Source organism: Salvelinus alpinus, chromosome 22, assembly GCF_045679555.1.
Source record: "Salvelinus alpinus chromosome 22, SLU_Salpinus.1, whole genome shotgun sequence".
Taxonomy (NCBI): Eukaryota; Metazoa; Chordata; class Actinopteri; order Salmoniformes; family Salmonidae; genus Salvelinus; species Salvelinus alpinus.
In genome coordinates, this window is record NC_092107.1 from 19,666,737 (window position 1) to 19,726,288 (window position 59,552).

Genomic DNA, 59,552 nt, shown 5'->3' on the forward strand with positions numbered 1-59,552 from the left:
CTATATTGTGCCAAATTAGCGCATACATTGCATAACAATAATGTTGTTTCCAACTATCAGCGACTGTTCTGTAAATACAGCTGCATATTGAATGTTGAGATTGCCGAAAGGCCAGACTCTTTGGCAATGGCAAGGAGTGGAATGTTAGATAAAGAGACTGGTAAAGTTACTCAGTTTCTAGTACTCAGTTTAGTTTTGCCGGTGTTGTGCCGAAAATCTCCCCCCTGCCAGAATTATCCCCCCTTTGCTAGTGTAACGGTATAGCTTCCGTCCCTCTCATCTGGGACCCTCTGCACACATCGACAACAGCCACCCTTCGAAACATCATTACCCATCGCTCCTCAAAAGCCGCTGCCCTTGCAGAGCAAGGGGACCAACTACGTCAAGGTCTCAAAGCGAGTGACATCACCGACTGAAACGCTATTAGCTCGCACCCCGCTAACTAGCTAGCCAGTTCACATCGGTTACACTAGTTGAGATTTCTGCTTTTCGCTCCGTTGTCAGTTTAGCGTACATTTCACTGATTTTAGTAGCAGAAAGAATTTGTCTGAACGCTATGCGTTCTCTGGAAAATAATGAACGAGGTGGAAGGTGTGTTCCACGACGTGCTAGCCCCTAGTTCATTGTCCCTTTAATACCATGGCTATAATTTAACACATTTACTGCTAGAAATGTGTTCATTTGCAGGTAGAAATGTGTTCAACATCCACTGAAGTAGCTAGCAAGTTTAGTTGCCTTGGTAACAAAACAAACCGACTTGCTAGTTTGGCTAACCACACCATCAGTCATAGCTAGCTATTATGAAAATCGAATAAAAAAATTCCAATAATGTTTTCAATTCGGCTTTTGCTTTCAAAAGCAGCTCAAACATATAGCATTTACGTGATAATGCCCTCGAAGCCAGTGTTTGGAGGAAATATTTTCACGTGCTCAATGTAGAAGGTTTCGATAGTAACCAGGGGCTGTCACACACGGGTTCGTAGGAGCCCCTTCATAGCTCGAAACAGAAAATAGATATTTCATACTTCATTTTCCCGTTCCAACACCCGTGGAAATGTGGAACAGTCTTCTCAGGGAATTTGACGAGGACCCTTTCTTCTCGTAAATAGTATCAATATTGTATTCTGCCACTCATCAATCGACTGTCTGAAGATTTTTCTAGAAAAATTATATTTATTTTAAATATCAGTCAAAAGTCAACACCACTTTGAACATTACACATATAAAGGATAAAGATAAAGGACAATTACGACTGTACTCACCCCTTGTCTACAATGAGTCAGTAGTGTAGGCTATTATCAATAACGTTATAGTTTGCCAGTGATAAGATTGTGTAAAATAATGAATGTGGAGAATGTATCAGCACTGTATGTGTGTTAGCTTGCTAGACAATCTTAGAGAGGGATTATTCCATTATACAATTTTCAATAACTGCCAATATGCTAACATTCCATTCAAACAATGTAGTCAATCCCCAGCCGTACTCTGGCTAAAATCAGTTCATGATAGCATTTACACAAGTTGTAAATGCAACAAGTACTGATATTGTATCATATAATAGCACTGACAGCTTTTCAAGAACATTTAGAACGTTATGGTCTTGTGACACACGCTGGTAAAATAGTTAAGGCAAAACTTCGAATATTGTTTTTATAGAGCGAGCTCCGTTGTCACCACAGCTACCGACAACATGGCGTTGTTCTGATAGATCCTGCTCGAGCTTTGAATAGCCAGCCAATCGGAGGGTTCGTCAGAGGTCATGTGGCTGTTTGTTCATCAACTCAACGTTCTAAAATGTAGCAAGTTTCGATGGTAACTTCATTGACACCGAGCGCGGGGGGCTGTCACGTTCACACACCGGGTCGTAGGAGCCGCTTCATAGCAGGAGACAGAAAATAGATATTTCATACTTCACTTTCCCCGTCCAACACCCGTGGAAATGTTTAACAGTCTTCTCAGGGAATTTGACGAGGACCCTTTCTTGTCGTAAGTAGTATAATTATTCTATTCTGCCACTCATTCATTCGACTGTCTGAAGATTTTTCTCGAAAAATAATGTTTATTTTAAATACCAGTCAAAAGTCAACACCACTTTGAACATGACACATTGTCTCAGAAAATAGACAAGAGCGACTGTATGCTACCCACCCCGTGTCTACAATGACACTATGTAGGCTATTATCTATAATGTTATATTTTAAGAGCTGCATTCACAATCAATAGGTTGAAGATATTATTATGGGGAAATTGTGTGCCCAATTCCAATGCTTTGTTATCAGCATAGCCAAATTCCTTATATAAGCAGTTCCAGACTGAAAAACTGGTTATATCTCCAGGCCATCAGACTGCTGAACAGCTATCACTTGCTGCATGGCTACCTGCCTGTACTCTGCCCTGCACCTTGGAGACTTATGCCCCATGTGTATATATAGAGTCATATTCTAAATAATTTAAATGACAACTAAGGCACACCGAAGTCGATGTTTGATGTGTGTCAATAGCTACTGGTTAACATGTAGGCTACAGTAATAGCATGGTACTTACTACTCAAGGCATACCGGTGTCAGCAAAACATTGCTTCATGTTTTTCATTGGTGAATAGATGCTGTGACCCATTCCCCAGGATAAGTGAGAGAATGAAATATCTATTAAACACCTGGCCTAGATCCTTGTCATATCTTAGGCCTGCAATAAAATCTGATAAATGTCACCTTACAACCCCCATCTTCAGTCCACAAACCAGCCCTCCCCTTGCAATGCCCAGTTGCATGTTCTTGCTATTACTATTTTTATTATTAGAATTTTCTTTTTTAAAACATACATTCTACACAGAAGTGAAGCCGCTCCGAACACCCAAAACCTTCCGGTTGTCCCCGAACGCCCCCCATCCACCCCACATCTAGCTATGACTATTTGTACTATTTTCACACAGAAATAAAAATGCCGATCACTGATTTGACCTAAGAAATAAGGCGGAGCAACACTGCCTCCTTCATTGAAGTGTTTGTGGAGGTGTTCCACTAATTGATAACTAATATAACTACGCCTACTCATATTAATTGTGAATTTGGTTGTATGACAGACAGTAAATTATGAAATGGTGAATGCCTGGTGTTAAGAAGTTTCCTTCCCTCCTTTGTCTCCCTACCCTTTCCCTTATTCCAATATACAGCTCGTCAAGGTAGGACCATTTGTTTTTCACTCATCAGCGCAGTCATCAATTCTGCAAAGAATTACAGAACCGGCATCTCTGGGAACGTTGAGGCTAATTCCCTCTCTTTTCTTTGTCTTCTCCACAGGGATCCATTCCAAGCACACAATACCCGTGTACAACAGATGATGCGGAGTTTCTCAGAGCCCTTCGGTCGGGACTTCATGCCCAGTCTGACTGGCGGGCGGGACAGGGGCCACGTATCCGGGGGCCAACTCAACACTAGCATGGTGCCACGGGAGGACCACAGGGTGAGGACTGCTGCTTTGACTATGACACACTGACTGGGGTAGGGTAACTAGGGCCAATGTGTTGTTATGGTGAACCAGGTTAGGTCCCACACATAATAATAATAATAATAATACATTTGTAAAGTGCATTTCCTATGCTCAATGTGCATGACACAAGTAGCCTGGGAGTATCGATATTGGCTAAAGCACATACAGATCCTGACCAGGATATGTCAGGTCAGGAGAGGGTTGTTGGTTTGAATCTCAAACAGGTGACTGCTTCAGTGCCTCTAGTTCATACCCTATCATTAAGCTGGTCTTCTTACTTGGAGAGCATTTCCCTTTGGATTTGTTCTCCTTATCTGTTCTATCATGTCAACTCCTTATCATTCCAAACATTTGTCTGCACAAACAGATCTGGGACCAGGCTATGTTCTCTTGGCTTGAGAAACAGAAACTGGCGACCATACCTCCCAGTACATTGTAGATTCTCCCCATTCACTCGTACTCTCTTGGTGAAGGTGTGAAATCATATCCTTGGCCCAGGAGTTGGTCAGTTCCTGGTACTGGCGTACATACTGTCCTCTTAATCTATGTCAGTGAGTGAAGGAACCCAAACACCTGCACCACAACTCGCCCCCCTCCACCCACCCCCCTCATTTCAGCGTCCAGCATTCAAACAAACAAGAACGCTGACCAGCCGAAAGAGAGAAAAAAGAAAAGGGCTTAGGTTTACTGGGGTCGTGATGGAAAATGGCCATGGACGTGTAACCGGATCCCCCCTGCTGCCAGGTCAGGCCAGCGATGCTGAAGTGCATAATTATTGAACCTCTGCTGCTGCTTTGCTGGGGCTCTGGAGAGTGTGGTGGGTTGTAGAAGGGCAACCCCCTCGCCTCTCTGGCCTGCTATCTTTGGCCTGAGGAGGGTATATTTAGAGCATTGTTCCACTGACACTGCTTTCTCACTCAAACACACCAATGGCCCTCTTGAGGACCCTGCTGCCCAAGCTGTTGAAAAGACAAGTCAAAACAGACATGTTTGTTTTCATAGCTGTTTGGCCCATGGTTACATGCAGCAAATCAGGAAGGACACACTGTACACGTTTCTCACGACAGCATTGGTTATGAGTTTATCACAATCTAGTTCTGTTTTCTCATAGGCCTGAATCCTGACTTGAGATCCTTGAGCATAACGTTTTTGTGCAAATCATCCATTGACATTAATGCATGATTGCAAAGTTAAGCATGTGCAAAGTTAGGATTCAGTGTGTGGTTAATTTTCTCTGTAAATTTGAACAATACTGAATTATAGTTTCATTACATTTAAACACTAGCCTATTAGCTCAGCTTTGCAATGCAGTTAGATGCATTTTCTATCAGAAGGCAAATAGACCATGTAGGCTGGTGGGAAGGCCACCACATTTTTTTAGATACCCCTACCCGAGGTAGAACAAAGCACAACCATGTTTTTTCACATCCCTAATGTCTCCCATTTATGAAATGGATAGTTGTGTCCAAATATTTTTTGCAAAAGTGGTTAAATTTATAGATATTTTGACACACCCCCTAAATTCAAAAAGTACAGAATAATGCCTGGCTGTAGGGGGAATGGGCCGCATAAGCTCATGTAACCCAATATTGCAAGCTCTGATATCGCAACATTTTAAAATACAAGCAGTCAGTTGTCTGGTCTACATACATACACAAACAAACAGCATTAGGATATCGTAATGCATCTTGGTAATATAAACCCGTAAACACAGAGATACAATAGGCGGAAATGTCAGCTATAAATATTTATGATGAATGTAAGCTTTACTTTTTGCTACGTGCTTAAATTCTAACTTTCCATGTCAAATGTGCTCTCATTTAGTGATGTACAAAAGTACATACAGTTACACATGTTTTTTGATGTTGTGGCTAGTGTAATCTGCTCTAAGTAAAGCAAGTGGGCTCCGACATCGGAATTAGATTCGATTTTTTTCCATAATTGTATACAACACTCATGCCCATAAAGACTGATTTGGTGTAAATCCATTTTATTCGGAATCCAATATCCATGATTACATTCAAACACCTTCGCCTGCATATAATTTGCCCTTGTTAATTTTGGATTGAATGTGTTATTCTGTCTTTAAAAAGGTTTCATCTTGGCATATCTAGGACTATGGGTGGCACTGCCACTGCCTCTGTTGTTTGAATACCAGATCCAAATAGCTTTTCAATGTGTGTTCATGTTTCAATCTCATTCACACACTTACAATGAGCAATTCTGAAAAATATAATAACAAACCTTTGACGACACAAGCACATAGTAGCGTAACAGGAAAGCAACCTGTAATACAACATTCAGTCACTCTAGTAGCGTATATGTACAGCGCTAACCTTTTCCCTCTTTCCCCACTGAAACTAAGTGTGCATGGTTGATTCAAAGTCTTTGAGGTGACCAGGACATGAGTGTGTCCTAACAGGGTGAGGAGACAAAGTAGCCAATAGTGGTTGTAGTTCTGAGGCCTGACCAGCTTGCATAGGTAACTGGCCATTCTAGGCAAGCTATCCTTCCTGTATGACGGGCAGGATATTGGGGCTGTGTGGTGATCAGTTTCCAATTCTACAACAGTTGGGTGCAGACTCTCAGGAGGTGCAGCTTGCATGCCAACCAGGGTTGGGCTCAATTTGAATTGAAGGCGGTCAATTCAAGAAAGTAAACTGAAATTCCAATTCAATTATTGAAAAAAGGGCATCAATTTTCAATGACTTCTCAACAAACTGAAAAGGAAAAGCTATTCATGTAAAAAGTTTTAACATTTTACAGTTTAGAATTTTTAATTCAAATCACTTCCTGAATTGACTGACTTCAATTCTAATTGAGCCCAACCCTGAAGCCAATGAGACCCTTTGACTCATTGGAATGTTATCTCAGCCTGAATGATTCTGGGGATACTTCAGTAGTGAAATGGTTAGTTGTCGGGTTGTGAAGGAGAGTCTGTGAAAGGGCTGTCACATACAGACCTGCCCATAGACCTTTCCAATGCTTAATTTAGTTTTTAATTTGTCACAAATCCTGCAGTTCACGTCCTACAAATTCCGTAATATTCTTCTGGAAGTCGGGTAGGATGATAATTTGGACGATATTGACTGTGGGTAGTTGGCTGTGAATACAGTCTGGGGCAGGACCAGGGGGAGATGAGGGTGACAGAACCAGTGATGGCGACCTCAGGAAGAAGTGTTATGATGGACGTAGCACAGCTCCACACACACACTGTACATTTAAAGATGATCCCTGGGCTTTGATGGACTGTAAAGGGTTTGCAGAGGAGGTGGCGCTGGTCAAGCATGGTGCACAAAGACCACTATCTCACAGTCAATCCCCAGCCACCATACACAATCACATACAGCAGGGCTGCCCAACCCTCTTCCTGGAGATCTACTGTCCTGTAGGTTTTCAGTCCAACCCTAATTTAGCATATCTGATTCAGCTAGTTAAGGTCTTGTTGAGCAGCTAATTAGTAGAATCAGGTGTGTTAAATTAGGGTTAGACTGAACCCACAGGACAGTAGATCTGCAGGAAGAGGGTTGGGCAGCCCTGACATATAGCATAACCCACAGGACGGTAGATCTGCAGGAAGAGGGTTGGGCAGCCCTGACATATAGCATCTTTGTTTCAGTTTGACCATCCTAAGGGGCCTCTTGTTTGCCCTAGATGGCATATATCCTTAAAGGGATGTTGGGATTACTGCACAGTTTCCCAGACCAATGCATGAGTCACCCCAACATGAAAGCTTATTCTTTACATGCAAGTCCAGTTCCGGTATGACATGGGCTAGCCAGCCATCGCAAAATAGGTACATATGATGGCAATGCACGGCAGCACTTTCCAGGTGGCATTTTGGCTATTGAACGGCCTACTGACATGTGACAGTCCAATTCTATGGTGTCTCTGTCTGTAGTAACTGCCAGAGGGGAGGACTGTTTGTGGAGTGGACCTATCGAGGACTGGGAGATTCAGGATGGCATTGACATTGAAGAGGTGCAAATCCTATCATATGTGAAAGCCCAGTAAGTTGATGGCATTTCTCGTCAATGAGTGTCAGGTTGTGTTGGTTCAATGTGGGGAACACCTGCCTTATGAGCTTGTCATCATATGTGGTTACATCCTCCCCATACCTATAATGTCACCATGTCAACATGTATGGCGACTCCAGGGCAGACTGGGAGATTTGGGAAGGCCTTGACATTGGAGAGCTGCCATTCCTATGTCATGTGAAGGCCCACTAAGTTGATGGAATTTCTTGTCAATGAGTGTCAGGTTGTATTGCAAGAGTAGGGGCTGAACAAATAAAATCCACAATGAGAGTTTTCAGTGTCTGAGCCCAATTGTTTTTCTTAGAGCCGATGAGATTACAATAGCTATAACATAAACGTGTTAGTGTATGCATTTCTGTCAGGCAGGACTATGCAGCACTGAATGACAGCAAAGTTGTCTATTAATCAGCTAGCAAAAATCATAAATATTCATACTGTGCCTTCAGAAAGAATTCATACCCTTTTACTTATTCCATATTTTGTTGCGTTACAGACTGAATTCAAAATTGATTAGATATATTTGTTGTTTTCTCTCACAAATCTACACACTGCCCCATAATGACAAAGTGAAAACATGTTTTAGTAATATTTGCACATTTATTGAAAATGAAATACAGAAATATCTAATTTACATAAGTATTCACACCCTGAAGTCAATACATGTTAGAATCACCTTTGGCAGTGATTACTGCTGTGAGCATTTCTGTGTAAGTCTCTAAGAGCTTTGCACACATGGATTGTACAATATTTGACCATTATTCTTTTCAAAATTATTCAAGCTCTGTCAAATTGGTTGTTGCAAATTGTAGCAATGGCTAGATAACTATTTTCAAGTCTTGCCATAGATTTTCAAGCAGATTTAAGTCAGAACTGTAACTTGGCCACTCAGGAACATTCACTGTCTTCTTGGTAAGCAATCCAGTGTAGATTTGGCCTTGTGTTTTAGGTTATTGTCCTGCTGAAAGGTGAATTAATTTCCCAGTGTCTGGTGGAAAGCAGACTGAACCAGGTTTTCCTCTAGGATTTTGCCTGTGCATAGCTCCATTCTGTTTAGTTTTTATCCTGAAAAACTCCCCAGTCCTTAACGATTACAAGCATACTGATAACATGATGCAGCCACCACTATGCTTGAAAATATGGAGAGTGGTACTCCGTAATGTGTTTTATTGGATTTGCCCCTAACATGACACTTAATTTCTTTGCCACATGTTTTTGTAGTATTACTTTAGTGCCTTGTTGCAAACAGAATGCATGTTTTGGAATATTTTTTACTCTGTACAGGCTTCATTCTTTTCACTCTTTCAATTAGGTTAGTATTGTGGAGTAACTACAATGTTGTTGATCCATCCTCAGTTTTCTTCTATCACATCCATTAAACAGTTTTAAAGTCATTGGCCTCCTGGTGAAATCCCTGAGCAGTTTCCTTCCTCTCTGGAAACTGAGTTAGGAAGGATGCCTGTATCTTTGTAGTGACTGCGTGTCTTGATACACCATCCAAAGTGGAATTAATAATTTCGCCATTCTCAAAGGGATATTCAATGTCTGCTTTTTACATTTTTACCCATCTACCAATAGGTACCTTCTTTGCAAGGCATTGGAAAACCTCCCTGGTCTTTGAGGTAGTTCATGCAACTTATGTGACTGGTTAAGCAAATGTTTACTCCTGAACTTATTTTGAAAAACATTATTCCACTTTGACATTATGGGGTATTGTGTGTAGGGCAGTGACAAAAACATCTATATTTAATACGTTTTTAATTCAAGCTGTAACACAACAAAATGTGGAAAGAAGTGAAGGGGTGTGAATACATTCCTTCTATTGTATCTCTGTATTTACAGGTCTATATTTCCAAGATGTTAATTAGGATATACTAATGCTGTCTGTGTATGTAGTGCAGACAACTGACTACTTGTATTCAAAATCTTCTCAATATCAGAGCTTGCAATATTGGGTTACATAAGCTTATGTGGCCCTTCCCCCCTCCAGCCAGGCATATTCTATTTTTTTTTAGTTTAGGGGGTGTGTTAGAATATCTATCAATTTAACCACATTTGAAGTAAAATATTTTTACACATTTCAGACATGGGAGAGATAAGAGATGTGACAAAACATGGTTGTGTTGTTTTACATCGAGTAGGGGTACATTGGAGGCTCCTCAGAGCAGGACGGGGAGGACCATCCTACTCTGTGAATTTCAGGGGGAAAAAATAGTTACATTTAAGTTATCATTTTTAGATAAAACTATACTAAATATATTCACGTCACCAAATAACTGATTTAAAGCACACTGTTTTGTAATGAAGGTCTACATTGGCCTCAATGTAGACCTTCTAGAGGATAGCACGATGGTGTAGTCGGAGGACGGCTATTTTCCGTCCTCCTCTGGGTACATTGACTTCAATACAATACCTAGGAGGCTCATGGTTCTCACCCCCTTCTATAGACCTAATGATTATAATGACTTCCGGAGTACGTCCTCCAACCTATCAGAGCTCTTGAAGTATGAACTGACATGTTGTCCAGCCAATCAAAGGATCAGATTACAAATTTGGTAATGAAAGCATAAGCTACAGCTAGCTAGCAATGCAGTATATAGAGTGTGGTGAGTAGTTGACTCGGGGTGAGAAAGATAATAGTTGAACAGTTTTGAACAAATTAACTTCATCAAAAATGAAGGAGAAGCAGCAGAGTTATATTTCATTGTACTTTTTCTTATTCTTAGTTTACCTTTCACTTAGCTAATGCAGCTAATTTAGCCTACTCAACAACCTGACTCAAACGAACAGAGTGGAATGCTATTTATGTTAGCTAGCTGGCTAAGGCTATCCAACACTGCAACTCTTCCAAGTCAAGGTAAGCTTTCTGTTTTATTGATGTATTGTCAACAGGGCCCGCTGGTGTAACTGCTAATCTGCTTGCTGTACACTACTGCCTGATTGTACACATGGATTGGATAGTGGGTTTACTAACACATTATTTCTAGTTTGTTGACAATAGAATTAATAAAATAAAATGTATTTTTACGGAAGCGAAGGTCGAGAGCAACCCGACCGAAACGCAACCCAACCAAGCCACACTGCTTCTTGACACAATGCCCATCCAACCCGGAAGCCAGCCGCACCAATGTGTCGGAGGAAACACCGTACACCCGGCGACCGTGTCAGCGTGCACTGCGCCCGGCCCGCCACAGGAGTCGCTAGTGCATGATGAGACAAGGATATCCCTGCTGGCCAAACCCTCCCTAATGACGCTGGGCCAATTGTGCGCCGCCCCATGGGTCTCCCGGTCGCGGCCGGCTGCGACAGAGCCTGGGCTCGAACCCAGAATCTCTAGTGGCACAGCTAGCACTACGATGTAGTTCCTTAGACCACTGCGCCACTCGGGAGGCGACAATAGCATTAATATGGTGACAACAATGTAGGCTGTGTAGCGGTTATGGTATAAATGTTTGTCTTGGAGAGGTTTTTGCGCCTTGTCACAGACAGCTGTTTTGTTGTGCACTGGAGTTCACAAGTGAAGGAGAAATCGTGAGAGCAAGTGATGCTGTGTGTTGCTGCTATAAAAGTGAACTGTGTGTGCGGGTGATTAAAGGTGTATTCAATTCTGTTGCAAAACAATTCTTAAATGGAAGCAAACAGAACAAAACAGGGAGGGACCTACCTAAATTTCTCCAATAGAAACTCTTGTTTTATTTGCAAAACAGAATCAATCAATCAAATGTATTTATGAAGCCCTTTTTACATCAGCAGTTGTCACAAAGTGCTTATTCAAAAACCAAGCCTAAAACCCTAGAGAGCAAGCAATGCAGATGTAGAAGCACGTGGTGGATAGGAAAAACACCCTAGAAAGGTTGGAATCAAGGAAGAAACCTAGAGAGAAAGGCTCTGAGGGGTGGCCAGATTGTTCTTCAAGATGTTCAAACATTCATAGATGACCAGCCGGGTCAAATAATAATCACAGTGGTTATAGAGGGTGCAACCGGTCAGCACCTCAGGAGGTGCAACTGTTTGGACTAATGATTACACACCCCAGATCAGCTAGATGCAGGCAAGAGTGTGCAAGGCGGTATTGAATGCATCACTGTTTGTCACCTTGATTACTCAAATTTGTCTCTCAAACCTTTGCAACTACGTTATAAACTTACATTTTTAGGCTAGGTTGTAGCAACTTTGTGATGGGTATAGGGCAAATTTCAGTATCATGTAGTAGGCTATTCATATGAATGACTCGTATGAATATTATAGTAATTATTTATATTATAATATAAATAAGGCCATGCTCATTAAAAAAAAAATCTCCCTAATCTTAAACGGCACTAGGGTTGCAAAGCGAGCCGTAGTTTACCAAAGTTACCGTAATTTTCCGTAATTTTGGTCATTAACAGAAAATCTATGGCAATCTATTGTAACTTTAGTCAATTATACTTGAATAACTTGTTTAAAAATCATATAGTATTCATTTTTTTCTGTGTCCATATTGTCCATGAGTTTTTAGTAAATAGACCATATGGTTCAAGAGAAAATATCCTAATTAATGAAAAAACATCTAATCAACAATGGCATTATTTTCAAATATCTCTGCAACTCTTCCAATATTTACTTTTTTCACAACTGCTGCCACCAATTTGATAGAAAACATTGCCAACCAATGCATACTGATAAAATAAAAAATAAAAAAACAAATACAAGGGATATTTCAGGCTGAAACCCTCATTAACACCAATAATATTAACTCAGTTGATGGTTTATATTAATGTTTATATATATGTTTATATGTACATGTGATAAGACCAGAAAGAGAGCAAGAGATAATTAGACACCTGTAAAAATCGGGAGGGCCCAAAATGGCCACTAGATAACTTGTGATACATTAGATAAAATTCTTGAATGATACTAAAATTCTGGTAGTATACTGGTAAACTTAGAAAGTTTCCAGTAATATACCCTCCCTTTGCAACCTTAAACGGCACCGACCACCACTGCTCAAAAACTAAAGCCCTTTTTGAGGATTGGTCGATGGTCTAATGGTCATATTCATTAGGACATGAAAATGTTCTAAAACGTTTTGCAACAGATTCTGCAAATTTTCTTATTGGACAAGTTCAAGCTGTCTCTCCCTTTTTCAGTCCGTTTTCTTCCGTTTGGTGCCTAATGATCATGACCGAGATCTGTCTAATGGGCCTTTGCTCCCATTTCCCCTAAAGACACCTTCTCTCCCAGTATAAAGGTCTCATGATGACCAGGCAGCTGCCCTGCTTTAGAAGCCCTGAGGTGCTAAACTTAGTCCCTGTGTCCTTTCACTAATCCTGCACCCCTCCCCGTGTGCCCAGTATATTTATCCCTGGTAATTACTTTCAACGGACACCAGCCTCAGCTCTATCTTGCTGCTCGCGACCCTGTAACTTTTTATTAGTCCTCTCCTCTCTCCTCAGAGGCAAGCACGCCGAGTGGCCTCTTGTTGAGTACAGCACAGAGAGACTCTGTACTTTCCAAATGGCACCCTATTCCCTAAAGTAGTGCACTACACAGGTCATTAGTAGAGCACTACATTGGGAATAGGGTGCCATTTGGGAGGCAGACACTGTTTTAGAGCGCTTTAAAGAGCGCTACTGTAGCTAGCTAGCTCACAGTCGAAGGTGTTGTTGGTAAGAGCGTGTGGTGCACTGTGCACAGCGGTGGCTAGTTCTGTAGCAGTGCGCTGTTGTAGGGATCTTTCAAAAGCTACTGGTGGATGCAGGGCCAGATTAAGAAATCAATGGCCCCTGGGACTTTGCTTTTTTTAAATATAAAATAGTTTCTATTGGTTCTACAGACTGATTAGTTTTCTCTTTTCAGCAGTAGGAATTTCTTTCCAAACTGTACATTTTTCCTGCGATTGTATTTTAAAATCTGCGAAAGGCAAAGCAACAGCTGCAACCATCCATAGAAATATAATCCATAGATGGCAGTTCGCATTCAAGTCAGAACTGGCATCCATTGCTAGTGTACCCATGAGATTAACAGTCAAATTGCCAGGGTAAGAGGTTACAAAACCCTTCTACGGAGTATATGTCTATAGCCACAATGCAACAAGCTGTATATTTGGCGTGCATGCTGCCCAAACTGTGGTCTTCCCAACTGTAGGCATACCTGTAACTGCCAAAATAATGGAAACACTTGAGTAAATGAGGGATGCAAAGTATACAGTGCATTCGGAAAGTATTCAGACACCTTGACTTTTTCCACATTTTGTTACGTTACAGCCTTATTCTAAAATGAATCAAATAAATATTTTTCCTCATCAATCTACACACAATACCCCATAATGACAAAGCGAAAACAGGTTTTTAGAAATACCTTATTGACATAAGTATTCAGACCCTTTGCTATTAGACTCAAAATTGAGCTCCGGTGCATCCTGCTTCCGTTGATCATCCTTGAGATGTTTCTACAACTTGATTGGAGGCCATCTGTGGTAAATTAATTTGATTGGATATGATTTGGAAAGGCACACAACTGTCTATATAAGGTCCCGCAGTTGACAGTGCATGTCAGAGAAAAAACCAAGCCATGTGGTCGAAGGAATTGTCCGTAGGGCTCTGAGACAGGATTGTGTTGAGGCACAGATCTGGGGAAGGGTACCAAAAAATGTCTGTAGCATTGAAGGTCCCCAAGAACCCAGTGGCCTCCATCATTCTTAAATGGAAGAAGGAACCACCAAGAATTCCTAGAGCAGGCCGCCCAGCCAAACTAAGCAATCGGGGGAGACGGAAGCCAATCTTCAGTTAAAGACACATGACAGCCAGCTTGGAGTTTGCCAAAAGGCGCCTAAAGACTCTCAGACCATGAGAAACAAGATTCTCTGGTCTGGTGAAACCAAGATTGAACTCTCTGGCCTGAATGCCAAGCGTCACATCTGGAGGAAACCTGGCACTATCCCTACGTTGAAGCATGGTGGTGGCAGCATCATGCTGTGGGGATGTTTTTCAGCGACAGGGACTGGGAGACTAGTCAGGATCGTGGCAAAGATGAACGAAGTACAGAGAGATCCTTGATGAAAATCTGCTCCAGAGCGCTCAGGACCTCAGACTGGGGCGACGGTTCACCTTCCAACAAGACTACGCCCGAAGCACACAGCCAAGACAACACAGGAGTCTGAATGTCCTTGAGTGGCCCAGCCAGAGCCTGGACTTGAACCCGATCGAACATCTCGGGAGAGACCTGAAAATATCTGTGCAGCTACCCTCCCCATCCAACCTGACAGAGCTTGAGAGGATCTGCAGAGAAGAATGGGAGTGCCAAGCTCAAGACTCAATGCTGTAATCGCTGCCAAAGGTGCTGAGTAAAGGGTCTGAATACTTATGTAAATGTAATATTTAAAATTATTTTATTTTTAAAAATAAATTAGCAACAATTTCTTAAACATTTTTTTCTTTGCCATTATGGATTCTTTGCCATTGTGTGTAGATTGATGAGGGGGGAAATGGTTGAATCAATTTTAGAATAAGGCTGTAATGTAACTGTGGAAAAAGTCATGGGTTCCGAATATTTTCCGAAGGCACTGTATACAGTATATATAATATTTGTTTGTAATTTTTGTATTATATATATATATTTTTTTTTCCCGTCCACTGGCCTGGGCCCAGTGGTTTCAGCACCGGTAAGCCCCTGCATTAATCCGGCCCTGGGTGGATGTTGTTTTGAGTTGTTCCTTTTGCTCTTCCATCTGCTTGGCAAGCGTGCTCTGGCACCCACTGCAGAAGGGTTAGCAGCTATGAAAGATGTTATTGCTCCGCTACCGATCTCAAGTATCACACATGCTTTAGTGAATCCGCACCCTATATCAGATACGTGCACACAGGAGCACACACACATCAGCACACGCACGGACGCATTCACGCACGTACACACACACACACACATGACCACACATTCACAGCATCGTTGAAGTAAAGTTTCTTTTGCCGGTTTGCTGAGCATTCGATCCCCCCCAGCCTGTGAATATGTTCCGTCTTCTCTCTCAAAGGTTGTTTGGCTGTTTGGGAATATCACATTCCCTTCCATCACACTCAACTACTTGCTTAGTTAATATCATCTTTCATAAGATACCTTGGATTCAGAGGAGTTGGTTTTATTTCGCTTCACTTTATTTTATTGCTCATTAAAGAAAATATCAAATTGTTATATTTTGGTTAATTTAATTTCACTGCTTTAATTAAAGCCAAGAATAAATCTCAGCTTTTTATATATCTGTCATAATAAAAAAAACTTTATCATGTGTTTTGATTTATAAAAGGAAATGGGCACTTTGTCGCTAAAGTTACGCCTACTCTCTGTATCATCAATCTGCTGACCAGTTTTTTATTTTTTATTAGGATGGCATCTCTAGCCTCCCCAGTGGTTTATAACAGTTCCTCGAACCCATGCCTTCACAGCTCGCATATCCCTCCAATCCCTGAGAGCTGAAATAAAAGCCCAATGCCCTGGCCTCAGTCTGACTCATAGCTCCACTTTAACCAGCGAGAGGGGGGAATAGAGTAAGACGAGATGCCATGACAGGCTGGGAGGGGGGAAAGGGGACCATGAGTTTAAAAAAAACCGAGCAGTAGCACAGCCGCCCCCAAAATAATGTGTTAAAGCCCCTCCGAGTCAATGCTTAACATTTTGCACGATTAACCTCTGCGGCCATCAAAAATATGCCTGACGTGGGAGTGTAACGGGCATTTATTAGTTTATACATGCTAATCAGAGATATAATTGGCCCGCCGTGCTACGTACAGGCCTATCAGGGGCAGCGAGGAGCGTTTTACATCACCCTGACCTTTGGAAAAGAGCTGAGCGAGCAACCGAGATAGACCCAGACTCTCCGCCCCCCCCACCCATCTGCCCACCCGTTGGGTTTTTTCAGAACGAGGATATGTTTTCAGTGTTAAACCCCCTGTAATCCATGGCAACGGGTCCCAATTACATGGAGAGCATAGCTCTCTCAACACCCTCCAGGCTGAGCTCCAGCCACCAGCCCAACCTCTCTCCCTCTCTCTGGTGTCTGTGTCCACATACGGTGCCCCTGGCTTGGGTTGGGATGTTTGGGATGCCTGCCCAGGCCTCCAGGGGTTATAAACACCCTGGAGTAGAGAGTCAGGGGAGCAGCGGCTCGGACTGAAATAGTCTTTCTCCCAATTTGCACATTCAGCAGGTTCTAGGCCCCATGGAAATGTGGGAAGGGCTAAGGTTCAGATTAACAGTGTAATATAACAAGAAAACAAAGCTAAAGAGACTATAGACTACATTCTGAGAACAAACTGAATAGATGTGTAAAGACGGACACTATTTTGTATATGAGCCTGCCTGCCTCAGTGGTGCTTTGCTTTCTCAGGCTTCTTTGTGCGTGTGTGTGTATATGTGTGTGCTTATGTCTGTGTTGCTGCTGCTCTTCACTCTATGTTCATTCTGTATTGTACTGCTTTTCAGACGATAAGCCAGTCGCTTTTGCCTTTTGGCTGTGTTGATAGCACGGTTAGTACGGCAGACTACTCAAATGCTATAATGCAGCACCATTCCTTGTTTCAGCCTTAAACTGACCATTGGCAAGTACTAACCCTCCTCACCTACACTATATATTTATAGACACACACAGCAAGTTTGAATCTAGCTGAAGTTATCGTAATACCGTAATATTTGTTATATTATTATTATTTGACCCTGCTGGTCATCTACGAACATTTGAACATCTTGGCCATGTTCTGTTATAATCTCCACCCGGCACAGCCAGAAGAGGACTGGCCCCTCCTCATAGCCTTGTTCCTCTCTAGGTTTCTTCCTAGGTTCTGGCCTTTCTAGGGAGTTTTTCCTAGCCACCGTGCTTCTACACCTGCATTGCTTGCTGTTTGGGGTTTTAGGCTGGGTTTCTGTACAGCACTTTGAGATATTAGCTGATGTAAGAAGGGCTTTATAAATACATTTGATTTGATATACTGTGAATCTGAGCAAAGGCCACATTCACAGTGCACATGTGCCATGCCAAATTGGTAAGATGTGAGAGTATGCATGCGTTTACCCCATACCAAGTGTATGTGTAGGCTTACTAGGCTACGAGTGTGTGCGTGCGATTGTATCTACCAGTATCAGTGTGCGTGTGGTCATGCACACACGGCCTGGTTGTTTTACGAGCTGGTTGATCCCTCCTGTTGATGGTGTTGGGTCAAATATTACACCAGCTGGCACCCACAGCGGGCCAGATCAACTCTGCTGGCTGGCTGGTACCCATGGTGGCTCAGCCTAGCGCTTTAGCTCACTCTAGCAGTCCTAGGAGGCCTGTGGTTAGTTACTGTAACTTACACTCCACTACAAGAGAGACTAGGATCATGTGGTTGGGTCGAGTATTGTAAAACAGTCAAAGAGCTCTACCCAATGACATGCACAGGATGTTGATTTAAAGCCCTATTAGTCCTGGTAAAAAGTTATGCACTATAAAGGGGATAGGGTGCCCTAACGGACGCAGCCTAAAGCTACTCTAACTTATCAGTGTGATTTTTGCAGTTGTGATGTTTTTTTCCAAATCACAAAGGTTGCATATGCCCAACTAATGCACGTTACTAAAGCATATCTATCCACTGAGATGGAGATGCAGAGTAGGTGAACAGATCTCCACATATGTGGTTCCCACCATGAAGCATGGAGGAGGAGGTGTGATGGTGTGGGGGTGCTTTGCTGGTGACACTGTCTGTGATTTATTTAGAATTCAAGGCACACTTAACCAGAATGGCTACCACAGAATTCTGCAGCGATACGCCATCCCATCTGGTTTGCGCTTAGTGGGACTATCATTTGTTTTTCAACAGGACAATGACCCAAAACACACCTCCAGGCTGTGTAAGGGCTATTTGACCAAGGAGGAGAGTGATGGAGTGCTGCATCAGATGAGCTGGCCTCCACAATCACCCGACCTCAACCCAATTGAGATGTTTTGGGATGAGTTGGACCGCAGAGTGAAGGAAAAGCAGCAAACAAGTGCTCAACATATGTAACTCACCACCTGGATTTGGTCTTATGTAGCAAAATGTAAAATTGTGTTTTTTACATTGGATAAAAGTAGAGACTCAGAGCTACAACATGGTATATCATACACTGCATTTTTGAGGAACAATGGGAAAGTAATTCTGCTTTGAAAGTTGATACATTTGTTAACTCACTTTTGAGGAAATGGTCTTTGAATGTTTTGGTATCTAGAGCTTTTTGTCTACACCCATTCAGCATCGTTCACACCCTCTTAAGCTTTAGCCCCACCCATCTCGTTTAGCTCTCGCAACGTTCAGAGCGCACACCTAACGTTCTGGCCGAAGATTTGTTTACCTCTGGATAACACGGAAACAGCCTAACCAGCTCTGCTGGCAACAATTTCATTACGCTTTTTTGCCAAAGTTTACTGACACCGGCCATATTCAACGGGTGTAATACTGTCATACACGTAACGTTAGCTAGGGAGCCAGCCAGCTGACGCTAGCTAGCTAAAAGTACACTTTAGCTTAAGACATGTAGCTAGCTAGCTAGGTAAACAACATGTAAGATCACACACGTAACGTTAGCTAACGAGCCAGCCAGCTAACGTTAGCTAGTTAAACAACAATGAACATAGTGCCAAATCATGTTGTTACTACCCTGCACGAATCTGCTGGGAGCTAACCAACCAGGTTCAATGTTAGCTAGCTAACATTAGGCTCTAACTAGCAAAGCAAACGGCTCTGGGATACGAATAATAACGTCATACACGTAACGTTAGCTAGAGAGCCAGCCAGCTAACGTTAGCTAGCTAGCTAACAGTACACTTTTAGCTTGAAAGGAAACCACTTTTGTGTAATATCTGAAAATGTAGCTAGCTATCTTACCTGCATACATCATCATGCATGATGGACGCGTTTCCCTGTCACGGATGCCATGCCACAGTTGCCCTTAGTTTGAAGATGTAATCCGGAGACCGGTGTTTTCTCCATCTCTTTAGCTATCATACTCTAATTCCACTGATTTCAAAACTCGATCCTCCAGAAAGTGGAGAGCAACCTTAAAAAAACTAAAAAACAGCGTTCGACAGGATTGCCAACACAGACTGACCAGCTCCAATAGACAGAAGCCTTCTATATGGCAGAGCAATCCGAACTCCTCTCTCGGCATGTCCAGCCCACTCATCTCAGCCAATCATGACTTGTGTGAAGGTTGCTCGCTTTTTCTGTGTCTTAACCAATAAGGCTCGTCATTTAAAATTTTTATTCATTTTTACAGACATATAAGTTTGTTATTAAGGCACATGAAAGTTCACGTTCCAGAAGGCCTTTCTGCCAAAAAACGCATTTTGATCAAAATAACAAACTTTCAAATGGCTCTCCTGTGAAGTCGTGACTCGCGTTATACGCCTAGTGTCTTGAAACAGGTCACGTGGGAAATCCTTCTAGACCGTTGAAAAAGCATTCCACATGAAGCTGGTTGAGAGAATGCCAAGAGTGTGCAAAGCTGTCATCAAGGCAAAGGGTGGCTACATTGAAGAATATAAAATATATTTTGATTTGTTCAACACTTTTTTTTGGTTACTACATGATTTCATTTGTGTTATTTTATAGTTTTGATGTCATCACTATTCTACACTGTAGAAAATAGTAAAAAAGAAAGAAAGAAAAACCCTTGAATGAGTAGGTATGTCCAAACTTTTGACTGGTACTATATATTTAACGAGTATTGGTTATGTTTTAGTAAAAAATGACAGCATACAGTGTTCAGTTGCACACTCTGATGACGTCAGAATGTGTCCACGCTCCAGGCGGACAAAGGAATCACTCTCCGTGTATCTCTGATTGATGAAAGATGTCCAATATAGTGATGAGTGAAGTTAGCCTACATTTCTAAATAGATTTTAACAAACTAGATTATGATTATAATTGTTAAGCTAATGCGCTATGGTGTAAATCCTTACTTTAGCTTAAGTCAAGCATTCACCCAGTCATGCATTGATGTCAATGGGAAAATAAGTGGAAATTAGACTAGTGGAAGTTTTGCCCCTATGATGGTACAGCGTGGAGGGAGATTTTATATTGTATGGTATATGGATGTCTGTTGTAATGGTGGTATGGACCATAAAGTTAGTTTTGAATGGCCCATTGTTCTTGTTCCCTCTGCAGGACATGGAGTCGAAGAATCCATTCAGTATGTTGGACAGCATGATGTTCGGCGTGAGGAACAGGATGGAGGACATGCACAGAAACTTTGTGAGTCACGTTGTGTCTCTTCTCAGACCCCACACAGCCCATACAAATAGAATTACTAGAAGGGTAATAGTATGAATTAATTAATTATATTTTTATGACAGACTTTGTTCATCAGTGTTTTAGCATGTGGGTTCTACATGGCTTTATACTCACGTCAATCTGTGTGTGGGTTGTTTTCCAGGAGAACCTGTCCACAGACTCGAACGGCAACACCAACGCCCACTCATTCAGCTCTTCCTCAGTGATGACCTATTCCAAGGTTGGAGACGAACCCCCCAAAGTGTTCCAGGCCTCCTCCCAGACACGGCGCGCCCCCGGCGGGGTATGTACACTCAAGTATGGCCAGAGATACTGCTGAGGGGCTGGGGGAGGGCTCTCCAAGCTGATACTGCACTGAACACTAAGGAGGAAGTTGTTTACGAGAACAGCAAGCGCTCAGAGTAATATAGAGAGTATAAGAAGAGTTTAATTCCAAAACGCTATATATCCATTTATTAGCTTTTATTGTTTAAAGAAATTATGAAAGAGATTGGTGTATTTTTTTCTCTATCTAATCATGGCATGGGGATGTTCAATGACAGACATGCACAATATTTGTTTAAACTATCACTTGATGTTTTCATTTTAGAGACGAATAAATTTTTTTAGCAAAATGCTTTATATTTCTCTCAGAGAAATAACTAGTACTGCTAGGTTTTACACAAGCAAATGTAACAAATATTTTTTTGTTTATAAAAAACTGGACAAGTTATACATTTGTTGACAGTAATATAAGTATGTATCTGTATGTAAAACATTTGACATTTTAGTCATTTAGCAGATGCCCTTTCGTCGGGGCATGGAGTCAACATGGGCCAGCATCTTGTAGACTCCAATGGTTCCCACAGTTGTCAAGTTGTGGATGTCCTTTGGGTGGTGGACCATTCTTGATACACAAAGGGAAACTGTTGAGTGTGAAAAGCAGCAGCATTGCAGTTCTTGGAACATTAAAACTGATGCGCCTGGCACCTACTAACATACCCCGTTCAAAGGCACTTAAATCTTTTGTCTTTCACATTCACCCTCTGAATGGCACACATACCACAATCCGTGTCTCAATTTTCTCAAGGCTTAAACATCATTATTAAACCTGCCTCCTCCCCTTCATCTACACTGATTGAAGTGGATTTAACAAGTGACATCAATAATGGATCATAACTTTCACCTGGATTCACCTGCTCAGTCTATGTCATGGAAAGAACAGGTGTTCATAATCAGTGTATAGGGTTTTGGGAGATTCTTTTTCATCCACCTAAAATCTATGAAATTGTAGACCTCCACAAGTCTGGTTCATCCTTGGGAGCAATTTCCAAACGCCTGAAGGTACCACGTTCATCTGTACAAACAATAGTATGCAAGTATAAACACCATGGGACCACGCAGCCGTCATACTGCTCAGGAAGGAGACGCGTTCTGTCTCCTAGAGATGAACGTACTTTGATGCGAGAAGTGCAAATCAATCCCAGAACAACAGCAAAGGACTTTGTGAAGATGCTGGAGGAAACGGGTACAAAATGATCTATATCCACAGTAAAACATCGACATAACCTGAAAGGCCGCTCAACAAGGAAGAAGCCACTGCTCCAAAACCGACATAAAAAAGCCAGATTACGGTTTGCAACTGCACATGGGGACAAAGATCGTACTTTTTGGAGAAATGTCCTCTGGTCTGATAAAACAAAAATAGAACTGTTTGGCCATAATGACCATCGTTATGTTTGGAGGAAAAAGGGGGAGGCTTGAAAGCCGAAGAACACCATCCCAACCGTTAAGCACAGGGGTGGCAGCATCATGTTGTGGAGGTGCTTTGCTGCAGGAGGGACTGGTGCACTTCACAAAATAGATGGCATCATGAGGCAGGACAATTATGTGGATATATTGAAGCAACATCTCAAGACATCAGTCAGGAAGTTAAAGCTTGGTCGCAAATAGGTCTTCCAAATGGACAATGACCTCAAGCATACTTCCAAAGTTGTGGCAAAATGGCTTAAGGACAGCAAAGTCAAGGTATTGGAGTGGCCATCACAAAGCCCTGACCTCAATCCCATAGAAAATTTGTGGGCAGAGTTGAAAAAGCGTGTGTGAGCAAGGAGGCCTACAAACCTGACTCAGTTACACAAGCTGTCAGGAGGAATGGGCTAAAATTCACCCAACTTATTGTGGGAAGCTTGTGGAAGGCTACCAGAAACGTTTGACACAAGTTAAACAATTCAAAGGCAATGCTACCAAATACTAATTGAGTGTTTGTAAACTTCTGACCCACTGGGAATGTGATGAAAGAAATAAAAGCTGAAATAAATCATTCTCTCTACTATTATTCTGATATTTCACATTCTTAAAATAAAGTGGTGATCCTAACTGACCTAAAACAGGGAATTTTTACTAGGATTAAATGTCAGGAATTGTGAAACTGAGTTTAAATGTATTTGGCTGAGGTGTATGTAAACTTTCGACTTCCACTGAATGTCTGACACAGCAAGAGTTTCCTGATGCTGGCTTTCTCAGTCATTATTGTCCATCGCCTCTTTGGTAACTCATTCTGATTGGCTGTCCCCGTGTCTAGATTAAGGAGACTCGGCAGTCCCTGAAGGACTCAGAGAGTGGTCTGGAGAAGATGTCCATTGGACACCACATCCAGGACCGAGGACACGTGCTGGAGAAAAAACACAACAAGAAGACAGGGGAACGGGAGCTCAACCAGGACTTCCAGAATCTGGATGAATGTAAGTCAGTTGTAGTGTAAGGGGGTCAGCATCCCAAAAAAAACCCAAAGGGTAATACTTTACTTTAACCCTGCAGGTAATATGCATTATGATGTGGTTCTAATGCACTGTAAGACATGAGGTAAGAATGTGTCACCCCCTTATGTCTTATCATCTCATAATGATCGTTACTTGAGTCTGTTGAAAATGTCCTACATAAAGAGACATAACATATTATAAGCCTTATAATAAAACATCACAAAGGTGCATACATGCTTATAACAATAACACATAATACTTGCGGTCTTTAATTAAAGTGTTACCAATTTATGAAGTGTTTTTTATGATGCTTTGATGATTATTTTAAGGCATATAGGTTATCAGTGTTCGATGAATAGTCATAAACAAAGACATAGGAGAATCCTCTGATAGTAAATTCTATCCCAGCTCTGTTTGGGGTTTATATAGTCTGAGACATTCAGTTATGTTCCTATCTCAGAGAAAATAAGGTATTCAAATTCCAAGGAACTGCCCCTTGCCAGGTTAATCACAGCATCCCACAGAGTGATACCTAAACTGTTCCTGACCCCTAACCTCTGCCCTTTCCCCTCATAGCCGAGGCGCAGTCCTTTGACGAAGAGTGGCAGCAAGAGGTGTCTAAATTCCGACCATTTGCCCCCAAGTCCAGTCTGGAGGCTCCCAAGCCTAAGGTGGTGCACCGGGCAGCCCTCACTGCCGCCACCGGCACCGACCAGGGACGTAGGTCAGTCATCATGTGTCATAGGTCATATGACACGTAGGACAGATCCGCTCGAGGAGGAGTGGCCGTAAACCAAAACAAACCATTTCTGGATGCTACATCAGTGAACACTTTGGTTATGATTGAAGTGTCAAGTATTATACTACAGTTGATCAATGGTTTATTGAAATGTGGGTTGATGGATGAATGATTTATGTCTGCTTTCTCATTTACCCCCTCAGGGACAAAGCAAACCCAAAACCTGAAGGAAGGAAGATACACATTGAAGATCTCAAAGTCAAAGGATCAGGCATGGTGAAGCAGTAGAAATGTCTAGCAAATAAAGCTACATCAGGCAACAACTCTTTGATGCTTTTACCTGTCTCCAAGACAAGTTTGGTTTCCAGGTATTTTGTCTCACAGAAAATCAGACAATGACCCAGTTGTTATGCTTTTTACCCTTTCATTTTCACACTAACAAGTAAAGTAAAGAACACTTGTCAAGTCAGGCACTTATTCTGTCAAAGTAGATCCACACAAGCTTCTTCCAGAAAGCTCAGGACTCCTGTGGAAGTAGCATTAAGACAGGCACACATAAGCTACTAGCGATTATATGTGATATATGATTTCAGAATCATGACATGAGAGCAGACATGTGTCACATGTTATATCATTGGGCATCAGATCAACAGCAATGTTATCTCAGAAATACTATCCTTCTGCTTTTGGAAATGTCATGTTCACATTGTATAGATTGCATCAAAAGGAAACAAACGTATATATTTATGCAGTTAGACATTTGAAGTCCATAAGTGCACTTAGACGTCAAACTTGTGTGCTTTTTATGTGTAGTGGCCATTGTTTTATTAATGTATTTTACCTGCTGTAATCTTTGTAAAAAATGATAATACCCTTTTTATATTGTTATTTGACATGGGGTTCTCTTGTTTTTCACCATGCTATTAATTTATACCATAAAACACAGAATTTATGGTTGGGATGAAAGTGTCCGGTTCATTCTAAAATATTCTTATCATGGTATTCTTATAGCTTGAACTCATAAGATCCTCAATTTGAAAAATAAATATTTAATCTCAAAAGCAAATGGTAGCGTAGTCTATTCTTAAAACTGAGTGTGTTTTTTTAAGGTTCCAAAACATCCTTGTATTTGATTAGTCATCAAGCAGTGTGTTTATCACTGTATAGGAGCACTGCTGACTGTGCCTGTGTGTCAGATACATCTAACAGGGTATTTTTGGAACAGACCTGTCAGTGACTCAGATGTCTGAGGTCACACACAGATGTTATGAACCCAGCGCACTCTCGCATCACGTGCCCCATCATGTGCTCCTGATTTAGTTGAACTTGTCTCCTCGCATTTATATCAAGTGTGAAAATATATTACGGAATCACCTATGATGTTAACTCAACAAATTTCCATATATGCAGGCTTCTCAATTAGAAATTAAGAGGCAGGGGAGGGAGAAGAGCAGTTAGGTCCGAGGGGTGCCTTATTGCCTCAAGGTTTCACAGGACAAAGTGGCATAACTCCTCTGTGTTTATGTAACAAAGTATATGTCCCATCTATCTTAACAGGGCTGCAGAAATTAGCCAGGTCAGTAATATCATCTGGGTGTTAGGATTCAGAAGGAATGTGTTAAGTGGCTTCCTCTCCTCAATTTGCACTGATCTAACTGTGACAATACATAATAGGTAAAAGAGATTCAAATGCTGGCTCATGGATGCCTACCAAGAATTTGCTTTCCCCTGACCAGTTCCATCACCTCTGGGCAGATGAAGGACAGGAGACCGTTTAACTATTTACCTCTAGTCTAGCAAGGCCGTTTCATATCTCGTCAAAACGTGGGTGTCCGAAGCTACCTTACCTCAAACATCTTCATTTGTTCTGTGACAGACATATACTGACCAAAAATATAAAATGCAACAATTTCAAAGATTTTACTGAGTTACAGTGCGTTCGGAAAGTGTTCAGACCCCTTAACTTTTTCCATTGTTGCGTTACAGCCTTGTTCTAAAATTGATTAAGTCATTTTTTCCCCCTCATCTACACACAATTCCCAATAATGACAAAGCAAAAACAGGTTTGACATTTTTGCAAATGAAATAACTTCAACACCACATTTACCTAAGTATTTAGACCCTTCACTCTGTACTTTGTTGAAGCACCTTTGGCAGGCAGCAATTACAGCCTCAAGTCTCAAAGAGTTCAATCTTTGTCTCTTCAGACCAGAGAATCTTGTTTCTCATGGTCTGAAAGTACTTTAGGTGCCTTCTGGTAAACTCCAAGCAGGCTGTCATGTGCCTTTTACTGAGGAGTGGCTGCCTTCTGGCCACTACCATAAATGCCTGATTGGTGGAGTGCTGCAGAGATGGTTGTCCTTTTGGAAGGTTCTCTGGAGCTGTCAGAATGACCATCAGGTTTTTGGTCAGCTCCCTGACCAAGGCCCTTCTCTCCTAATTCCTCAGTTTGGCCAGGCAGCCAGCTCTAGAAAGAGTCTTAGTGGTTCAAAATGTCTTCCATTTTAAGAATGATGGAGGCCACTGTGTTCTTGGGGACATTCAATGCTGCAGAAATGTTTTGGTACCCTTCCCAGATCTGTGCCTCAACACGATCCTGTCTTGGAGCTCTTATGGACAATTCCTTCAACCTCATGACTTGTTTTTTTCTCTGACATGCACTGTCAACTGTGGGACCTTGTATAGACAGGTGTGTGCCTTTCCAAATCATGTCCAATCGAGCGAATTTACCACAGGCGGACTCCAATCAAGTTGTTGAAACATCAAGGATGATCAATGGAAACAGGATGCACCTGAGCTCAATTTCGAGTCTCATAGCAAAGGATCTGAATACTTATGTAAATAAGGTGTTTTCATTTTTTTTTTTTAACTGTTTTAGCGTCGCCATTATGGGATCTGTAGATTGGATTAAATGCATTTCCCCTCATGTTAGAATAAGGCTGTAACGTAACAAAACGTAGAAAAGGTCAAGGGGTCTGACTGTATGTAAAAGTAAGAGACAAATTAAGTGAGTGTAAAGGGTTTATTATAATTAAGACAAAGCTACTCTGCCACAAAAGTTTTGCAATTTGGTTGAATAGTAGCTGCTCTTGGACAGCATTGGTACTCATGACTTTGTCACCCCTCCCTCTGGTGGTCATATTTGGTCATGTGCTCTACTTGTAACAAAACACTTATTTACACGTTAGGGCACGCAAACTTGATTAAAGCTGAACTCCGTAGTAGCGGTAGTCAAAATTATCCAACTCGTTAGTTTTCTCTCTTGAATTCTGAACGGTGCTGTGCCAGAATGACCACCAGAGCCCGGCGCGCTATATGGTTGGGGAAATGTTCCTCAATCCAGAGATGGAATGTTTCGCTGTACTCCTAATTATCCCGAAAATATGAATGGCGAATCAAGAATATTGAAATATCGCTAATTGTGTATTAAACTGCCCTTTGTCATCGTGCTAGGTTAGCTAAAGGTATATCAACTCATCGAATTCCTCCCAACACTATCAGTCGTATTTTAATGGAATCCAATGGGCTGCTATAGCATTAAGCTAGCCAGCATGCTGACAACAGCGGCCCGCGTTCTGGCATAGCACCATTCCAACTCAAGAGAGAAATTAACGAGTCTGATCATTTGGTCTACAGTAGCGGGAAAGGGTGCCACCTCGTTATTGTTTTTGTGTGCGAGCTCAGAAACGTGTAGCAGCATAGGGGGGAAATGCAGTACCGTACATATTGATGTTGTGCTCTTCTGTCGCGCATTATGTCCGAGGGGAAAAAAGTGTTTGTCAATAATTTCGTTGTTGTAATATCGCAAACGGGCGTGGTTGTTTCATCCTTGCGGATTACAGCTTTAAGTGTTATTTCAATTGATTTATTTTCTTTTTTTGAAAAGAAGCGTGAGGAACAAAATAAGAAAGAGCACCGGATTGTAAAAATACTATAGCAACCTTAGTTCAACGCCTAGTGACCTCGTCAAGACCCCATTGGTGTCAAAAGTGGGATAGTGTTGTTGAAAACATGACTGGCCGGATCTGAGGCACAGTTCGTTTTCCATAATCCAAGAAAGTTGTGAATCTCATTACTTGATGCTTGAGGACATTTTGTTTGCTACTTTTCTGATTTTGGGGGGAAGAAAATTGAAGAGGGGCATCCCTTAAATAATTAATCAACTGTGTATGTCCTTATCAATCATTACAAAAAATACAAAACTTTAGAAAAATAACCACCATGTGATAGTATAATGGAATGCCCATTTCTACAGGATTCCTTGCGGCTGGCCCTTTCCTGCGATTTTCTTGGAGCACTCCAATAGAGCGTTGTGAATGTCTTTGGCGCAGGAGATCTGTGACTTGATCATGCTGAGGTACTGTGAGTAGGACAGGGACTCTGTCTGTACGGTGTCAGGCTTGGTGGCTGTTGGGACCAAGTTAGGAGAGTGCTTGGCACTGTCAATGCTCTGGGATAAGCACTCGTAGGCAAGCCGCTATGGGGGAAAGAAAATAAGATTAATAGTGAGCAGATAACCAGGCTGCCAGCTTTATCAATGTATAAACTATACTGTATGTTATGGTGAATGATGCTCAGTACTCTAAAAGCCTAATAGAAAGACATGTAATAATAAGAGGTGGCGAACAATTTCATTTTGTGTGTGCCTTACTAAGCAGAGTTCCAGCTGATCGCACAGGGCATAAAACTCTTCCAAACTCTTGTCAAACCGCTGTACACTGGCATCACTGCTCTTTCTGAAACACAAAAGGCATTAGGAAAGTTGTGCATTCCAGAAAAAAACACTTATAGGCTGTGTGTGTGCCATTGAGTTAGGGAAAAAGGGTACTTACATGCCATTGTCAATTGATGTATTATGCCCCAAATTTAAAGAGGCAATCTTCATGACATTCTAGACAGAAAATAATGCTTAGTTATCCTATATTTGATGCAGCTACATTTTGCAATACCTGTACATAGCTATAAGCATAATATTTTGTTACTATGCAAACATATTCCATTAAAAAGCATTAAACCCCCTACTCCCTGTCTCTGACCGCTATTTGCAGTTCAACATAAAAGATAGTCATAAAAAATATTGCCTAGTCAGATCATTACTACTGTTCCAGATGGCTGATGGGCATTATTATTTTGGTAGTGTAAAGCGTAGCACAGACAATTTGACCAACCTTTACTTGTCGATACTTCCTAAATTCCTGACAGGGAAGACAACGCATTGCTAGTTGCAGATGGTTCATTTGAAAAATGCTCCGTTATTAAATAAAACATTTTTTTTGCTCCATGAAGTAATCACGAACGTGTACTCCGCCATCTTGTACATTTAAAATCTTCTCTCATTGAGACATGAGAATCTCCATCCCAAAGTTCTGCATGTCATGAGTGACTCTGAAATATTGAATGCAGTGGTTGAATTGGGCCAGGTTCTAGACCCTGCACTTATGATCCAAATTAGAGCCAGGTGGCGCTCTTGCACCTTTGGTAATGTTCATTTTGAATATAATGAAAAATTGTTGTCCACATTTAATATTTCCTCAGCCAACAACACGAGTAATCAACAACAGACATTTAATATTTCCTGCGCCCCAGACGCACAGAGGTCTAAGGCACTGCATCTCAGTGCAAGAGGGGTCGCTGGTTTGAATCCAGGCTGTATCACACCCGGTCGTGATTGGGAGTCCCATAGGGCGGCGCACAATTGGCCCAGCGTCATCCGGGTTTGGCCGTCATTGTAAATAAGAATTTGTTCTTAACTGACTAGCCTAGTTAAACTAATAAAAACAAAGAGTAATCAACACCAGATAACCCAATAGGATTGCATTTCAGTTGTACAACTGACTAGGTATCCCCCTTTCCCTAGTAGAAAGGGTTTACCTATTCAATTGGTCAGCTTGTCCCATTCTATGGGAGCAAATAATATTCCTCTGTGAGTTTTCAAATTTCGAGTGGCACTGGGAGGAAAAACATGCATGCCCAGTTGTTGGAAAAACACTTGAAAGCAGTTTAATTGCCACTTAACAGAGCAGGATCACGGCTTTATATTCTACTTACATTTAGTCCTCAATTGCCAGTTGGACCATTTTAAAACCAGGGTTTTTAGCAGCAACATGGATTAGGCGCATAGCGATCACCAATGGCGTTAAATGCATTGTCGGAGATCTGAGCAGACTCGAACATGGGTTAGCTGCTAGCCCTTCTCATGACACCAATGGATGTATTGGAACGCTGTATCACAACCCATAGTGCGGCGCACAATAGGCCAACGTCGTTAGGGTTTGGCCGGGGTAGGCCGTCATTGTAAATATGAATGTGTTCTTAATTGACTAGCCTAGTTAAATAAAATATGAAGGATTGATTGAACTCTAAAGCTGGGCAAGACTTGAGTTATCTTGAGCTAGTCAGCTGGTTACATCCTTGGCTGAGTACGCCCCAGAACGAAGGACCCCCCGCCTCCCAAATTAACCACTGGTTTAATGACACTCACCTGTCTCAATCAATGAGAAGATTTGAAAGACAGACGGCAGCGTACCCATTGATTGATTACTCGAAGGATCGCCAAGTAAAGGTTTTTCGAAAATGCACTTTACCCCCTCTGTGTGGCAGTGAAGAGACCAGACTGACTAACGTTAGCCATTGTTACCTGCTCATGTAAACAAAACGTGGAGTACCTGGAGGCTCTCTTTTAATTGTGGAATAAGCATTTTGAATCGATGAACTGGGTCGAAATCTTGCTGTTGACTCAACTGCTGTTGTTGAAGTGTAGCAGCTTGCTGCATTCCAACTTGTGGAATCGGTCCACCGGGTTGTTGCTGCGCTGCCATTTTGGTAAACTTCTTCGGTGAAATTTTTACGGTGGACTACATCCTGTCATTGTGTGTTGCCGCCACCGACTGGGTGGGGTGAAAACTGAAACTTTAACCCCAAAGAGAAATAGTAATGGAGTCGTTTTGGATACTTTTTTAGGCACTCCGTTGGACAAAGCCTATGAGGAAAAGTAATGGCGTTTTTGTAGGATTTTGGGATAAACGCCTTAAATAAGGTATGTGGTAAACACAGTCTTCGATCTTAAACGTTTTGTTCTTTGAGATAATCAGCTAACCTCACTTTGTGAATTTTGAAGAATTTATGTAACAATAAAAACACAGACTTCATAAAGGTAATGTTAACTGACTGCTATTCATTTTGAATATAATGACCTTATTTTTCAGTGTTAATTACAAAACCATATTCTTTCCCCATAGGGATGGCCGAATGAACCAGAGCCAATTTATTTCTGGTAAGGACTAAATATATTTGCAACAAGAGAAAAACATACCATAACTTATCCGTTGTAGTGACCAGGGGCCTGTTGCACAAAACTAGGATAAGGGATTAAGCCAGGATATCTTGGTGATCCTGGCTCAATTGATCCGTAATCCGGTTGCACTAAAGATGGATAGGGGGCAGGAGGATATGTTATGGTATAAATTACCATGGAGATTTATTCTGTGGAGCTAGCCTGCTCCAGACCAGGCTAAATTCCAGGATCTATTTAATCTCATCCCTAATGTCAGTCAGCAGTCACCACAAATGGAAACCAATAGTTATTTCACTGCTCACTATACATTGTTATCACATATAACTAGACCCACTGTTATTATTTAAACGTTTGTGATCATTCATTTCAATGATTTTGGATAAAAAATGATTTTTAGATGATGTTGCTATCATTAGATAATTTACAGTTTCCCATAGACTATAAGGCTATATATAAAATGATAGAATATTAGGGCCACAGAGGGGAAAAAAACACAAGTCATAATATTGTAACCAGTTGTTTTAAAGGAGGACAGTTGTTAAAATGACAGATGTGGGGCATTTCGTGAAATTGTACTTCAGTATGGTTTCATAAACAAAGACATGCTGATGTGCCAGAATATTAAGTATCACATTGTCATAAGTATCAAAACTGTAAAAACAATATGTAGCTTTTCTGCAGAAAGAACCAGCCTCATAAATGTATGACTTTATCCTTTTTCTTCAGTGTGGCCCTAGTACTCTGTCATATAAACAAATACACATTCCATATGAATATAAAAACACAATGTGTAACATTATGTTCCTTTATTGAATAAGGACAAAACAAAGCAGGTAAACCATCAGCTCCTTTCGAAACTGAAGTCACAGTGACTCTACAAGATGGAAAGCACAGAATCCAAGCATATTATACAAAATGATACATACACATTCAAAGGTCTGTATATAACACACCCTGCATGTCTGCACACTAAAATAAATGCAGGACAAATCCATACACATCAACTGAACAGACAAATGAATGGATGCAGTAGCCTCCCTGCAGCCTTGTATTACACACAGTATACCGCACAAACATCATAAGAGGCCAAATTCGTCAAAAAACGAACCCAAAAAAACCCAAATTCCTCTGCCACCGCAGGACATATTTAACCAAAATTGAAAGCACACATACTAACTAAAATAATTCAACACATATTGGTCCCTCAGCAGCCGACCACTGTCGTCATCAGGGAAGATTGCCGGATTGTCCCAGTCCATGGCTGGTGGCACTCTGGGGGCCCTCTCCTTCCTCAGGCAGGCCACATTGTGGAGGACAGCACAAGCCACAGTAATATCACATGCCCTAACAGGGCTGACCCTTAATTTGTGAAGGCAGTGAAAGCGTGCCTTCAGGAGGCCAAAGGTCATTTCAACTCTGGCCCTGGTCCTGGCATGGGCATGGTTGTAGGCCTGCTGTGCTTCCTGGGGGTCTGTGAAAGGTGTCAGGAGAAAAGGCTGGCAGCCATACCCCCTGTCTCCCAGCAACACACCAGAGAATTCACCTGTCAACACAAAATCTCATCATTACTACCTCATAAACACAGTGATATTCTTGACACAGCCATGATGGTTATAAATAGGGGTTGTGTGGCTTACCTTGTGATAGGCACTGATAGATTTCAGAGGCCCGAAAGATTCTGGAGTCATGGACTGAGCCAGGCCATTTTGCCACAACATTGCTGATCACACAGTCAGCATTGCAGACCATCTGAAATCATAAGATGAGGAATATTACACCAATCAATGCACATCACTGGCAATGCAGAGTGTTCGTCAATGGACAATATCAAAAAGTTATGTTCACCTGAACATTAATGCTGTGAAAGGATTTCCTATTCACAAAATCGGCCTCATGGGCACCTGAGGGGGCTTTTATCCTTATGTGTGTGCAGTCCACTGCACCAATGACATTGGGGAAACCTGTCACACAAAGTAATGAGTATCCTACTATGTGTTAACAGTTGTCCTGTAATTTGTAGATCCTCTTACCTGCAATCCTATAGAACTCCTCTTTGATGTCACAGAGTCTTCTGTGGCCAGGGAAGGAGATGAAGACATCTGCTAATGCTTTGATAGCCAGACACACACTCCTTATTGTGCGGCAAATTGTGGCCTTGTTCAGCTGTTCTGCATCCCCCACTGAGTACAGGAAGGCTCCACTAGCAAAAAAGCGCAAGGCCACACAAACCATTTGCTCCACACTCAGTGCATGGCTCCGTGCAGTGCGGTGCTTAATCCTGGGACCCAGTAGTCTGCATAGATACCTGATGCCATCTGCAGAAAACCTGTATCTTTCATATAGATGGTCATCAGGGAAGGCCAGTGGGTCCAACCGGTCCCTGAAGACCCTTTCTCGCCTGAAGGCTCTCCTCAGCACAAGTGCTTCTTCATCCACCACATCTCGCACGAATGGGCATGCCATTGTCAGAGCAGAAAGGAACACACAATTTTGGGCCTTCATATAGGCTAGTGGCCACACCTGGTGCTGGGGGGGTGGGCAAAAGAGGGCGATGCCTTATAACGATGACTTGGTTGTACTGATTGCTGGGAAAATAAAAAAAACCTTAGAAAGATGCCACCGTCCTGTGTGCTCACAATAAGAGCTCATATGTCATGGCTCACTTGACTTTACGAGAATATACCTAATTTTTATTTTGAGCTGTGTCATCTTCTTGGAGCTGGGGGAGGAAAGAAAAATAATGATTAATACATTTGTGTTACAGTTAGCATACAGTGTACATTGAAGGCATATCTCACCTCCCTCTCAAGTTTTTTTATTTCAAGGTCCAGTTTCCTAATTGTCCTCTTTTTTATTTCGGACTCCAGTGCAAGATTTTCCATCTTTTTCTTCTTGTACTGAATGTCTATGTCTGCCAGTTCTATTTGGCGCCGGAGGTGGTTGCCATACAACTTTCTGATAGCTTGTGAGCTCTGTGAACACAATACAATTAGCGCAGCTGGAATTTGGCAGGATGTGGTGTCCATTTATTAATACGCACTATGTTGCCAGGCTGGTTTTCCCACTGTATAGCATCTGGGTCCTGTAAAATAAATTAGATTTTTTGATTTTGATGAGGACTCCTCACCATTGTAGAGTAAATAGTACTTTCACAGTCTTAACATGATACCTCATGCCTTCTGGAATCCAGAGAGATGGTCTCCTCCTCATCATCGTCTCCATCATGTGCTGTTGCTGCTGCACTGGGGCCTTCACCCTATCACATTTAATCGGATTCATATTGAAGCTAGTAGACAAGACATGCCAGGCCTACAGTATGCCTTTGATGGAGTACTCACTGGATCAGCATCGTCTGGTGCTTGTGCTGGTGGCTCTAACAGGAACACAGTGCTGCCAGACACTGCAAGGCAATAGGTAAACCAAAGTCAGACAGTCCAAATTGATTCAATATGAATGTGGTTGTATCCCATGTAGAGATGGAAGGACATACCTTGAATGAAGCGGGTGGCATCTTGGGAGGAACCTATGCTCGTCTCTTTCCCCCCAGGGATCCCCTCTAAGACGGGCCTGCCTTTATTTAGCTCCAAGGCCATGTCCTCTGCTGGGGTAAGGTCAGCCTTTGGTGACCCACCACCCGTGCCTTGTCTGTGGGTATTCTTTTTCACTGCTAAAACAGTACAGACAATGTGTGAGCAGGCACCTTCTGGGTACAATATATGCTTGTGCTTTGTTAAATATTAGTCAGGGACCATACCATTCTGCAGAATGTTCTTGTATTTGATTTTGACCTGCTGCCATGTCCGTTTTGGCCCGTTCATGTTTAATCTACACACACACACACACACACACATTTAATGGAGTCACACTGCAAAAAATTACTTGGTATTTTTGTCTTGTTTTCAGTAAAAATATCAAAAAAATGTATCATAGCTTTATACAGTGTGATGGAGTTACTTTACACAATTTCACTCATATCTGCAGTGCATTTCAATTAAAAATTTAACCGTTTCATAATTACAGTACAACTGCATTTTTGGAGATGTGAATTAAATATTTGAATTGTAATTGTGATGTTTCAGCGGAGCGGTGAGTGTGTAATTGTGCACTACTTACGCATTCAGGCGGTCTGCAATACTTTGCCACGCTTTTTCTCTTTGCTTTATCACTGTGGCGGTGTTGCCTTTCTTCTTAATTATATCTTTTACCTCCTCGTATGCCTCCATGAGGATTTGTGCTTCCGACGGGGAAAAGTACGCGGCTCTAGTTACCATGGTAAATCAGTTAATCTGTGATCTGTGGCGGGGTCTATTTGAGTGAGCCGTGAGCGCGCACCTATCCAGGATTGGTTTCACCTGGCTTAATGAATCCGTGTCTGCTCATCCTGGCTTGGTCTTTGTGCAACCAATTAAGCCTGGACGCACATGTTTTGGCTTCATTGAGCTCAGCTGAGTCATTTATCCCGGATGTCTTAATTCTACTTTTGTGCAACAGGCCCCAGATAGTCAAGTGGCTTCTCTATCAATTAAAATAAACATCTCTTAAATGGAAGGCAGTCAGGAGGCAAGAGCGTATGGCACCATTCTAGCCAATGAGAGGGCAGATGTGTGCACAACTGTGTTTTTTCTCAAAGTTGTCAGGACAGCCTATTTATGTCAATACACTTGCAACACCCTAAGCATTATGTAGCGAATAAGCAATTACATTTTTTGTTAACCAAATAAAGTACCACAGTATGAGTCATAATGCCCCAAAAACCTAGCTGTCAAACAGGGAAATGGTTCCAATCGTTTTTCCACCATTCTTTTTTCCCATAGCAGATTTTAGAAACAATTTAAAGGGCTGTGTTCTGTGAAAGCTTACCCTGGCGTAACGTTTTGATAACCATGTACAGTGCAGTCAAAAGTATTCAGACACATTTTTACAAATGTTGCGTTAAAGCCTTATTCTAAAATGTATTAAATATTTTTTCCTCATCATTTTACACACAATACCTCATAATAAAAAATAAAAAAAACGGTTTAGAATTTTTGGCAAATGTATAAAAAAAAGAAGCATTTACATAACTATTCAGACCTTTTACTTAGTACTTTGTTGAAGCAACTTTGGCAGCGATTACAGCCTTAAACCTTCCTGGGTATGATTCTACAAGCATGGCACACCTGTATTTGGGGAGTTTCTCCCATTCTTCTCTGCAGATCCTCTCAAGCTCTGTTAGGTTGGAAGGGGAGCATTGCTACACAGCTATTTTCATGTCTCTCGAGATGTCCGGGCTCTGGCTGGGCGACTCAAGAACATTCAGAGACTTGTCCCGAAGCCACTCCTGCGTTGTCTTAGCTGTGTGCTTAGGGTCGTTGTCCTGTTGGAAGGTAAACCTTCGCCTCAGTCTGAGGTCCTGAGCAGGTTTTCATCAAGTACTTTGATCCATTCAGCTTTCCCTCAATCCTGACTAGTCTCCCAGTCCCTGCCACTGAAAACCATCCCCACAGCATGATGCTGCCACCACCATGCTTCACCGTAGGGATGGTGCCATGTTTCCTCCAGACGTGACACTGGGTATTCATGGCCAGAGTTCAGCAGACTAGAAAATCTTGTTTCTCATGGACTGAGAGTCTTTAGGTGCCTTTTAGCAAACTCCAAGCGGGCTGTCATGTGCCTTTTACTGAGGAGTGGCTTCCATCTGGCACCTCTACCATAAATGCCTGATTGGTGGAATGCTGCAGAGATGGTTGTCCTTCTGGAAGGTTGTCCAATCTCCAGAGGAACTCTGGAGCACTGTCAGACTGACCATCGGGTTCTTGGTCACCTCCCTGACCAAAGCCCTTCTCCCCCGATTGCTTAGTTTGGCCGGGTTGGCCAGCTCTAGGAAGAGTCTTGGTGGTTCCAAACTTCTTTCATTTAAGAATGATGGAGGCCACTGTGTTCTTGGCGACCTTCAATGCAGCAGAAAAGTTGTGGTACCCTTCCCCATATCTGTGCTTCAACACAATCCTGTCTCAGAGCTCTACGGACAATTCCTTCGACCTGAAGGCTTGGTTTTTGCTCTGACATGCACTGTCAACTGTGGGACCTTATATAGACAGGTGTGTGCCTTTCCAACTCATGTCCAATCAATTAAATTTACCACAGGTGGACTCCAATCAAGTTGTAGAAACAGCTCAAGGATGATCAATAGAAACAGGATGCACATGAGGTCAATTTTGAGTCTCATAGCAAAGGGTCTAAATGCTTTTGTAGATAAGGTATTTCTGTTTATACATTTATACATTACATTTGAAAGGGAAAAAAAGTTTTTGCTTTGTCATTATGGGGTATTGTGTGTAGATTGATGATGCACTGTAAATCTCTCTTGGACCAGGTGACTTATTAATATATTGGCCTGTATTTACACCCAACAAATTCATTGCTAATTAGCTGCTAATGTGGCTATCATACAGAACTACAGATGCCATGATGATCTGGACGATACTGCCAAATTGAGGTAAAGCTAAGAATCTCTGGATGAACTATCTAATGTTAGGTAAATGCAGTAATTAATAAATTGGCTAAATGTATTTAAATGAACAATTCTGTGAACTGTCTTTGGCAAGATTTACATTTACACAATACCTGTTAGTAAAGTTGTCAACTACAGATGACGTGCAGGAGCTTGCATGGATTTGTAGTTTTGCATGATGTCTACTTTAATGCTAATTTGCATTTTCGAATCTGAGATTAAATAGAGCTGAATTATTGATAAAAGTCACCTTTACATGGTTATCCTACACGAAACACAGCCATTATTTTAAGTGTTTCTAAAATCCCCTCTGGTAAAAATGTATGGTGGAAAAAATATTGGAACCATTTCCCTGTTTGACGGCTAGGTGTTATGGTTATTATGACACCCCGCTGTGGGGATGTATTCAAGACTGGCTCATTGACCTCCTTACAAATACGCCTTGCTAGGTAAGCGATAAAGAAGAAAAACGTAACCTGCTGGGGAAGCCAGATTTCGGACCAAGTTATCCCTCTCGCCTTTTCTGCTCTGAATATACTCAATAATAATAATACGTAAACAAAAAAATGCTCAGTCTTATTCAAATGTCTTCTCAAATCCCTACACAGGCTCTGGGGCCTTTTTGATGAACTTTCAAATCAAGCGAGAACATCAACTACCGGTATCATACTCTCGCGCCTTCCAAAATAAAAGTCGGTTTCCACTAGTTACCACAGCCACACAGTAAAAATTGGCTATATCGTACAAATGGGAAAGGAAAAATATATATATTAAGCTCTTAATCTAAGTTTAGGGTTAGCCATAAAGTTGGGGTCTGGTTTAAAACCAGACCAAGAAGATAAATGGTAGAAATAGGCGGGGTTTATTACTTAATGACTGTGGTAACTAGTGACAACCATAAAACGCCGTAGAGAAAGGAGAGTCCTAGTGATTCGCTTTTGGCTTACTGCAACACAAATCTAAAATGGCAGGAGCTGATGGAGATGATTCTCTTTACCCCATCGCCGTGCTCATTGACGAGCTTCGTAATGAGGATGTGCAGGTAATCACATATGCTCTGTTCATACGAGGTATTATATTGGTGGCGTTTGTTTTACTTAAGCATGTCTGATTTCAAAAAGGATAGCTAGCTAACTGTACCTTACATCCCGAGGCCCCTTGCCTTGGCCTGTTCGTGAAGTCTGCCTGGCGCACCCAGTCTGGCTAACTAGATAGTTAACGTTAGCGTGTTTCTTGGTGTGATAAATATCAAACGGAATAACTGCATGTCGTATTTAGTTACTGCCGTGTATAACTAACCGGTGTTAGCTAACGTTAACCAAGTGACCTAACGTTAGTAACTACCTAACGATAGTTTGCTGGGCGACTGTATCGCTATGCTAGTTAGCAGCTAATTACCTTAACTAGTTAATAAACGTCATCTAACTAGGTGGTCAAATTCGCATGTTAACTTGCAGAGGCACCTAGTTACTTTATTTTGTTACTGAAATATCAACATGTACACTTCACACAACTTTACTGTAAACTCATGTCAATAGCAGCTAACGTTAACTACATAGCTTCCTTCCTTGTTGTACCCGTCGGTCATCCAGCTCCACCCTGGTAATGGTTGTGAGACTATCATTTTTGTAACAAACTAGTTATCAGGGTAACTACTGACATGGTTAGTTATGTACTATATCTGCATCTTGCTTTGGTGTCTTTGAAATCATTTAAAAAACACCGATTTTCTATACTCTAGTAAAAGGTTGTATCATGTTCATAGGAAGGCAGCTATATGGGAATATGCTCACGTCTGAAATAGTATTTTTAGTTGGCCTTACTGAAACGCTAAGATGGTTTTTATAGATCATGGTGGCATCTCTTGTAATTTGTATGTAATAACATTTCCTGGTATTGTCTACTTTCCAAGCTGCGACTGAACAGCATCAAGAAGCTGTCTACCATCGCACTGGCCCTGGGAGTGGAGAGGACCCGCACTGAACTCCTCCCCTTCCTCACAGGTACAGTGCATTCAAAGTATTCAGACCCCTTGACTTTTTCCACATTTTATGTTACAGCCTTATTCTAAAATCGATTAAATACATAATGTTCCTCATCCATTTACACACCATACCCCATAATGACAAAGCGAAAACAGGTTTTTAGAAATGTTTGAAAATGTAAAATAAATACCTTATTCACATAAGTATTCAGACCCTTTCCTCAGACTAGAAATTGAGTTCAGGTGCATCCTGTTTCCATTTATCATCTTTGAGCTGTTTCTACGACTTGATTGCAATCCACCTATGGTTAATTGATTGAAAAGGATTTGGGAAGGCACATACCTGTCTAAGGTCCCACAGTGCATGCCAGAGCAAAAACCAAGCCTTCAGGTCGACGGAATTGTCCATAGAGCTCCGAGACAGGATTGTGATGAGGCACAGATCTGGGGAAGGGTACCAAAACATGAAGGTCCCAAAGAACACAGTGGCCTCCGTCATTATTAAATGAAATAAGTTTGGAAACACAGAGACTCTTCCTAGAGCTGGCCACCCGGCCACACTGGGCAATCGGGGGAGAAGGGCCTTGGGCAGGGAGATGACCAAGAACCCGATGGTCACTCTGACAGAGCTCCTCTGTGGAGATGGGAGAAACATCCAGAAGGACCACCATCTCTGCAGCACTCTACCAATCAGGCCTTTATGATAGTGGGCAGACGTAAGCCACTCCTCAGTAAAAGGCACATGATAGCCCGCTTGGAGTTTGCCAAAATATGATTCTCTGGTCTGATGAAAACAAGATTGGTTTGTGTCAAGATGCCAAGTGTCATGTCTGGAGTAAACATAGCACCATCCCTACGGTGAAGCATGGTGGTGGCAGCAACATGCTGTGGGTATGTTTTTTAGCGGAAGGGACTGGGAGACTAGTCAGGATCGAGGGAAAGATGAACGGAGCAAAGTACAGAGTGATCCTTGATGAAAACCTTCTCAGGACCTCTGACTGGGGCGAAGGTTCACCTTCCAACAGGACAACAACCCTAAGCACACAGCCAAGACAACGCAAGATTGGCTTCGGGATAAGTCTCTGAATGTCCTTGATTGGCCCAGCCAGAGCTCAGACTTGAACCCGATCAAACATCTTTGTAGAGCCCTGAAAATAGCCTTGCAGTGACGCTCCCCATCCAACCTAACAGCTTGAGAGGATCTGCAGAGAGGAATGGGAGGAACTCCCCAAATACAGGTGTGCCATGCTTGTAGCGTCATTCCCAAGAATACTCTAGCCTCTAATCGCTGCCAAAGGTGCTTCAACAAAGTACTGAGTAAAGGATCTGAATAGTTATGTGAAAGTGATATTTAATTTTTATGAACTTGCAAAAATTTCTCAACCTATTTTTGCTTTGTCATTATGTGGTATTGTGTGTAGATTGAGGAAAACACAATTTAATCCATTTTAGAATAAGGCTATAACGTAACAAAATGTGGAAAAAGTGAAGGTCTGAATGCACTCTGTCCTAAAATTAAGACCAAGTTACAGCAATCATTATGAGTTGTCGCCCTCCCCTTAATTATGTTTCACACCTGACCTCTTGTAGACACCATCTATGATGAGGATGAGGTGCTTCTTGCCTTGGCTGAGCAGCTGGGCAACTTCACCATGCTGGTGGGAGGCCCTGAATATGTTCACTGTCTGCTGGTACGTATCTGTTGCAAACAAAATCTGTCACTGAGCATATAATGCATACAGATATTCAACAGACCTGACAACACTTTATTTAAATTTTTTAAACTTATCCAGTCAGCTACACATGCGCACATTTATGTCCCTGTGTCTTTCTCCGCAGCCACCGCTGGAGAGCCTGGCTACCGTGGAGGAAACGGTTGTGCGAGACAAGGCGGTAGAGTCTCTGCGTAAGATCTCCCAGGAGCACTCTCCTGTGGACCTGGAGGTGCACTTTGAGCCCCTGGTGAAGAGGCTGGCCAGTGGTGACTGGTTCACCTCCCGCACCTCCGCCTGTGGCCTGTTCAGCGTCTGCTACCCCCGCGTGTCCAGCACTGTCAAGGCTGAAATACGCCAGTGAGTAACTATATTAGGCGGGACTAAGATCCCGATGGGATTGAAATATTAGAGGTGCGTACATTACTTTATCATATCAGGGGTCCAATGCACCCACCTTCTGTAGTCACATACTAGCCTTGCAGGCCCAAGTCAATCAGAGAGCCAATCCAATGGATGTATGGTCTGACGGTGGGCGGGGTGTTCTCTCCACAGGCATTTCCGCACTCTGTGCTCAGATGACACTCCCATGGTGCGCCGCGCCGCTGCCTCCAAGCTTGGGGAATTCGCCAAGGTTCTGGAGCTGGACTATGTCAAGAGTGACATCATCTCCCTCTTCACCGCACTGGCCTCTGATGAGCAGGTACATGCATGTACTGATAACACGCACACGTGGTGTCCTGTAACATTGCGGTGGGAAGTGCGTGGAATTCTTCCAGCTATTTGTTAAACCGACTGGCTTGTTGCCAATGGAAATAACATGGCCATACAAATGAGATGTTTTTGAATGGGGATGGATGAATATTGAATGGGCTTAGAACAGTCATATTTCAGCGACTTCAATAGGTCGCCCCAACTGGGACTCAAAACCGGGTATAGCTATTGTTAACCCAACGCCTCAGCAGTTGCACTATGAAATCCGGCCCATGGGGGAATTGCGTGTTCCCTCTATGCATTTCTATGGTGTTCGACAGTATTTATTAAATTGGTACAGAATCAGTAATAATCCCATGGTCCCCCCCCCCCCGCCTGTAGGACTCAGTGCGCTTGCTGGCCGTGGAAGCCTGTGTGAGCATCGCCTCGCTGCTGCCCCAGGAGGACCTGGAGACCCTGGTGATGCCCACCCTGCGCCAGGCCGCCGAGGATAAGTCCTGGAGGGTCCGCTACATGGTGGCTGACAAGTTCTCTGAGGTGAGCACGTGGAAACATTGATGTGTTGCATGTAGCCATAATGTCTGAAAAATATTTGCTGCTTTACTGAACCTGGAATGGACGTAATGGGGGGGCTGATATTCAGTGCTTCACATATGGTCACTTTAAAACTGCCTATCAGTAAAAATGTTGTGCCAAATTGAGAGATTTGGCAGATGCAATTGCTCAAATTTGTGTCTAGGAGGAGTTATATTTTCAGTGCATTACTGTATTGAACTAAAGTAATACAATCCAAGGGGGAATAGAGTGGACATGGATAGCAGGACAGTTATGGGGGCCTGTATTGTTCATAGTCCCCCAGCGTAGACCGTTCTTATTGTTTTCTTTACCACTTACATTCACTACACTAATCCATTGATTTCTAACCCATATGACCTTCTCTCGTCATTTAGTATCAAATGGGTCATGTTGCCACTGTTCTATAATGTTATAGAAGTTCAGTCAATCAATATAAAAGCTTTCAGGCAACCTCTCACAAATTAAAGCTTAGCAAATGTTTTTTTTGTGCACCACACTTACTGAAAGGTCTTCTACCACTTTCTCCCTTGCCACCATGAACTTTGGTAGCATATGTTCCCGACCCAAAATCCCATTCGATTAGTGTGTTGATCAGCAAATCGGAGCAAGGTTAAAAGGGGGATTGTCAGAGCCGTAGATGGAGAGCTCTGCTGGATGTTAATTGCCATGCCCATAGTTTGTGGTAGAAGTTCCCTCAACCAATTTAACAGTTGGCAGGAAACATCCACACACATTAAAGCCTGGCAATGGAAAATCGTTGTGTGGACTTTCCCCCTTGCTATTATGGACTTTGTAGCCTGTGTGTTCCCAACTTGAATCCCATCAGTTAAGTGTGTTGGTTATGGAGTCTCACACGGTGGTTTAGTGGTGGGTGTTAAATGCCTTGTCACTGACTCCACAGCTCCAGAAAGCAGTGGGCCCAGAGATCACCAAGAACGACCTCGTCCCAGCCTTCCAGAACCTGCTCAAGGACTGTGAGGCTGAGGTCCGATCCGCTGCCGCCAAAAAGGTCAAGGGTGAGTGTCTGGATGCTATCTGCCAGTCATAAAGCCTATGTTGAAATAATGGTTTGGATGAGAAGCTTTTACCGTCTAATAGGCCACGGTATTTACAATCCCGATTTCTGTCCTCAGAGTTTTGCGAGAACCTTCCAGAAGACAGCAGAGAGACCATCATCATGACTCACATTCTGTCCTGTGTCAAGGTAAAAAAAAAAAAAAAAGTCACTGTTCACTTTTATCCCTTTTTTATTCTGCTAACTTACGTATGCAGGTTTCTTTGACCTGTCAATTTCTCACTCGATGGAAGTAATTCTGAGCACCCATGAGTCATGAAGGGGCCAAAAAAATTACTTATCTAAAAAAAATAAAAGATGTGTTCTGAAGTCTCGACAATAACGCATGTAAATCAATTTCTTGTGTTCAGAAGTGCAAATGCGGATGTAGCAGATATTTTTACACCCACAAATCAATTTTTAGCACGAGTGTCTGTACTGAGCTGCTAAACTGAGGAACTGGTTGTTTTTGACTGTACTTTCTATAGGTGAGCCATGAGGATATAATGCTTTTGTAGGTTGGGGTCTATGGCTAGATGAGGAGTTGCGCTCAGTATAGCCTTTGGACAGCAGGGGGCACTGTTGTATTCTAAATTACTTCCAAACCACCACATCATTTCTATTCTGTCGAAGTGTTAGGACTTACTGGTTGGTTCTTGAGTTTAAATAACACTCTTTTATTTAGAAAATATATTTTGTTTGGGAAAAACATCTCTTCTAGGAACATCCCCAACCTAAAATTTAAAAAAAGCTTTTACATTTGAGTTATTTAGCACATGCTCTTATCCAGAGCGACTTACTGTAGTGCATACATTTTCCTAATGTTGTTGTCACTGTCCACTGCAATGTCTGACTCTTTCTCCTCTGACAGGAACTGGTGTCTGACACCAGCCAGCACGTGAAGTCTGCCCTGGCCTCTGTCATCATGGGCCTGTCCACCATCCTGGGCAAAGACAACACAGTGGAGCACCTGCTGCCTCTGTTCCTGGCCCAGCTCAAGGACGAGGTAAACACCAGTCACTACTGCTCCTACTCGTTCTATTCATTAAGTACCAAATGGCTGAGGGTGGGGTGGGGGGCTGCCTGGACTTGGAGAAATGTCTCGCGTGTCTAGTCTGATCTGATCACCCTCTTAATATCCTCTAATGCTATTGACCTGGGTCAGGATCAGATGTACCTGGCTGGCTCCCTACCGGAGTAAAAACCTAGGGATGACCCTTATAGGGTTTGAACCTTTTCCCTGGTGACATTTGTTCTAGTGGTGCTAGGCTATTTGATGCGATTTTCAGTGACGTGTGGTTTCTTTCTGACACATCCTTCCTAAATGTAACATGTATCGCAGCTAAAATCCTGGCCGACACTTTTACGTATCTCTAGTGGTTTATTAATACCAGAGTGGAAGGTTTGGGTAGATGAGGGAAATTGCCCTGACAGCCTTCCTATTAAAAGATGTTCTAGTTTGCCTCGCAGCCAAAGCTGACTTGACAAGGTTTATGTCATAAAGGATTACAGTCAGAACGGACAACCGAGGTGCGAAACACCCCAAATGACTCACGGATATAAAAAATATCTGTATTCTTCGATATTTCTACTCCATATATTTAGTATCTCAGCTGGCTGCTATCTGTCGTCTCCTATTAGGATCACAAAATGCTTGATGTGAAATCTGTCTGCACATTCTGAGGCTAAGAATCAAGGGTCTGGGACTGGCGGAAGGTCTTTGGCAATTCGTTTAGCCTTTGTTGCTAATGTCATGTCGAGATTGGAGCCAAGATAGGCATCATTATAAGCAGATGGGGATGCAATAGCTGTCACAATGATTTTTGCCACTTGTTTTTAAGACCGCTTGAAATAAAATGGCTTTCATTCTTAAAGGAAGACAGACATATGAAATGTAATTGTCCCCACAACTTAAACAAGAGATCCCTCTCTCTTGCCCTGCAGTGCCCTGAGGTGCGCCTCAACATCATCTCCAACCTGGACTGTGTCAACGAGGTGATCGGCATCCGTCAGCTCTCCCAGTCGCTGCTGCCTGCTATCGTGGAGCTGGCCGAGGACGCCAAGTGGAGGGTCCGCCTGGCCATTATCGAGTATATGCCCCTGTTGGCCGGACAGCTGGTGAGTCATCGGCTGCGTCCCCAAACGGCGCCCTATTCCCTATATAGTGCTCTACTTGTAACTAGAGCACTTGCACTTTTTCCCCTATATAGTGCACTACTTTTGATCAGAGCCCCCTCCAGTCCCACCTCAGAAGACCTGTCTGTCACATCCTCCCTTCCCCCTAATCACACATCTGTCTGTGGCCTACATCTGCCTCGTGCCATGCATATGTGCCACAATTTATGGTGGGCAAGTGCTTGTCACTAATATCATCCATGAATTTGTAAAAAAGAGCTATGCAAAGTATAAGTAATTCAGCTAGCTTTATTTTTGCTTTCTGAGTAGAACTCAATTTTTGGTTGAATTGGAACCCTATTCAATAATAGTGTTGCTTGCACTGTAATGTTTGGATATGTAAATGGTTTAGAAAATTATTCTCCTAATCGCTCTTTTCCAGGGAGTGGAGTTCTTTGATGAGAAGCTGAACACCCTCTGCATGGCATGGCTCATTGACCACGGTAAGACCCCTCCCCCATACACGTCACACTTGTCCTCTGTGAGCTTAGTCAGTAGTTAGTGTCCTCCTCCATTGGACAGAGGTGGAGTCACGTCCCAGAAGGATCGTGTCCCATGCTGCTCTCACTGCTTCCCTCCTCCCCTGCATCCTATGTGGTTTGGGGGGGGCAGAGATGGAGACGCGTCAGGCTGCAGCTCTCTCTAAGCTTCACGGCTGTGCCAATGACAAAGGTCTGATGACAACCCAGTGACTTAGACTGGGAGAGGCCAAATTCTCTCTCCTTAATTGCATGCTGCCCTCTGTAGCTGAGCTGGATAGAATGGGAAAACTACTGCAATGGGTTGCAACCCAAATGGCACCATATCCCCTATATTGTGCACTACTTTATTTAATTTAACTAGGCAAGTCAGTTGTGATACAGCCTGGAATCGAAACAGGGTCTGTAGTGACGCCTCTAGCACTGAGATGCAAGGCCTTAGACCGCTGCGCCTCTCGGGAGTCCAATACCCATAGGGCTCTAATAAAAAGTAGGGCACTATATAGGGAATCGGGTGCCAATTAGGATACAAACCATACTGTAATACACCGTAACAGGAAGGCATTTGAATATGAGCAAATCAGCTATTTTCTGCAGTAGCCTGTAGAGATGTGACTATCAGGGACAGGTTTTTGTGCAGAACGTATAGAATACGGGAACAGGCATCCTGGGGGGGTGGGACAAACCCTGGTTATCACGATACCGGTGATACTTGGCCTGTTATCACATTGTTAGTAAAATGTTGGTATTGTAACAACCCCACTCTGAAAAATAGGCGCATCTTGCAGTTTACGTATTTTTGGTGTTTTGAATGCGCTGGTTTGGTTTGCATGTGATATGGAGACCTTGTTGGCTACGTCTCTTCGCTCTGCCTTTTAATGTCAGCAGAATTTATTTTTTACCTGCTCCCTTTTTAGATTGTTCTTTAGACGGGTTGGTCGTTTAGCAACAAAACCGTTGCTTACCCAACTATGGGTCAAATCTGGCGGGGGACTCTGGCTTAGACTGTTGACAACATGTAGACTGTATTTAGTCTCCAAATGTTTATTGAAACATAAATACATTTACACAATGAGCACTCGTCTCTCAAACATTGTTACAGTTGTTGGTTAGCTTGCTAACTAATGTTTGCCATATTAGCTTAGACGTGAGTTTCCCTTAGAGTTTTTTTCAGCAGCGGTGGCAAAGTTAATGTGGAGGGCTGCTGTGTCTGACCGACATGTTATGCTTTCTTGACAGCAGAGATTATTTGTTTTCAAGCTAATTTTCTGTAGTTCACCACATTTTGCCATGGGGCTGAGAGAAAGTGTGAAGTTTTTGCAATTGCTTATGCCCAGTTGTGCTATCTGAGTTACTCAAATACCAATTTCAGATAGATAGATGTGATAGTTACCTGGAAAAATACACACGCACACCAGTCAAGTTTGGACACCTACTCATTCAAGGATGTTTCTTTTACTTTTAATATTTTCTACATTGTAGAATAATAGTGAAGGTATCACAACTATGAAATGACACACATGGAATCATGTAGTAAGCGCGAAAGTGTTTCTCAAAATATATTTTAGATTCTTCAAAGTAGCCTTGATGACAGCTTTGCACACTCTTGGCATTCTCTCAACCAGCTTCATGAGGTAGTCACCTGGAATGCATTTCAATTAACAGGTGTGCCTTGTTAGTTTGTGGAATTCCTTAATGCATTTGAGCCAATCGGTTGTGTTGTGACAAGATGGGGGGGAATACAGAAGATTTGTCCATATTATGGCAAGAACAGCTCAAATAAGCAAAGAGAAACGACAGTCCATCATTACTTTAAGACATGAAGGTCAGTCAATCTGGAAAATTTCAATAACTTTGAAGTGCAGTTGCAAAAACATCAAGTGCTATGCTATAAATCTCTCATGAGGACCGCCACAGGAAAGGAAGACCCAGAGTTACCTCTTCCGCAGAGGATAAGTTCATAAGTTACCAGCCTCAGAAATTGCAGACCAAATAAATGCTTCAGAGTTCAAGTAACAAACACATCTCAACAGCAGCTGTTCAGAGGAGTCTGTGTGAATCAGGCCTTCATGGCCTAATTGCTGCAAACAAACCACTTCTAAAGGACACCAATAAGAAGAAGAGACTTGCTTGGGCCAAGAAACACAAACAATGGACATTAGACCGGTGGAAATCTGTAATTTGGTCTGACGAGTCCAAGTTTGAGATTCTTGGTTCCATCCGCTGTGTCTTTGTGAGACGCAGAGTAGGTGAACAGATCTCCGCATGTGTGGTTCCCACCGTGAAGCATGGAGGAGGTGGTGTGTCGGGGTGCTTTGCTGGTGACACTGTCAATTATATATTTGGAATTCAAGGCTCATATAACCAGCATGGCAACCATAGCGTTCTGCCATCCCATCTGGTTTGCGCTTAGTGGACGATAATTTGTTTTTCAACAGGACAATGACCCAACACACCCCAGGCTGTGTAAGGACTATTTGACCAAAAAGGAGCGTGATGGAGTGCTGCATCAGATGACCTGTCCTCCACAATCACCCGATCTCAACTCAATTGAGATGGTTTGGGATGAGTTGGACCGCAGAGTGAAGGAAAAGCAGCCAACGTGCTTAGCATATGTGGGAACGCCAAGACTGTTGGAAAAGCATTCTAGGGGAAGCTGGTTGAGAGAATACCAAGAGTGTTAACCTCTTGGAAATAGGGGGTGCCATTTCCACTTTGGGAAAAAATCGTGCCCAAATTAAACGGCCTCGTACACTGTTCTAGATCATACGATATGCATATTATTATTACTATTTGATAGAAAACACTCTGAAGTTTCTAAAACTGTTTGAATTATATCTGTCAGTAAAACAGAACTCATTTGGCAGCAAACTTCCAAACAGGAAGTGAAAATTCTGAAAATGGGTCTCTGTAAGGCCTTGCCTATTCAATTGCCTTTTATTTATGGATCTGTATGCACTTCATACGCCTTCCACTAGATGTCAACAGGCAGTAGAATGTTGAATGGGGTGTCTAGCTTGATGTGAGACCTAATGAGAGCTTTTGGAGTGACAGGTCCGCCATATTGGCAGTATTTTGCTGCGCACCAGAGAGCACCATATTGTTTTCTGCAATGCATTAGGTAGACACGACGAAATGCTCCGTCTTGGAAGTTATTGGATACATATGAGAAAAACGTCATAAAGATGCTTTTTCAACTGAGTTTATTTGACTTTTATTATGACTTTTGTAATTTTTCGTTCCATGCGCCAAGAGTTCATGGACATGTGCGCTCCACCATGCTAGCCAAAGTTGCTAATTCGACAGAAGAAATGGACATTCTAAAACAAAACAACGATTTATTGTGGAACTAGAACTCCTTGCACTGCATTCTGATGAAAGATCATCAAAGGTAAGAGAATATTTATGATGTTATTTCGTATTTTTGTGGAATATGTTGGCTCCAACATGGCGGAGAATGGCTGGGCGCTGTCTCAGAATATTGCATGCTGTGCTTTGTACTAAAGTTTTTTTTTTTTTATCTAACACAGCGGTTGCATTAAGAACCAGTGTATCTTTCATTTGCTGTACAACATGTATTTTTTAGCAAAGTTTGATACGTTTTTTGGTTAGATTACGTGACTGTCCAAAATTTCTCCGGACAATTTGGTGCATTTTGGCGCCATATTCACAATGTAAAACCAGGATTTGTAGCTATAAATATGCAAATTTTTGAACAAAACATAAATGTATTGTATAACATGATGTTATAAGACTGTCATCTGATGAAGTTGTTCAAAGTTTAGTGATACATTTTATCTCTATTTGTGGGTTTTGTGAAAGCTATGTTTGCGGTGAAAAAATGGCGTTCTGTGTTCGGCTATTGTGGTGAGCTAACATAAATATATATTGTGTTTTCGCTGTAAAACATTTTTAAAAAATCGGAAATGTTGGCTAGATTCACAAGAAGTTTATCTTTCATTTGCTGTATTGGACTTGTGATTTCATGATATTATATTATATGATATCCCTGTGGCGCTAGGCTATGCTAGTCAGCTTTTTTGAGGAGGATGATCCCGGATCCGGGAGGGGGGGACCTGTGGCTACTTTGAAGAATCTCAAATGTAAAATATATTGTAATTTGGTCAACACTTTTTTTTTTTTTTTTTTTTTTCGGGGGGGGGGGGGGGGGGTTTACTACACGATTCAATATGTTATTTCATAGTTTTGATGTCTTCACTATTATTCTAAAATGTTGAAAATAGTAAAAAATAAAGAATCCTTGAATGAGTAGGTGTCCAAACTTTGGACTGGTACTATAATGTATTTGACCCACTTATTGACCACTTTCTTGCAGGTATATCCCTTTTATGCACATCAGTGAGTACCTGGCAAATTTGGAGTGGTGGGGTGTGTTTGCGTTTCAAATTTATGCTAATTGAATACAGGGGAAGTACTGCATAACATCTGTCAAAACACCTCAAAACAAGACGTGGTATCAACACAACGAGCTGGACCAAGAGCCACCTACGATTCCCGTCTTAGTCAGCAACAATGACGAGAAGCTGCAATCTGACTGTTCAGAATCATTATCAGCCAACCTGTACATAAAGCCTTCAACAGGAAGATTGCATCTCTTTTGGCCTATCGCATACATTTTATACTAAACAGTACGTTCCAAGTAGTATGATTAGCACACAGTATGTAGTTTTAGTAAGAAGTTGGTAAGACTGATTTTGGACACGGCCAGTGTCACACAGGTTTTAATATCCCATTGTGGCTCCACAGGCTATTGGCATGGTTCTTCTAACACCAACGTGGTTCTCTAGCAGTCTGTTTATGGCTGTATTAGGGGCCAAATAGGGTTCGGTTAGTCAGTGGTTTAGAAATGTGTTGTATCCAGGCCCCCTGGTCTCCCGCTCTTTGTCCAACAGCTAGTATCGATTATCTGGAAATCAGGCTTGTGTGTACCCAGATGTCAAGTCACTGTATTCTGGGCACAGTTGAGTGTTTTGAGCAGTTGTGCATTCACTAGCCTCTTTAGCCATGATTACTGATGGACATGTTTTCCACGCGAATGGGATTTTTGCCAATATTTATTTGTTACAAGGCAAACAAACTGTGACAATAATCCAAAGATAGCTGCCAAACTGGAATGGAAAGAGCTCAAAAGAACCAAGAATCCTGGCAAACATTTTCAAGGGCTGGTTATTTGAGGTTTTTACTGAGTATTGTACTGACTGCCTACTCTTGTAGAGTTTGGATGTCTATATTGAGCTTTGATCTGTGTAATTGAGTTTTGTACACATTTTCTTTTTGGTAGGATTGCCATTTCAATTGAGAAATGCTAGTCAATAGGTCCACCAAGTTAAAATAATATTATAGTTTGGTAAAGGAAAGCTCTGACACAATCTTTTTTTTCCTGACAACTACAACAAATATACTACTAGTCCTAATTTCTATCTAGTTCTACAGGCCAAGGTCTCTAAGCGTGTTTGTGTTGTCAACAGTATACGCTATCCGCGAGGCAGCCACCTGTAACTTGATGAAGCTGGTGGAGAAGTTTGGAGCCGAGTGGGCGCAGAACACCATCGTGCCCAAGGTGCTGGGCATGGCCAACGACCCCAACTACCTGCACAGGATGACCACGCTCTTCTGCATCAACGTGAGTCCTCCTGACCTTCACACCACACAAACCCTCAGAGACCATAGGCTTATACTAAGATGGAAGCTAGATCTACTCAGGTTTTTATAGAGCTAGCCATATTACCAAGGTGGATATTGATCATGTAGCTGCCGCCAAATAAAGTGGCTTGTACCTGCGCGTGCATGTCGCACATGGGTAGTTGAACGCCAAACTATTCATCGAGTTGACGCTGAACCATCAATCCATGGGCGATTCAATGCCACAATTTGACTTTTGCCGAAATCAACAGGAAAGAAGATCTTGCAAATTTTGCAGGCTATGGTGTAAAACAGGATATTAGAAGTGGGTATTTTATTACGTATCATTAGTGGATTGAAAAGCACAACAATGCACAAACAGCCCCCCCCATCAATAAAATGGTTGTATTAAGTCATACAAAAGTTTTACTGTGTGTGAACTTTCAAATGCATGCTGTCACACTAAATGTTTGATGTGTATTTTATTACTATTAACACATTTGATTCATAAAATATTGAATCGGTCGTCTTCCTCAAATTAAGCGGATGATGCAATCTTTGCGAAAGGGAGGGAATCTGATTTCAGTGGTCCTCACCTCGCGGCTCTGTCATTTCATTCAGGGTAAGTGGAGTTAGCGGCCTGCCCTGGAGCAGGTTAGTTATGAAGGATTCTTTGCGTAGAAATGTACCTGGCTAAAAGGTGAGACTTTTGTATGACCGGTTATCCCGCGTTAAACTCAGTTGACCAAAGTTACCTCGCTTACCTTTCAAACCTGATTAGTAGTATAGGGCTCATGTCATTAAACCTCAGATGGATTTAAACCAAGCCATTTTTGAAAAACTTTTGTTTTAAAACTAAATCGTACTGTTTTATGACTTTATTTTACATCCTGATATTTTAGGCATTTATCAATGCTCTTATCCAGAGTGACTTAGTCACTTGTCTAACAATCATTTGTTTATGCGTTGTTGGTTTCCGTGCCATCCACCCCAGTCACTGTCTGAGGCCTGTGGCCAGGACATCACCACTAAGCATATGCTGCCTGTGGTCCTCAAGATGTCCAACGACCAGGTGGCCAATGTGCGCTTCAATGTGGCCAAGTCTCTCCAGAAGATCGGCCCTGTCCTGGACAGCAAGTAGGTCCTCCTCATCCACCACAAAGACCTCGTTCATATCGTTCAGGCATACCTGAACAACCATCTCCAATGAATTTTACACAGTCTACATCGGGGTCGTGTTCAGTAGGCACAAAATGGGAGAAAATATTTTGAAACGGAGGAGGCTCTTGCTTGAACTGGTCCAGTAAGGATGCTAATTTGTTATTCCGTCACAGTATGTTTTGCATCTACTGAACTTGACCCAGATGTCCATGCTTAATTCTAGCACTCAGCTAATCAATTATGGCATGGGAGTGTGGGGAAAACGTGTGCTTTGTATGAAACGTTTTTGTTTTTCTCAGTGCCCTGCAGACCGAGGTGAAACCAGTCCTGGAGAAACTAGCCACAGACACCGATATGGATGTTAAGTACTTTGCCCAGGAAGCTATACGTGGTAAGTATAGTACACTGTCCATTTTCTTCTATGAAGTCTCCTCATAGGGCCACGTTCAGTTTGGCACGTTGTGGAACATTGCTGATATAAATGTCCTTAATTGAGTTGCCGTAGGTCCTTGTGCTACATGTCAAAGAAGCATGTTTGTTAGGCTGTTTCTATATTATGTATATCTGAGCATTCCACAATGTTATGCCCTGCTGAATGTGTTGCCCAATGTGAACGTTAGTCCATCTTGTCATTCTTCTGATTCCTTATGTTTTTCCCCATAGTTCTGGCCCTGGCATAAACCAACCCAAGCTTGGCTATCCAGAGGAAACAAAAACCCAAGATGGCACGACATTGAAAACACTTTTCACAATATATTTATTGATGTTCAAGAGCAAATGGTGAATTAATGGCCCCTATTAACATCTATTGTTCTTCTTTTTTTTTTACTCTGAAAATAAAATGTCCAAGAAAAGCGCAGGCTTCTAATTTCCCCTCGCTGTAAATCTTTTGCTTCTCCAAGTGTGATGAAACATGCATTTTAAGCACAGTATGCTGACCACTGTGCATAAGTAACATTGCTGGTTTGACCCACACATTCCTCCCCGTACGTACATAGCCGTTGAATGTAACGTTTCTATTAGCACGGCCCCTTTCGCTGCCACATTTCTCTGTACGACGCACCCAGAACACGCAAGCCATCTCTTGGTTGCTTGTCTAAGTGCTAGACACATGCTATTGCTGCAGCAGATGGTGAGGAAGGCTGTTTTATTTGCTTGTGAAGAACCGCAAGGCTAAGGCACCCACAGATTTGTTTACATGTGCTGCTTCCTCTCCTGGGACATTTCTCATGTATTCAGAAAAGCTGTTGTGCAGCACCCCATCCTCTCTTTCTGTCCTGTGTGTGTACAATGAATTACGGTTTAATTTGTTTGAGAACATTGGTTGTGGGTTACGCATTTCTATCTAGACTTAAAGGGATACTTTGATTTTGGCAATGATGCACTGTATCTACTTCCCCGGAGTTAGATGAACTTGGGGATACCATTTGTTTATTTTTTTGTCTGTGTCCAGTATGAAGGTAGTTTCATAGTGAACTAGCGCTAATGCTAGTTAGCAACTTCGTTCAAACTGCACACCGAGACAAATGGTATCCACAAGTCTGTTTGTTTGACGCAGGGGGGAACAGTGGGAGAATTTGACCACAATCTCTCTTGCTATATTGCTCTTAATTGTTGTGCCAATTATTGATGAGCAATGGCTTCTTTTTTTGTTGTTGCTAGTTTTCATAAGGTTTAACTCTTGATTGTCCTAATTGTATGTCAAAATGTTTTCTGTTCTCTAAAGACAAGGCATCATTCCTCACGGGTTGTCAGTCAGTTAAACAAGGCTGGCCACTACAGCTAAAATGATGGGAGCACTAAGAATAGCAGGGCTCTGTGTAGGTGGTTGCATAATGTTTTATAGGATGAGAAGAGTGTGAATGATTTGGTCAATTACGGTCCAAAAAATCAGCGTCTCCCTCCCCATTTCCCATCGGTCTCTTAAATAAATAAACCTTGATTTTCCCATATGAAGACCCCACTTTGGTTTTTATTGAAATCTCTTCACAATTGTGATGCTGTACTTTATCTTGAACTGAATAAAGTAATATAACGATTTGGCTGTTTACTGATTTTCTTTTACTCTAGAAACCATACAATATAAACTTTTGTATTTTAGTGTTGTAGCTGTTTAGTTGTCTGCACACCCAAGGAGTTTACAGATTTTTGCTACCTTAAAGGTAGTCAGCGAAATGATGTTGCACCGTAATGAGCAAGATTAAAGACTACTCCAGTGGCGGAGTTAGGTATAGGCGACATGGGCAGCCGGCCAGGGCCACATCTTGCCGGGGACGGCACGGGGAGGCCGCACAAAAATTCTGAATGGTGACATTTGCACAATCGGTTTTCTATCGCTCATTTGCACGTCACATCAATGATATGTCACCTTGTGGGACTGAGTCAATTAACCTTGTCGGAGTGGGCGCCCTGATTCTAGTTTGTGACCTAGGCAGGCTACTGCCTGGGAAGGTCTCCTACTCAGAAGTTCGAGATGGGGTGGGAGTAGGTTGACCTCAGAACTCCCCGCTTGAAGCCCGAGGTACTGTAGGGGGAGCGGGGGAATCTATCAAATAGCGCACCTCTAACTTTGTACAGTACTAATGCAATTAGTAAAATCAGTCATACTACGAAATGCTACCAAATAAACCACAATTCATTCATAATCCTGTGACAATATAGTTTCAGACATATTGTTGCATTTTTTTTCTGGTTTGTGCGAAATTGTTAAGAGTAATATAAAACCAGTCTGCACACAAAGGTGAATTGATTTAGTCTTGACTCTTGGTTGACTGTGTTGGGGGATGGGTAATGTATTGATGCTCGAGTGCCAAATCAACACAAATGGATAAGAAAAGGTATAATCCATCAGGTGCCCAGTTTAGGAAAGAAGAGGAGAAACGCGCAAAAGATAAAGGAATGCAGCTATGTCATCTCTTTATGAGTATAATATGATGCATGTAACACACATAAGTGTTATACTAGCCTATGTTGCTTGCTATGCTATTACACATACAGCGACAATATTCTGTTTTCTGTCCAACTAGCATACATACCATTGGATATCATTTGACACAGTTTCATCATGATAATGTGTGTAGCCTGCAGCAAAACGATTACAACCTAACTAGCACATTATTGATTTGGTTAACTTTCATTGAGGTGACATCAATGTTTTCTGTGATTGTATTGACTAGGTCCTGAGCACAGTAAGGTGAAATGTCCAATGCTAACTTAAAAGACGTTTATATTATGCTGATATTTTGAATCTTTTGTGATATATTGAGTGCTGGGGGGGGGGGGGGGGGTCTGCTCTGCTCTGTCACACACAGTATGCGTACTGGTTTGCTTCAGGCTCTTATATGATAGCCACGGGACCAAAACAGCAGAGAAGCTTAGCCTGTCACGCCGAAACTCCTAATTCTGACCTGAGTTTAGCACGTTAATGGGTGTAATTAATTTGGTATGCACTTCTCTCTAAGCGTGTTCTGACTGTACTTAAGCATGAGAATGAAGGTGTGGCGGAGGTGACTACAGATACGCCGTATTCTGATTTAGACTTAATTCCCTCATAATTCCACGACCTTTGCGCGCAACATAATTTATAAGATTGAGCCACCGTTGAAAGTGGAACAACCTCTACTTAATTTTTTTCGATTGAAACTCCATGCACTGTAATTTAAAAAATGTATAAGAGCTAGGTAAATGAGTAAACTGTTTGGATAAGGGGATTGTAAATATAAATGACAATTGATTTAGATGTATTTTGTCACTGGAGAAGTGAAACCAGACGTGGCAGCAAACTGAAGCATATCAACCAACATATCACCTTTTCCACAGTGAAGTTTATGAAATGCTGGCCTTATAACTTGCGATAAAATTTGGAGACCCAAGCTATAGACTTCTGTAGCCATGTGTAAATGTATAGTTTAGCGCCAAACCAATCAGGTTGATTTGTGATTTCTAGAATGTTTTAAATATATGGCTGGACTTCGCACTGTATTTTTTACAATTTGTATCCCGTTAAATATTAGTCACTATCGGTAGCCACTGTCAGTTATACCAACGTACATTTACACTGAGTATACCAAACATTAACACCTTCCTAATATTGAGTTTGCACCCCTCCCCTTTTGCCCTAAGAACAGCCTCAATTCGTTGGGGGCATGGACTCTACAAGGGATCAAAAGCATTCCATCGGGATGCTGGCTCATGTTGACTCCAATGCTTCCCACAGTTGTGTCAAGTTGGCTGGATGTCCTTTCGGTGGTGGACCATTCTTGATACACAGAGGAAACTGTTGAGTGTGAAAAACCAAGCAGTGTTGCAGTTCTTGACACACTCAAACTGGTGTGCCTGGCACCTACTACCATACCCTGTTCAAATGCACTTAAATATTTTGTTGTCTTGGCTGTGTGCTTATAGTTGTTGTTCTGTTGGAAGGTGAACCTTCGCCCCAGTCTGAGGTCCTGAATGCGCTCTGCAGTAGGTTTTCATCAAGGATCTCTCTGTACTTTGCTCCATTGATCTTTCCCTCGATTCTGACTGGTCGGACAGTCCCTGCTGCTGAAAAACATCCCCACAGCATGACGCTGCCACCACCATGCTTCACCGTATGGATGGTGCCAGGTTTCCTCCAGATAAGACACCTGGCATTTCAGGCCAAAGAGATCAATCCTGGTTTCATCAGACCAGAGAATCTTATTTCTCGTGGTCTGAGAGTCCTGAGCACACCCCCATCCCCATCGACGGGGCCGCAGTGGAGAGGGTCCCCTTTGGCAACTCCAAGCGGGCTGTCATGTGTCTTTTACTGATGAGTGGCTGACGTCTGGCCACTCTACCATAAAGGCCTGATTGGTAGAGTGCTGCAGAGATGGTTGTCCTTCTGGAAGGTTCTCCACAGAGGAACTCTGGAGCTCTGTCAGTGACCATTGGGTTCTTGGTCACCTCCCTGACCAAGGCCCTTCTCACCCGATTGTTCAGTTTGGCTGGGCACCCAGCTCTAGGAAGAGTCTTCGTAGTTCCAAACTTCTTCCATTTAAGAATGATGGAGGCCACTGTGTTTTTGGGGACCTTCAATGCTGCAGAAATGTTTTGGTACCCTTCCCCAGATCTGATGCTCAAAACAATCCTGTCTCGGCGCTCTACAGAAGATTCCTTCGACCGCATGGCTTGGTTTTTGCTCTGACATGCACTGTCAACTGTGGGACCTTATAAAGACAGGTGTGTGCCTTTCCAAATCATGTCTAATCAATTGAATTTACCACAGGCAATCAAGTTGTAGAAACATCTCAAGGATGATCAATGGAAACAAGATGCACCTGATCTCAATTTTGAGTCTCATAGCAAAGGGTCTGAATACTTAAGTAAATAAGGTATTTCTGTTTTAAATTCTAAAAAGCTGTTTTCGCTTTGTCATTATGGGGTATTGTGTGTGAATTGAGGAGGACAAATTTGGATTTAATCCATTTTAGAATAAGGTTGTAAAGTAACAAAATGTGGAAAAAGGGAAGGGGTCTGAATACTTTCCGAATGCACTGTACATAGCAGTTTAAACCTAGAGCCTGGCGCACAGTTCACGATGACTGTTGTCATCACAGTTCCATGATTAGTGAGGATTATTAGGGTAGATTTATAGGACTAATGTTCAACCCTAATTGTACACTTTTCATGTATTGAACAATTGAATATGGCAACTTTCAGGATGAATCAAACCACTGTTTTTGATTCACCAATATATGTTGTGCTTTAAGGCTCTCCAAACCTATTTTTGTATTATTCATCAATACTTTCCTAACCCTAAATAACATAGAAGATCAGAGTATTTTTTAACCTACCAATTGCTGCCGAAAAGGAGACAAATATGCATGTATTTACATAGCTTTCTTTAATTTATCCCAAATATTCTGAACCGTTCTCTTCATATATTCTAGTGAGTCTGTTGAGGAAATTCTAATTAAATGTACACCACATTTAAAGGGATGGATTAAAATAAATGTACTTAAAACCCT

General features: G+C 42.1%; 4 protein-coding genes across 13 annotated transcripts; 2 read left to right on the forward strand and 2 right to left on the reverse strand.

Moving 5' to 3' along the window:
* Window positions 1–1,809: 1,809 nt before the first annotated feature.
* Window positions 1,810–25,343, forward strand: mlf1 (myeloid leukemia factor 1). The gene is made up of 7 exons (XM_071359409.1): window positions 1,810–1,986; window positions 3,300–3,462; window positions 20,672–20,758; window positions 20,940–21,080; window positions 23,361–23,520; window positions 24,115–24,262; window positions 24,481–25,343. The coding sequence occupies exons 1-7, from the start codon at window positions 1,940–1,942 to the stop codon at window positions 24,563–24,565; spliced, it is 831 nt and encodes a 276-aa protein (XP_071215510.1). The 5' UTR covers window positions 1,810–1,939; the 3' UTR covers window positions 24,566–25,343.
* Window positions 25,344–27,285: 1,942 nt separating this feature from the next.
* On the reverse strand, window positions 27,286–31,158 carry LOC139549199 (mediator of RNA polymerase II transcription subunit 29-like). The gene is made up of 4 exons (XM_071359410.1): window positions 30,943–31,158; window positions 29,110–29,168; window positions 28,929–29,013; window positions 27,286–28,754 (listed from the first exon to the last, which is right to left on the reverse strand). Exons 1-4 carry the CDS (start codon window positions 31,093–31,095, stop codon window positions 28,527–28,529), a joined length of 525 nt encoding a protein of 174 aa, XP_071215511.1. The 5' UTR covers window positions 31,096–31,158; the 3' UTR covers window positions 27,286–28,526.
* A 58-nt stretch (window positions 31,159–31,216) lies between these two features.
* Window positions 31,217–55,602, forward strand: LOC139549195 (serine/threonine-protein phosphatase 2A 65 kDa regulatory subunit A beta isoform). Of its 2 annotated transcripts, XM_071359398.1 has the most exons (16): window positions 31,217–31,313; window positions 31,516–31,550; window positions 39,977–40,067; window positions 41,639–41,739; window positions 41,888–42,120; window positions 42,316–42,463; window positions 42,856–43,011; window positions 43,952–44,066; window positions 44,184–44,254; window positions 44,976–45,110; window positions 46,049–46,222; window positions 46,662–46,722; window positions 52,248–52,402; window positions 53,396–53,538; window positions 53,862–53,953; window positions 54,226–55,602. In XM_071359398.1, exons 4-16 carry the CDS (start codon window positions 41,701–41,703, stop codon window positions 54,240–54,242), a joined length of 1,539 nt encoding a protein of 512 aa, XP_071215499.1. In that variant the 5' UTR covers window positions 31,217–31,313; window positions 31,516–31,550; window positions 39,977–40,067; window positions 41,639–41,700; the 3' UTR covers window positions 54,243–55,602. The 2 variants fall into 2 exon arrangements, with proteins under 2 accessions (XP_071215499.1, XP_071215498.1); XM_071359397.1 differs by lacking the exons at window positions 31,217–31,313; window positions 31,516–31,550 and adding an exon at window positions 38,951–39,106.
* Window positions 32,342–38,761, reverse strand: LOC139549197 (putative nuclease HARBI1). Of its 9 annotated transcripts, XM_071359408.1 has the most exons (11): window positions 35,685–38,760; window positions 35,326–35,396; window positions 35,062–35,238; window positions 34,910–34,971; window positions 34,741–34,827; window positions 34,612–34,653; window positions 34,370–34,543; window positions 34,255–34,290; window positions 33,602–34,156; window positions 33,209–33,320; window positions 32,342–33,114 (listed from the first exon to the last, which is right to left on the reverse strand). In XM_071359408.1, the coding sequence occupies exons 1-8, from the start codon at window positions 35,840–35,842 to the stop codon at window positions 34,255–34,257; spliced, it is 807 nt and encodes a 268-aa protein (XP_071215509.1). In that variant the 5' UTR covers window positions 35,843–38,760; the 3' UTR covers window positions 32,342–33,114; window positions 33,209–33,320; window positions 33,602–34,156. The 9 variants fall into 9 exon arrangements, with proteins under 9 accessions (XP_071215509.1, XP_071215508.1, XP_071215507.1 ...); XM_071359407.1 differs by having other exon boundaries at window positions 34,255–34,543; window positions 35,685–38,761; XM_071359406.1 differs by having other exon boundaries at window positions 33,602–34,543; window positions 35,685–38,761.
* Window positions 55,603–59,552: the final 3,950 nt, after the last annotated feature.

Bases quoted from the DNA above. Each gene is read 5' to 3' on its own strand.
- mlf1 (XM_071359409.1), top strand. From the start codon at position 1,940: ATGTTTAACAGTCTTCTCAGGGAATTTGACGAGGACCCTTTCTTGTC. The intron at 3,463-20,671 runs GTGAGGACTGCT...TTCCCTCTGCAG, and splicing joins TGCCACGGGAGGACCACAGG to GACATGGAGTCGAAGAATCC. The intron at 24,263-24,480 runs GTCAGTCATCAT...TTACCCCCTCAG, and splicing joins GGCACCGACCAGGGACGTAG to GGACAAAGCAAACCCAAAAC.
- LOC139549199 (XM_071359410.1), bottom strand. From the start codon at position 31,095: ATGGCAGCGCAGCAACAACCCGGTGGACCGATTCCACAAGTTGGAATG. The intron at 29,014-29,109 runs GTAAGTACCCTT...TTTGTGTTTCAG, and splicing joins ACATCAATTGACAATGGCAT to AAAGAGCAGTGATGCCAGTG. The intron at 28,755-28,928 runs GTAAGGCACACA...TTTCCCCCATAG, and splicing joins ATCAGCTGGAACTCTGCTTA to CGGCTTGCCTACGAGTGCTT.
- LOC139549197 (XM_071359404.1), bottom strand. From the start codon at position 34,073: ATGAAGGCCCAAAATTGTGTGTTCCTTTCTGCTCTGACAATGGCATGC. The intron at 33,533-33,601 runs GTAAGAGGATCT...TTTGTGTGACAG, and splicing joins GGAGTTCTATAGGATTGCAG to GTTTCCCCAATGTCATTGGT. The intron at 33,115-33,208 runs GTAAGCCACACA...TTGTGTTGACAG, and splicing joins CTATCAGTGCCTATCACAAG to GTGAATTCTCTGGTGTGTTG.
- LOC139549195 (XM_071359397.1), top strand. From the start codon at position 39,029: ATGGCAGGAGCTGATGGAGATGATTCTCTTTACCCCATCGCCGTGCTC. The intron at 43,012-43,951 runs GTGAGCACGTGG...CTGACTCCACAG, and splicing joins TGGCTGACAAGTTCTCTGAG to CTCCAGAAAGCAGTGGGCCC. The intron at 45,111-46,048 runs GTAAACACCAGT...CTTGCCCTGCAG, and splicing joins TGGCCCAGCTCAAGGACGAG to TGCCCTGAGGTGCGCCTCAA.